Below are 72089 nucleotides of genomic sequence, written 5' to 3'. Positions count from 1 at the left end.
AATCTACCACTCAAAATGCTAGGCCATGAAAGAGGTGCTCGCCTTGGATGGACTGAATATTGAATTTTACAAAAAGTATGTCTAAATGTTAGCTCCCTGACTACTGGTTATTTACAGAGAGTCTAGGGATAGGAATGACTACCACCCGACTTTGAGAGAGGCCTTTATTGCTATATTACTGAAGTTAGGGAAACCAGCTGATGACTGCTCATCATACTGTCCTCTATCTCTACTAAATGTCAACACTAAAATACTAGTGAAGATATTAGTGGAATGGCCTAGTACTACTTAAGCATTCAGGCCCATAGTTATACTTTTTGAGCGCCGTATTTGCGCCGCTTTTTGACGCAGACACGGCGCAAGCTTACAATGTACAATTGTAGTTTGTAAGTTTGCGCCATTTTTGCATCAAAAAGCGGCGCAAATGTGGAGCTAAAAAAGTATAAATATGGGCCTCAGTCTTTTTTCTGGTAAGTCAACATCTGACAAATAACTTACTTTTTTTACCTTGGTGCAACAAGTTGGCCCAAAGCATTCTATTACAGGGGTGTTTTGTTGGAAAATGGGTTATTGATAAGGGCAGGTACGTACCTACACCTAGCAATAGGCCACTAACCTCCACTGAGGTTTAGTTAAGTCTCAATAAATTAAACCCAGCTCAACCCTTGGAAGCTTGGCAACGAGCGACAAGGTTTAACTTAGGAGACACGTGTAAAGCATTTAAAAAATCACAAAACAGTTAATAAGTAAAACATAAAACACAATAAAAATCCAACACCAATTTATAAAAACAGATTATAGTTGTATCTTTAAAATGACACCAAAATGATTAAAATCTGATAATGGGAACAATAGATATGAATTTTTAAAGAATTAATGCTTTCTAGCGCATAGAAGCAACTAGTGCTCAAAGGGTTAAAAAAAGGTCACACTGGAAAGGAACAAAGTCCAGAGTTCAGGCCACCCATGAGGTAAAACTGTCACAATTACTTTCAGAAGTATTTCTTGATTCAGGAAAATCGACCACAGCACGAGCCAAGGGTTCAGACGCTCTGCTTTGCCTCTTGTGGTCTGGGACTACAACTCTCACAATGCACCTCTTCAACTTATGGAGATGCTCCAAACATTTCTGAACATCTGGATCTTCTTCCAGAGGTCCTTTTTGGTTCCTTGAAGTGTCCACAACCTGATCCAAGGTTCCAGAGGCTCTGAGTTGCTCCTTGAGGGTTGGGACTACAATTCACAAAATGCACCTGGTCAGAATCCTCAAATGGCCACTGGACACTGGTCAGCTGGGCTCTGCTTGCAGGACTTGATGCAGGGGAATCTGGGCAACTCCTTTGTACCTATACCAAACAGGGAGTCCCTCCTTGAACCATTTGAAGCCAGGCAAAGTCCTTCTTGTGGTGGAGCCCAAGTGTGCAGCTGGTGAAGTCCTTCAGAGTGCAGTGTCCAGGTGCAGGTTAGGGGTCCAGCAGGGCAGTCCTTCTTCTTCTCACAGTCTTCCTTGTTGGGATCTGGTAGGGAACTGAGGTGGGGGTGCAGCTTTTCCATATGTATCCTTGCTCCTGGGTGAAAAACAGGGGGTCCTGGTTCTCCAATCAGATGCAGGGTCCTTCCTCCTGTGATGATCACTTCCTGTGAAGTGTGGCAAAAATCAATCCCAAGGAGCAACATTCTTCAAAAATCCATCATGGCTGAAACTGATTTTTGGAGGTTACATCTGGCTGAGCCCATCCACTGGTGTGGCGTAAAATCTGAAACACACCCCTCACCTGCCCTCTCCTAATCTAATCAAGAGGGCACCTAATTGTCTGGGGTTGCAGGATGTGAGGGATGTGCTGGGCTACTCCAAATGATCTTCTCTGCCTTTGAAGACCAGTCTGGCAGCCCTCCCCCTTTCCTGCTTCTCCATCTGCTGAGGGGAGTTCTCCTCCCACAGGAACATTCCTTTTCAGTCAGCCCAGGCTACTTCACACCTCATCAAGGCAGCCTGGCCGGGCTGCCAGAGGCTGGCCAATCAGAGCAGAGCACTACAGGGCTGAAGTTGGCAACTTTTTAGGTATAGTTTAAGACTCTTTGACTGAAAAAGTTATATTAAACCCAACAATTGTAAGTTGTGGGATTTATTATTACAATTAATTTGATAACAAACTTGAGGTATATGTCACTTAAGGGGACTTTATACATTAAAATGAAGTCTCCCCATTCTAGCCTATGGAGGCCATTCACTACAATGAGGGAAAAACTAATTTGGCTGTTTTACCTCACCACCTCACCAGGGCTTATAAAACTATTTTTATTAGGTTTCTGCTTATAATTACATGGCACCCAGCACTAGGGGCACATAGGGCACACCTTAGGGGTAACTTATATGTAAACATAGGGTAGTTTAAGACTTTGGAACTACTTTTAATTCCAAAGTGAATTTGCATATAACTTTAGTTTAAAAGCAGCCAGCAAGGCAGGCCTGCCTTTAAAATTACACTGGGCACCTCAGCAGTGCACCTATGGGTGCACCACCTATGCTGGAGTCCCTAACCTACATGCCCTACTATATACTAGGTACTTATAGGTAGGATGACTTAGCTGATTATAATTAGCCTAATTTGCATACTCATTTTATACAGAGCACAGGCCCTGGGACTGGTTAGCAGTAGCCAGGGCACCTTCAGAGTCAGGAAAACACCAGAAAAAAGTGAAAAATGGGGGCAAAAAGTTAGGGGGCCTCTGCACTCAGCCCTTTTTCTCACATGTTTGAAGACGTCCAGAAGGCTTTTGATTCATTGTCATGGCCATATATGTTCAAGGTTCTTAGACGAATGGGACATAGGTAGGCGTCGCAGGTTAGAGTGCACTGCTATATGCAGGACCTACTGCTCGACTGTCTATTATCCGACTTTCACATATGGAGAGGCTGGCGGTATTGATGCCCACTGTTCACCATTGTTATTTTGGATCACCACAGAGCCCCTAGTCAGTATACTTAAAGGCAAATTTTCTCCTAATGGACTCTGGATAGCTGAGAAACGTTATGTAGTCTCCCTTTATTCAGGTGGGGGAGATTCTGTGATTTGGCTGTTTTTGTGGACTAAGAATCTATAGGAGTAAATTCCAGATGATTCCACTCATTCCTAACAAAAGTCAACCAATATTAGACTTTCCACAGGAATGGTGTACCCATCCTCTGATATGCTGAGATATCATGACCCAAAAAACGGCATCAGTTATCATGAGAACAAATATTAAGGGCCTGATTCTAACTTTGGAGGACGGTGTTAAACCGTCCCAAAAGTGGCGGATATACCACCTACCGTATTACGAGTCCATTATATCCTATGGAACTCGTAATACGGTAGGTGGTATATCCGCCACTTTTGGGACGGTTTAACACCGTCCTCCAAAGTTAGAATCAGGCCCTAAGTGTCTTGTACGACATAAGGGAAGTAGATGGGGTAAATTTCCTCTCTCAATGGTGGGTCGAATAGCAGTGTTAAACAAATTTTTCATACTTCACTTGCTATACTTATTCATTAATGTGCCACTGCAGTCAGTGTCGTTTAGCATTGGATGGGTAGGGAAGCAACGTACGGTTTCCTGAGATACCTCAATACTTCCATATACTGATGGGGGATTGGATGCCACTAACTTTGACCATTATTATTTGGTTGCTCAGGACAAGTATATGTTCTGTTGGCTCCATGCAGAGCACAGACTTCATATGAAATAGAACATGGCATGTCAGGGGCACTTCTCTGACTGCTGTTACGGCTCTCGCCGTGGTATGTACTGGGCACAGGTTGGCTTATATAACTGGATTGGAGAAGCTTTATACTCCGTGGCTTCCAATTATATACAACCCATTGATATTGGTTACATATGAACCAACAGCCCAAAAACATTTAACTAACTTGGGGCTGCAGACACTGGGTGACCTATTTGTGTATGACCAGTTTATCACACTAGAGCTATTTAACAAAAGGCGCAGGACCTCACTTCCGGACATCTTCTTACACCTAAGGTTTAGACACATATTGAAAGAGTGTATTTCTGTGGTCCCGGCTGCTCCTCCGATGCTGCTAGCTCTCACACTAATGCATGCTTCCATAACTCCGAGTGGTTTGATAACTAAACTATATATGATTGCTGAGGTCTGGAAGATGCCAGAGGCTTGCATGAGAAGATGCTCTGAGAGGGACAGCAGGTGGACATCACTAACAGTGTATTACAATACGGCTGCACACAGATTCCAATTCAAAAGGTTTCAATCAATAGTAGACAATGATTGGTGCACTTTCAATTTTTGCACAGTATATTATTCACTAGAAAGTTTGTGTTCATTTGAGCTGAGCATGGACCAAGCATTCCCTAGGTTTTGACATGCGGAGTTGCCCACAGGCACAGAACTACTGGGAGCGGGTATGTGTTACACTATCCAAAATGGTAGCAAAGCAGTTGGCACCATCGGCCTTCCTCGTATTATTGGGATATATGAAACACATCCCCAAGCTTGTATGTTGGTAAAGAGGAGGGAAGTTGTCAGGTGGGGTGTAGGGTGATGACAGTTGACAAAGGCTAGATTGCTGATATAATATACTTTAATGAAACACAGGATATGTAGTCCTCAGCTTTGCTGCTTGCTTCATGTCCAAGGCACACATGGGCTTCATTAGAGTCGTACTTATTAGAAGAGGAACTGCTGCTAAGTAATAACCTTAGTCATGTGTAATGCGGTACTGCCATTGAGTCTGATGTGGAATAGGTAGACTGTGCCTTCAACATGTGGTAATAACAATTGGTGCTGTTATGATTTTGTTGCCTGCTAATATATTGATGTTGAACACTATTGGATGAAAAGGCTCTGATAAGACCTCATTGAGAACTGATGATAATGACAATTGACCTTTATTTTGTTATTGTTCATTTTCTTGAACATTTGTAATCATTCTAAAATAATAAACAAATAATAAGAATAAAAATAATAATAAATCAGAACATGAGATTCCTCCCTTATAAATCTGCATCAACCAGAATCATATCAGTTAACAAGCATTGGGGAAGCCAATAGTTCTTGCTGTTTTTACAGAAGCAATGGCATTAACTTGTTTATGTCCTTTAAAAGATGCAGTTGGCACTTTCCGGGTGCAAGCTGCAGTATCTTAGGCCATTACTAGAGGTTCCTTTATTTAGACACATATCTCTTTCTGTAGCAGACTGCATGAAGTACATTAAAGTAAAGATGGAAAAGACAATAGTTCACTTTATTGATAGCAGAAGTGTTCCCAATACGTCAGTGCCCCCAGCTGAGGTGAAAATCCCAGATCGTTTCTAACATTCTAAATGAAATCCACAAAGAGTTCTACATGTCTATACCACTGACAGAAAAGATAAGGGGTAAACGGAACATACCAAAGAGATTATAATAAATGCTACATTATGACTTTTATACATTTTCATCCAAAGTTATAACACATCTCCTATCCATACAACGGAACACATTTAAATATTACCATGAAAAACTATACATACAAGGTAGAGTAACCCTAAACACACCCATATGTGATAACCTAGGAATTCAGATCTTTGATAATCATTAACCCATGCAGGTACACACTCAGTTCTCTTTATTCCTCTGTCTGGAAATAGATCTTTGTTTTTGTCTAGTGCAATGTTCATAGGTTCTCTTGTATATTTTTTACATGGAGAGAGCCTATCAATGCTCCACATCTTTCCATCTTCCATTACTACCACATTTCTTCTTGCTTCTTTTAGTCTCCCTGGCTTGCAAAACGTGTCAAATGTATTTGAATTAGTACTGGGTTTCTTTACTTGCGCCTATTGACCTTTTTTATATTTTTGTTGTTTTTTGCCCCCTTCCTATCATATCTTTCTTTGTATCTCCTTCGATCAATTTCAATTTGTTTTATTTCTTTTTTTGCATGTAAACAGTTTTCTGTTCAAATAACCAAATAGGAGTTAGTTTGGATCCTGGTTTGCGCCCCCTAGGTATACAAAAAGTGTAAACTCCATTGACTGAGTTCAGAGTGGTGTGGAAGACCCACAACATATCTTTTATGTTTTGAAAAATAGGTTTCGAAGATGCCAAGGCTTTTTTTTTATTTATTTTTTTATCATTTATCATTTGGTTGCTGCGTTCAACTAGTTCATTGGCTCTTGGGCAATAAAAGCGTGTTTTGATGTGTTTTATGGCTAAGCTAGAAATGTAATTTTTCATTTCTTTGATACAAACTGTACCCAATTATCTGTGACGATTGTACTTGGGATACCTTCATTTGTGAAAATGCCAGACATAAACCTTATGAGGCATTTTGTGTTGATGTTGTTTACAAATTTCACTGAACCCACTTAGAAAAATAGTCAACCATGATTAAAATGAATTTCTCATTCAAACCTGCTATATTTAAAGGATTTACAATGTCAAGTCCTAATTTGTCCCAAGGGAACTGTGTGTATTTGGATTGGTTCTAGAGGAGATTTTCTGGTGTACTTAATTTTGTCACTACAACTACATGCATGGCAATCTTTGACTAAATCTTCAGGTATTGAATCCATGTAGGGAAACCTAAAAAATGACTTTAATTTACTCTTAGTGAGATTCCTTCCTAGGTGACCTTCATGAGTGTATTCACAAATGCGTATCTTTATCTTTTCAGGAGGAATAATTTTTCCAGATTTGAGGACATTATCTCCATGTACCGAAAATTCTTCTTTTACATTCCAGTATGGTTGTAGTTCACCGTGTTTTAAGCCACCCCTTGACAATTTTTTCTTTAATTATTTTCAATAATGTTTCATTATTAAACATGTATTCATTCCATTCAGATTTTAACATGGCTGGAATATTCACCTGCAGGACAGATATTTCTTGTTCAGAATTTGACAGTGTCCCCAACTGAGGTGAAAATCACAGATTGTTTCTCACATTCTAAATGAACTCTGCAAAGAGTTCTACACACCTATACCACTGACAGAAAAGATAAAGGGGGAAAGTAGCAAAGAGATTATAATACATGCTACATTATGAAGTTCATACATTTTCATCCAAAGTTATACCATTACACTGTTTATTGAGATTCCATGGCATATGTCTCACAAAACTAACACCTTAAGGCATAAAATACCTCCACTGCTGTGGTGGAGGTATGTTACTTATTATAGGTTAGGTATGGTAGGGTAGATAAAGTAGGCTTGGTTGGCTAGGTATTGTAAGTTGATTAGGATGGTAGGTTAGGTATGATAAGATAGCTATGTAAGGTATGTTTGGTAAAGTATTGTAAGTGTAGTAGATAGGTACGAATGTTAATGATAGTAGGTACATAAGATAGTTATGAGGTCTAGGTATGGTAGGTTAGCTATGGTAAATAGGTGAGTATGGTATGTAAGTAGGTACCATGGATAGGTTTGTTAGCTGTGGTGGGTAGGTAGGTTTTATATGTTAAGTTAGGTATGATTAGTTCGGTAGGGTATGTTAGCTTAGGTATGATAGGTAGGTTTTGCTGATAGGTAGGGTATGCTGTCTAGCTATAGTAAGTATGAAAAGTAATGGTCGATAGCATTATTAGGGAGGTAATGTGATAGTTTTGGTAGGTAGGTATGCTAGGTTACATAGGACATAATAAAATATTTTGTCTAATATTCAACAGTTTGCTCTAATAACACATTTTCTAGACTTCTCACTTACAAATATTAGCATTGTTAATGCGAAGCACAAACATACTCTTATTAATACAGCACACTTTTGCTGATAGACAAATGTTTCATTAGAGTTGATGCTGCAAATTTCTTATGCTTGTTGCTTACAATTCACAGTATCAGATATCAAGTACCTAGTCTTATAGTAGAAACAAAATGGTTTACTAATAGAATTGCATATTGGTGTCCTTATATAATAATAATAATAATAATAGTAATAATAATATTACACACATTATTATTATTATTATTATTGTTATTATCATCATCAGTATAACCTCTTACCTTTGCCAGTGCTTTTTTGCATAAGGCAGGTATTCTAGATGAACGCACCCCCGTGGCAGCCTTCTTTGCACATGTTTGTAAAAAATTACACATGTATTCAGGGCATTTTTTAATGCATTTCTAATATTTGCACAAACCCACATTAATACAGTTGCAGTGTATATTCTCAAATCCATTGCAGACTCTGTCACTACATAAGTTATATGTGAACAAACCATTCAAAGATGGCCATGATGGATGCACATGAATGCATAATTGCAGCCTACCATCTTGCAATAGATAGAAACCCATTTTAGGATGGATACCCGCTGAGAGCCCAAAGACTCAAAAAGATTAAAAAAGAAATAAAAAAGAAATAGGAGAAGGGCATGAGAGAGGGAGACTAGAAGGTAGGGGTGAGGCCGCAACAAAGGAACCAGGATGGCAAGGGATGTCCTAGTTTTAAAAAAACAGGTTTGGGAGGGGCAGACGTGCTGGGAGAGGGAGACAAGGAGAGAGGAGGCACCGGTAAAAAGAAGCACTTGCACTTCAATGAATTGGCAAGAGGAAAAGATAAAAGTATTTTTTTGAATGCAAACAACATAAGCAGTGGGAGGCTACCAGTCAACCAGTCAGGACAATGTGAGTCTGAAGTACTCCTTGGTGGGACAAACATAAGAATAGGGATAAAGCCACAGCTTCAAGAGGAGACAACTGAGATAGGCAACACAGCCACAGAGTCACAAGCAAGGCAATGACAAAGTTCACTTCATGTATATTGGAAACAATAGATCTTGTCAAACATACCTGAGACCTAAAAAGGGCCCCTTCGTTGAACAGAGTGCACTAGTAGAATTATGCTGTGCCCTTGAAAAAAGAATGTAAGGATATTGAGGCAGAAGATGAGGTCTGTGCCGTACGTGCTGAAAAAAAGTTACACACAGCAAAATATTGCACAGTTAATATTTGTGCTAAATTGCCAAGTATGGTGGTCGCACCTTTACTAAATTCTGCATGCACATCATTACTTTGTAAACAGAAAAACTGTGGATCCAATACATATTCCTGAAAATCCAAATCCTGATTTAGGAGAGGCAATAAATATAGCCAAAAGTATAGAGCACAAATTATATCAAATGAATGCTGTAGGCAATAAATATAGCAAAAAGTATAGCGCCAGGGGTGGCTCCTCCATAGGGGCTGAGGAGCGTCGACCACCGCCAGCAGTGGCAGCTGCAAACCTTTCAGAACGAAAGGATAATAAACTATGTTTATTATCCTTTCATTCTGAAAGGGGCGGGGCCACAGGGGTGACATGCACTGGGGGAGTGCTCAGCACTCCCCCTCAGAGCGCATGTGTGTTTGGCCAGCCGTTTTGGGCCGTCCAAACACACATGCGCTTTAGGCTGTCTCCAGCCCGGCAACTGAGTGGGGCACTCCCAGCCAATCCTGATGCTGCTTTGAGGAGCATCGGGATTGGCGCAGGGCAGGCAGGGAGCCTGTGCCTGCAGCGACTCTGGAAAGGAGCCCCGCGGGTCGGCGTATGAGGTAAGTTTTCCATTTTTTTTTTTTTTTAATAATTTAATGTACCCCCTGCTCCCCACCTCCTGCTGCCCTCCTTCCCCTCCCCGTCACACCACACCCGCCCACCTCTTTTATGCGTTGCGAGCTGCGAATGTGTAGAGCACAACATTTATCAAATGAATGCTCAAGGGCCATTAATGAATACTGTTAGAAATGGGGTTTCTGGTTGGCTAGGGTATGCACCTCAGCCAGGCAGAACTTACCCACTCTAGTCAGGGCAAGGGAGTTACACGTCCAAGATAACCCCTGCTCACCCCCTTGGTAGCTTGGCACGAGCAGTCAGGCTTAACCTGGAGGCAATGTGTAAAGCGTTTGCACAACACACACAACACACGTGACGCAATATCCCCACCACAAAGGAAACACAACACCAGATTATATGAAAATAAACTGTATTGTACACAAGGCAATTATCAGACCCAAGATCACATATCAGTACTATCCTGCTACCTTAGCAGTTGTCAGAATGTTACACATTAGTTACTCTGCAACCTAGCAGTAGTCACACATAACACACAGGTTACTCAGTATTCTGCAACATAAGCAGTAGTCAGGAAAATACGTTATTACATCACAGCACTTGTCAGAAGAATATCATAAAATGCCCATAGTAGGAACATTAGAAAACATGGCAAGTTAGAAAAACATATTAGCAAGCATGTCCATAAAAGGAACATTTGCATACACATATGTAAAAACATCAAACGCAGGTAGGTAATATATGAATCAAACAAAAGTCTGTAGAAAGAACTTTGGATTGCTACTATATTGGTCCTTTAAGCAGTACCTGGTTGAATGAAGGCACCTCCAGTGCCTAGAAGGCGAACAGTGGGGCCCCCGGCGCTCCTATGCGCAAAACGGGGGCCTCCCTTATACTCTGGGGTCAGAGGAGGGCGACATGCACCTCCACTCTTTTATAGACAGGCCCCTCTGGGGACCGTGATTACTGGGGGCCCCTCAGGGCCTCAACCAGCCCTCACAAGGGGGGCCAAAGCCAGCAAAAACAACTTAGGGCAAGAGGGGGACACCACGCACCCCCTCCGGTTTAATGACAGGCCCCTCCCAGGACCCGCGATCTCAGGGAGGGGGGGGCACCATAATTCCCGTTTTACCTAATAGCAGAAAAGGAGCGTCCTGCTCCTAACACAGAGGCCAGGGGGAAGGGGGCACTCCCCGCGCCTTCCCCTGGACCTGCCGTGAAGCCACAAGAGGATCGGACCCCTCCTGGGGCCCGAGCAGACACTCGCCTGCACCCGATGCGGTGCGCAAGTGTTCTTCCAGCTTCCCAGGCCGCTGCGGTGATCTTATTTAAAGGGGCACAATGCAGCAAGGAGTCTACGAGCTCCCAAGGCTCCATAAGCGCGCTGCAATCAGCGCTATGGCAGTCGCAACCACGGAGAAGCACCCCTCGTGAAGAAATGGATGCAGGGGTCAGGGGCCACAGCACCCTGCCCCTGGGGAGCAGAATCTTAAGACAAGGTCCTCAGGTGGAGGGCCCAGCTACAGGCCAGCACAAGGGAAAGGCAGCAAGTGGCAAGTCCTTCACAGTGACCAGGCAGGTCACAGGTCAGCACAGCAGCAGCAGTCCATGGCGGTTCCTGGTGAGTCCTTTCAGCCTTTGGTGTCCAGTTCCAAGATGATTCCAAGAGTCTCCAAATTGTGGGGAAAATTCCCCTGTACTTATAGTCAGTTCTTACAGTGTTTTACAATGGTAGGGAGAGGAGGTTCCAGCTAGTTACAACTGGTTCTGGGAGTGCCCCCTCTCTCCTTTCAGCACATGCTCCGAACATCAGTGGGGGGTTAACGACCCTATTGTGTGAGGCCAGGGCACAGTCTTTACAAATGCAGGTGTGCCCCGCCTCTCCCTTCTCTCAGCCCAGGAAGACTATTCAGTATGCAGATGCACCTCTGTGACACCTCCACCCTCCCTGTGTACAGGCTGTCTGAAAAGTATGCACAAAGCCCCAACTGTCACTCTGCCCAGACGTGGATTGGAGTCAAGATGCAAAACAGAGTCATAAGCACAGATAAATGCGCACTTTCTAGAAGTGGCATTTCTGTGATAAGAATAAAAAATACACCCACACCAGTAAGCAGCATTTATTATCACCATCACAACCATACCAAACACGCCTACGCTACCCCTCATAAATCAGACAATACCCCTTACACATAAGGCAGGGCATTTCTAATGCAATCCTATGAGAAGGCAGCACTCACAGCAGTGAGACACCAAGTTAGGCTGTCTGTCACTACCAGGACAGGCCATGCAATATGGCACATGTCCTGCCTTTCTACATACATGGCACCCTGCCCATAGGGCTAGCTAGGGCGTACCTTAGGGGTGACTTACATGTAGTAAAAGGGGAGTTCTGGGCCTGTCAAGTAAGTTTAGATGCCAGGTCCCTGAGGCAGAAAACTGCGCACACAGGCCCTGCGCTAGCAGGCCTGAGACAGGTTTGAAAGTCTACTTCAGTGGGTGGCGCAAGCAGCGCTGCAGGCCCACTAGTAGTATTTAATTTACAGGCCCTGGGTATAGAGATACCACTGTACAAGGGACTTATAGGTAAATTAAATATGCCAATTAGGTATAAGCCAATCATACCAACTTTAGAAGGGAGAGCACCTGCACTTTAGCACTGGTCAGCAGTGATAAAGTGCTCAGAGTCCTAGAGCCAACAGCGAGAGGTCAGAAACACCAGGAGGAAGAAGGCGAAAAGACTGGGGATGACGCTGCGTAAGGCAAAAAGTCCAACAAATACCATGTAAATTCATTTTATGATAGGCTTTGGCACCAGGGTAGGATTGGCCTATAGGGTAAGCTGGCAGTGCCCAAAGGGCTGGCCTGAAAGGTCAGTGTGTGGACCTGTTTTTTGACTGTTTGTGGGCCAGTTGTATGTTCTTGTGGTCCAGCTTTTACTGTTGATTTCCCTGATATTAATGAAAACATTGCCTGCAGCAAGCACAGATGCATGCAGTCTCCTTCACCTTGCAAAACACGTATGTGGTGTGTCTTCACAAGTTCAAAGTGGCCCCAATTGTGGGGCACTTTTTTAGCTGATTTACTTTTGTGGGGAGGAGCATTTTATTTTGATACCCAGAACTATGTTCTGTCCTAGTCCGATCCTATTTGGCAATCAGACAGCTAGCAGATCATACATAAATCAGCAACTAAAATGGAATTGCGCCAGCAAAGTACATAAAAAACAATGTGGGTCTCAATTTCAAGCCACAGGTGATGCTGTATATGCAGTTTAACAAATGGAATTTTTTATCCCATCGCCAAAATATAATGTGAATACAAAAAAAACAATGTAAACATCCTCAAAATGCTATGGCCTTGATAGACAGCCTAAAAGCGCACTCCAGCATTTTCCTTTTTTCTCTACAAGGAACACGTTTCAGTGTACAAATAAACATTCACCACACCTCTCCAAAAATATGGGTGTTCTCTGAACATTTACACCATGCTTGTTTGTATGGATCGTTACATATTTGTAGAACTCGGGATACTCTGCAAAATGGGGCAAAGCCATTGGGGATCATGTGAATACCAGGAAGTTTCAATTGTCAAGCTGTTCACCAAATTGCTGCTGGCTGTCCTCCTGAAGTAATTTGAGTGCCTGCAAATCATGGTTTTATGACTTGCAATCAGATTTTTGTGCTTGCAGGTGACCGTTTTTGGATTTCCGATTTTTAATTACGTCAGCATCTCTCCGTAATTTGCTTTGTCATTGTCATGTATGGATCAGAACAAGAGTTAAAGCACAAAATATCCCATGCCGTTCAGAAAACATGCTGGCCCAAAATTAAAGTAGTTTTATGGAAAGTTGCAGAGGCGGCTCCCCCGGCTAAGCCAGGCGCTGCAAGATAAAACAATATTTCATTATTGTTTTATCTTTCAGCTGCTGGCTCAACCATCAGTAGGTGCAGGGTGGGGGAGTGGAATCTGTGCACTAAGTGCGCATGTGTGTTTGGCTGGTCGTCTCAAGCTGGCCAAACACACATGCGCACTTAGGTTTCTCCAACATAACTGTGCTACACAGCCTGGCTAGATAAACTGCACAGACCCCAGGGTAGTGTCTGAACAGCAGTCCAAGTCGCTCAGACCAATCCTGACGCTGCTCTAGTTCTAAGTTTAGCAGGAAAGCAGCACCAGGATTGCTGGGGAGTCTGTGCTGGGGTCCCAGTAAATGACGGGACACAGAAGAAGAGCAGAGGAGCAACGTGGCAGGCCAGGACGACAGGCACATTTTTTTAAATTATTTTTTAGTCTCCCATCCCTCACCACGTCCGCCGCTCCCCTTGAGATCTGCGGCAGCTGCTGCTTTTCCGACGTCTCCTTTGTAATTACAATGATTATACAGAGCATAACATCTCTGCAAGGTTTGTTCTCCAAAATAGGCTCTCATTCCTAAAGAAATAAGTAAATCTGCAATTCTAAATTTGCATGGGTGCAGTTACTTCAGGCATTCACAAAATTCTTTAAAGTGACACCAGAAAACCTTTAGCAGTTGCATTTATGTAAAATGCGTCTTAAATCCATTTTCTCTGATAAATATATCCAAGTAGAAACCTCTTTCCTGACACCTCAGCACATTGAGGATGAGGAGGAGCAGCACAGACCACTGACACCAGGTTTGTTTGAAAAAGGCTGCTTTATTGAAACAGGTGCCTATAACAAAACAACCTCAGCATTTGCCTTACAAAACTATAGTTTTACTATGCAATTTTACTCACCTATGTTAAGCTACCCCCTCCCCTCAAATCTCCCTGCCCCCACAATAATTTGATACAATACTAGTGTAACTGCTTCATAGCTGCTGAACTGTGACCTTTGATCTCCCTCACCCTTTTACTACAGCTATTATCCCCTACTCAACTAAACTTCTTACAGAACTTTTACCTTTGTGGCTCATCGAGGTGTGAAGTTATCTCCCGTTCCTTTTCAGCCTGAATTGCTGCTGTCAACAAGAATACACTTTGTTAAACAATGGTAACTTCTATGCCCACTGACACCCAGAAAAAGGAGGGGGTATACCGCTTCTTTTCCTGCCCCCCACCTTTGCTCCTTCGGGCTAGCATATGTTTAACACTTTAGCCAACACCAACTTATATTGTAGCACGTATGACTTCATGCCCATGAAAGACAAATGTTCCCTGTCCCCCTGCAAAATTTGACATAATAGTAACACAAGTCTGTGTGGTCTACCCTACCCACACCTACCTCCCTACAAAAGGAACGCATCTCGTTATTGATCTTTCTCCTGGCTTTGTCTAAGCCGTATATAGCGATGTGCCCCTTGTTAGACTCTCCTGGGTATGAATTCTGTCCAGAGGACATGGCAACCTATCCAACGTCTGCTGATCTCCTTCAAGTCCCCCTTCATATCTTTCAACAAGGCTAGCCCTTTCCATACCACTAAATCGTGTTTGCCTAAGTGTAGCACTAAGATATCTGGGCACCCTTCCCCTGCTAACAGTTTGTTCAAACATGGTGGTAACTCTAACCATTTCATGCCCCCTTTTCTGAAACAAGAAATCATATACATGCCCACATTAAAACTTAATTCAACCAGTGTATGCTGGACTTGGCCTGCCACTCAGTCCACTTTATGAATGAGTGTCCCACTATCCAGATATTCAACCCAATGCTAATAGACCGGGAAAAGAACCTGAAAAACAGAAACAAAAGTTGACAATTAATATGTGTCTCAACCACTCCATCCCCCTTCTCTAACGCTGAAAACAGTTGGTTGACCACCGACCCAAACCCCTTATCATTTCCCGACTCCAGGCCTGCCTACCCACTTCTGTGGCCATCCCAATCTGAAAAGAATGTGTCTCAAAACTCTTAGCATCGAAACCTATGCGAGCCAGAGATTTATGATGTATGTTCAACAGGTGAAATGCAGAGAATTGCTTTCTGCCCACTTGCTGAAAAACCTTTTCCTCCTTTCGAATTTCCTGAGGTTTTAGTGCCACTCCCCATCGTACCAGGCAAAACTTAGACCCTGGGCACACATGAAGCAGAACACTTTCGCCTTGACTTCTTTGATCAGTTTTTGACTTCTAAAGCCAAACCCTCAACCCTCCGTGCACCTAATGACTTCCTCTCATAGTATCCCCAAGCTACACTTACCCCCAAAAGTTCAGACACTCAGAAAAGACCATAGAACATCCACGCCATAAGTGTGGAAAATAGTACTGCCTCACCGTCCTTGCTGCTGATACTCTGCAGTACCATAAGCACTTCGTACAGAATGTCTAAAGTCAAAGGTCTCCTTTTCATACCCAACTGTCCCTGTTCCCTAGACTATCCTCTTACTATGCTCTCCTGTGTGTGGATGGGGGTAACCCCCACTATAGTCTCCCCATGAATGCAATGCCCACTAGATTCCCAGAAATAGCCACCCTGGACTGGCCCTTCTCCTTCACTGCCAAAATAAATTGAATCACGTCCTCCAACCTAGCCCATGCATCTGACCTCTGCTGCGCCCCATCTGTGAAGAATTCAGCCCAAGCCTGTGAAAATGCTGCTCTTGTGGATGCAGCTAGCGAGTCCTCCACCAACTGAAGCATTCTTTTTCTTCTACTGTCCATAGGTCCTGAGGCATTCTGGTCCTGACTCTGTCCACCTCAGTGGCCAGTCCATGGAACCTCTCCCACTGTGAATGAGACAAAGTGTCCGTAATGTCATTGTCCACACTTGGCACATGCCTGGCTCTGAATGCAATGTCAAGTTGTAGACATTTCCAAACAATAACTCTCAACAACGTCAGCAGTTGCGCATCCCTTGCTGACTGTCATTACTGACCTGTACCACTGACATATTGTTTATTCTGAAGAGGACCTTCTTGTGTGCTAACTCGTCTCCCACAGTGAAACTGCCACTAACAGGGTAAAGAATTCAAAAAATGTGATGTTCTGGCTGCCATGTTTCCATGATTGTGGCCATTTCTCAGGGACCCTGTCAGTATAGGCCAAATCCAAAGCCTTCTGACACATCTGAAAGATCTATGCATCCCAGTCCACTTCTGACAGCGATACTAGGGGAATCCCGTTAAAAGAATAAAGAAATACCCACCACATCCATAGGTCCTTCTTAACTCCTGCAGACAATCTCACTTGATGGTGCGGCAATGGTAACCTGACAAAGCCAACTCCAGTCTCCTACAGAAAGTCCTACCCACTCTCACCACCCTGCATGCAAAATTCAAAGGTCCCAACAAAACCTGTACCTCTTTGACTGTGACTTTCGCTTCTACCAGCATAGTATCCAGCAGCCGTTACCTAGTCCTTTTCTTATCCTCAGGCATCCTGGCTTCCATCAATTTGGAAAGAATTTCGATTCTCAGAAATTAGATCACTATAGTGAGATCTACTGTCTTTTCTGGCTCCAAAACCACCCGAGTTCCCACATGTGGTCCTGGAAACTTGCCAGCAAAAGCTGACAGTCTGAGGAACCAGGTGTCATTTATTCACGGCTAGTGCTGCTGATAAACAACCATTGCAAGAAGGTGCTGAAGCATTTAAACAGGGCATACTACATGGACTAGCTCATGGGTAAAGCTTTATCTACATACCATTTTCCGTCAAATTGTATGCCCAGCAGCTGAAAGTTGGCTGGGTCTACCTGTAGCAAACAGAAGGCAGACTTAATGTCACTCTTCGCCCCCTCTCCCACTGTTTCCACCAGGGATAAAGCCACATCAACCAAGGACTATGTGACCAACACCTGCTCTTCCGGTATGAAGTTGTTCAACGACTGGCCTTCCGGCCATAGGAGGTGCTGAATCAGCCTAAACTGGCCCGGTTCCTTCTTAGGTACCACTCCACTAGAGGACAGGATCAAGTCATCCATGGGCCACTTGTTAAAAGGTCCCGCCATCTTACCCTCTTGAATTTCTTTGAGCACCTTTTCCCTTACCAACTGCTTGTGTTTACTGGCTGATTTCAAATTATCTGCCCATTGTCTAACCCTTGGACCCTCCTACTCCAGTCTGAAACCCCGAGTAAATCCTTGCAACAAAATCCTAGCGTTGTCTTGTCTGTCATACTTGTAAAACCAAAAACCTAGTCTATCCAGCTTAATCAGCATACAAGCCTTTCCCTGCAGGTCCCTGGCCATCCCTCCCTGACCTGTAAGCCTCTAACTGTCCCTGCTGTGTTCCACCATAACTCTGCTGCTGTCCTTGCCCTGTTAAGGCCTGGCCTCCTGCCCCAAAGCAGTTGATCAATGTGTCCCTGCCTGCGAACTTGGAGCATTCATGACAGAACTTAGGATATATCCATCGTGCAGTTCCCCTTTTTGTAGTCCCAGCAAGCTCCCACCTGGTTTGTTGAGCATCTGCCTGTTCCCCCCACCTCTCCACAAGTGAGGCACCCCTGAAAGGAGCACTAGATGACTGTTAACACGCTAGCCGCAAAAACTTAACAAATTTGGCAGGCCCCACTGTACGCTGTCAAAGATCCATATCAATTTTCACCCATTGCGCCTCTAGGTCAAATGCCATACGGGCCCTGAACTCCTCATCATAATGGACCCATGCGTAGCCCCCATGCTAGAAATGGGGTCTTTGGTTGGCAGTGTGGTTACCCCTGTCCAAGCAAGGACCCACACTCTAGTCAGGGTAAAGGAGAATCACCCTCTGTTAACCCCTGCTCACCCCCTTGGTAGCTTGGCACGAGCAGGCAGGCTTAACGTCAGAAGCAAGGTGTAAAGTATTTGTACCAACACACAGTAACTCAGTGAAAACACTACAAAATGACACGGTACAGGTTTAGAAAAATAGATAATAGTTATCTAAACAAAACAAGACCACAACGACAAAATCCAAAATACACAAGTATCCTCCAGCTTCTCCAGCTCTTCTCCTTGGCAGAGGTTCCTCTTGGTTCCAGAAGTATCTGATTTTCAGGGGTTTTGGGTGCTTTTCTTATACCCTATTCTGCCTTTTAAGTAGGCCTACTTCAAAGAGAAGTATCTGTTGTTTTTAAGATCCTGCCTTGGACCCAGACACACACCAGGGGGTTGGAGACTGCATTGTGTGAGGGCAAGCACAGCCCTTTCATGTGTAAGTCACCACTCCTCTCCTCAGCCCAGATGGCCCATCAGGATATGCAGGCTACACCCCAGTTCCCTTTGTGTCACTGCATAGAGGAGAGGTGCAAACAACCCAACTGTCAAACTGACCTAGAAAGGGAAACTCCAAACAAGCAGTCTGACAGAATGGTTTAAGCAAGAAAATGCCTACTTTCTAAAAGTGGTATTTTCAAACACACAATCTAAAAAACAACTTCACTAAAAGATGTATTTTTAAATTGTGATTTCAGAGACCCCCAAACTCCATATGTCTATCTGCTCCCAAAGGGGAACTATGCTTTTAATAATATTTAAAGGCAGCCCCCATGTCAACCTAAGAGAAAGATACGCCTTGCAACAGTGAAAACTGAATTTGGCAGTATTTCACTGTCAGGACATGTAAAACACAAAAGTACATTTTCCACCTTTAACAAACATTGCACCCTGCCCATGTGGGTACCTAGGGCCTACCTTAAGGGTCCTTTACATATATATCAAGATTTGTAATGCACTAGGGCCTCGCATTTGTCGGAGTTACAGCTGTTCACTCCCAACCAGATTTTTCTTGCATTAAAAGAAAAAAACAGCGCGATCGTGCTGCTACAGTCCACACGTAATAATACTTATCGGCAAAAGTGCAATTATGAACGTAACCGGCAAAAGTGCAATTAACTGTGTATCAAGGTCGATGGTATACGAAGTGCTCAACTTCTGCCCATCGAGCCTCGCATGTTTTCTGTACTTGGTCGCTGCACTCGAGACGGGCTAACCACCGGAAAAGGTGTGCCTTCCACTAATCAAAAGAAGCGGATTCTAATAGGCAAGCCAACTTGCCAATGAAAGACACTGACATGATGTCGACGGGGCTCCGAGCCCTTTTCTAATACCTAAAGCACCTCACTAGCGATAAAAAGGGAAGGTTTAGGCCTGGCAACTGGGTACATTTGCCAAGTCGATTTGTCAGTTTAAAACTGCACTCCACAGACACTGCAGTGGCAGGTCTGAGCCATGTTTACAGGGCTACTAATGTTGGTGGCACAACCAGTGTTGCAGGCCCACTACTAGCATTTGATTTACAGGCCCTGGGCACCTCTGGTGTACTTTACTGAGGACTTACTACTAGGTCAAATATGCCAATCATAAATAAGCCTATGTACACAGATCATTTATACAGAGAACACTTAGGGCCTGATTCTAACTTTGGAGGACGGTGTTAAACCGTCCCAAAAGTGGCGGATATACCACCTACCGTATTACGAGTTCCATAGGATATAATGGACTCGTAATACGGTAGGTGGTATATCCGCCACTTTTGGGACGGTTTAACACCGTCCTCCAAAGTTAGAATCAGGCCCTTAGACTTTAGCACTGGTCAGCAGTGGTAAAATATCCAGAGCAAACAAAAACAGCAAAACCAGAGTCCATCACACAGAAGCAACCTGGGATGTAGAGACAAAAAGTAAGGGGAGACCATGCCAATGATGTCAAGTCTAACACTCCATAATTTATTTGTGCCTTTCTAATGACATCCATGGATTTGAAAAGTGTAACAGACCTCCCTGGGTACCTTTCACAGTAGACACTTGAATAGATAAGGAATGCTGCTGTCCAGTTCCCAGCATTAACTTGTACCTTCGGACGCTTTGGTAGCACAAATTATTTTCCTTTAGACCCCTCCTATGATCTGAGCTCCCTGTGCAGCAACTTCATCATTTCAACATATTCCCCTTTCCATATCCTCTCTTTTTTGGATGCCATGAAGTGAGCTCCTAGGGGTTTGACGCCCCTCATATAGGGCAATTTCTAAATTTTCAGTTCTTTGTTCTCTGGCTTGCCTGACTTCCCCCCGTCCTCTTCTGTATTGTCCAGTTTGTTGTCCTTCTCTGCCTCTACAGTTTGTTCATTCCCTTTCCCAGACAGCCCTTGTTGCTCCACATCTGACTCCATTGATCCTAAGCTTTCTTAGACCCCTAGCTTTTTGTCCCCTAGACCTGAACTTCCTGTGTCCACCAGTTCCATGCCCATACCTGTGACTTTACCATAGCGACCTTTGCTCAAGTGGGCCTCCCCACTGACTGGAGGCTCCTTAGCCTCTACACCCACAGACACCATTTCAGTGGCATTCACCCTGCTCCGCAGTGTCTTACCTGGTACCCGCTCAAGAGCCTACCATTTTGCCACCTCTTTTCTCCACATGGTTCCAACACTTCTGCCTTAAGTGAGCCGTGAACCTGCCACCTTTAAGATACTGCACCAGATTGATTCGTACCTCCCCTGCCATGCTGCTGCCTCTCCTCTCAGCATACACGCTGCACTTCATCTTCCTCAAACAATTAGCCTTCTTACAATCTCTCCTCCTCATAATCAAGTGTGTCAGCTGTGTCTGCTTCATGCTGTACCAACACGCTCGAAACCCACTGACGCCCATGGGTCGTACCTTGCCCTCGCAGCCTAAACACTGAAGCAGCGTGGCTTATTCAATGTCGCTGACTGTCAGGGGTTGCACCCGACCCTCCTTACTGTTGCATCGCCGAGGCCATGCCAGGTCTTCTAGGGGCAAGTGCAAGATCGGCCCCTTCTACTTACATGACTGGTCTGGCGTGACGAAGAACATGCCAGCACCACGCCCGTGACCCCCTCTGCTGTTTTTGTCAAGTGGCGACGGGTAGACGGTAACGCCCTCTCCGAGACCAAATCAAGCCGCCTTCCAAAAGCCTCAAAGCCTCCACCACTATTTCTTTATTTGACAATGCAGACATCCTGCGGAGCCCAATAACAACGTAAGTCTACCATACTTCACACTGTGAAAATATTGCTAATGCCAAATGCTCACTACAGAAATGCTCACTACCTAGGTACCAGTCACCATGTCGTCAATATAAAATGATGGCTGGTACCGCAAAATGGCTGGTTATAAATCACTAACCGACTGCTCCACTGCCCCAAATTTCCCAGAGGGAAGACCTCTCTACTGTCGGCTTTACCCCAAATCCCTCTTCTTCGGTGAACCTGCCTTCCACTACACCCTAGGGATAGGGTGACCAGACGTCCCAGATTTCCCGGGACAGTCCCGGTTTTTAGAGGACTGTCCCGGTGTCCTGAATCTTCTCTTAATTTTAAACAAATGTCCCAGTTTTTGGGACAAAGGTCAGATCGTTACATAAATGTCCCGTTTTTGGGACAAAGGTCAGATTATCTAGGGAAGCATAAATTAAAGGTATGCTCCCCTTTAACAGACGCCTACAAATTATGCAATAATTACATTAATGTATCTGTTACTGTCAGGCAACACAGTCCCCTGTCTGCTCCCAGCAGAGACACCGGAGTGGGGAGCAGAAAGAGGTCGTGGCGGTGGGTTGGGGGTGTGCAGGGTGGTAGGGCAAGCCATAGCTAATTTTATATGTGTAGTCTTGTAAATGTGTGTGTGTGTGTGTATATATATATATATAAACACACACATGTTTAGGCACACATTCACAAAGCTACGCAAAAAAACGGAACAGGCCAGAAATAAAAGTGGGTGTAAAGTCTTTGGTCCTTCTTTTATGTCTGACCTGTCCCGGTTTTTGCTCCTTAAAATCTGGTCACCCTACCAAGGGAGGCATTAACTCGTGTCTATGACAGTAGTAAATCTGACTTTTTTCCAGAGTGGTGAGGGCTCAGAAAGTATTTTTGTTATTTTTAAATGTCCACAAATATGTACGTTAGAAGGTGGCCGCAAACATCCAGCACAGTCCAGGGAACCCCAGCACTCCACTAAAGGAAGTAAATATAATCACGTAGAAATCTCTGTGTGTAATTCCTGATTTGGAAACTTGGTTTTGCACTCGTACATCCTGGTATTTGCGTGCACGTCTAATTTACATGTGTAATTAATTGAAAATGAGACTCGAAGTCATCTAGGAACGTTTAAACATTTTCCTCACTTTAATACAAATAGTTCACATGATCTTTAAAATTTTAACTTATTATGCGAGGAGGCACATGTGTACCATTTCCATTCTGGTGTGACTAGTTATATTTTAAACGACTTCCTCTTGCTGATCGTTTCCACTTAGTAGATCATCTGGTGGCTAATGCATTTTCTCAAACTTAAAAGGGCCACCCACTGAATTATCTCACAATAGATCTCTAAACCTAAGCAAACATCATCAAACAAAGAAACTTTTTAGAATGCCAGTTTCCAGTGAAGCGTTGGGTTAAACAGTTTTCTCTTCACTAGATGACTCATTTTAGTCTTTTATTCACTATTTGTTTTGCTATGCTAAAAACAAAGAATTTTACATACTTCTAATAAATGCATTGAACGAAAAATATTTATATAAATTTGCTCCTTTTGCAGATAAAAATAACAATGCATGAATAATATTTCCAAATTATGTTCAGTGAAAATGCATCTATAGGCTAGCGCAAGGCATATCTTTTGCAAATCATTCCGAGGAATGCAGTTTCTTAAAACCTTAGCTCTACTCGGCTTTATTACCATCGAGAGTGTAACTGTTGAATCATCAGAGTAAATACATGGACACCCTTAACTAAGCTATGTTGAAAATATTTCATAATACACTTTTTTAAACTGGTTTATAATGAAATAGATGCTACGAAAGTAAAGAATCAAATTCAAATGGTTAGTAAACACCAGTGATATGCTTGAAAAGCAGAAAACTAAGGCCCTCATTACGACCCTGGCGGTTGGAAGAGAAGTGGCAGCATTACCGCCAACAGGCTGGCGGGAAAAAAAATGGAATTATGACCATGGCGGTTACCGCCATGGTCATCCGCCACTTCTCCATTCCGACAGCCAGGGCGGAGACGTCCGCTGGGCTGGAGACTTGGGTCTCCAACCCGGCGGCCGTCACAAGACCGCCAGTGGTATCACAACCCTGCTGACCGCCATGGATTTCATGGGGTGGGGAACTGCCATGAAATCCATGGCGGTAAGCACTATCAGTTCCAGGGAATTCCTTCCCTGGCACTGATAAGGGTCTCCCCCACCCGAGTCCTCCCCCCGCACCCATCTACCACCTGCCACCCCCCAAAGGTGGCAGGACCCCCCTCCCCACCCCTACCCCCAACGTCGCTACACATACACACACCCTACATGCATGCAGACACCACCAACACACATACCCGCACACATATCAACAAACATGCCAACAGACACACATGCAGTCATACACGCACACCTACATACAGACATACACGCACACATCCATACAGACATAGATACAGACAGACACGCACACATTTCCAAACACACTACACCCCTGCATGCATACACGCACTCACACACCCCCTCTACATACACACATGCACAACCCCATTCACGCACACAACACCCCCTCACCCTCCTCCCCAACGGACGATCAACTGACCTGGTCCGTTGATCCTCCGAGAGGGGACGGGATCCATGGGGGCTGCTCCACCGCCAGCACCCCATCAACAGAACACTGCCACGTGGATTCCTTAACTTGTTCAAATGCCAATCATGATTACAAATATTAAACTCTAAAGTATGCAGCTGGACAAATTCAGCAAGATACTTTTAATTTAATTTAGAAATGTTGTCATTATAAAACCAGTCAGCGTTCCAGGTAAGGTATGGTGTGTAGATATGGTAAGTATGTATGTAATGGTAGGTAGCATTAGTAGGGAGGTATTATGATGTATTTGGTAGGTAGCTATAATAGGTTACGTATGGTAGGCAGGTTTGGGGAATTATGGTAGGAAATAACATTTTGTCTAAGCATTTTCAAAACTTCTAAATTACAAACAATAGGATTTTAAATGAGAAGCACAAAGGTACAGTTATTAATAAAGCACATTTTTGCTGATAGACAAATATTTTATTACATTTTATGCTGCAAATTCCATATGCTTGTTACTTTTAATTCACAGTATGAAATATCAACTATCCAGTCTTATAGGATATCTATCGTTATTAATATTATCATCATCATTTTAATTATTTTTATTATTATTATTATTAGTAGTAGTAGTAGTAGAAGTAGTAGTAATAGGAGTAGTAATACTAATAATGACAATAATAATACTACTAATAATAATAATAATAATAGGAAGAATAAGAATGAGAATAAGAATAAGAATAATAGACCACACTAATATTATTATTATTGTTGTTATCATCGGTGTAACCTATTGTCTTTGCCAGTGCTGGATGCACGCACCTCCATAGCAGCCTTCTTTGCAAATGGTTGTAAAAAAAAATACACATGCATTCAAGCCATCTTTGAGTGCATTTCTAACATTTGAACAAACTCATATAAAGATGGAAGCACGTGCACTTCAATGGAGTGGGTTGAGGAAAAGATAAACGTAGTTTCTTGAATGCAAACAAGACCAGCAGTGGGAGGCTACCAGTCAACCAGACAGGATAATATGAGACAGAAATACTCCTGGGTGGGACCAACACAAGAATAGGGAAAAAGCCACTGTTTCAAGACTAGACAACAGTGATCAACAACACAGCCATAGAGTTACAAGCAAGGCACTGACCAAGAGTCCACTTTATGTATATTGGAAACAGACCACAGACCTAAAAAGGGCCCCTTTGCTGAACAGAGTGCACTAATAGGATTAAGTTGTACCCTCAAAAAAGAGTGTAAGGAAATTAAGACAGCAGATGAAGTCGGTGTTGTACGTGCTGAACTACAAGGCACATGCAGCAAAATACTGCTTAGTTAATACTTGTGCTAAATTGCCAAGTTTGTTTGTTGCACCTTTACTAAATTCTGCATGCACATCTTTACTTTGTGAGCAGAAAGCTAAACTGTAGATCCAATACATATTGCAGCAAAATAAAGCAAATGAATGCTCAAATTCCAGCTTCCCCTAAAATCTAGAAGGTTATAATGGACTGAGTCTCAATACGGGGCAATACTGTAGGACTGTTAGACCTGTCAGTCATAGGGTGGTCTTCCCCAACACATTTTGCCTTCACCCTTCTATTTTACTCATTCTGTTTTTGCTGGCCTCATGATTATGTGGATGTTATCACTGGTAACCAGTTCTAAAGTGTTAGTGGTCACGCCCCAAAACATGGTAAAATTGGTTAACACCTAATTGACACATTCAATTGACTTATATCTCTTTATTAAAGTGGTATACCATGTACCCAGGGGCTGTAAATTAAATGCTACTAGTGGACCTGAATCACTTATGGTGCCACTCACTTAAGTGTCCCCTTAAAACATGTCCTAGGTCTGTCACTGGAGCCTGAATGCAGTTTTAAACAGCTAATTTAGCTTGGCAAAGTAACCCTCTTGGCAAATCTTAAACTCACCCTTTATTGCATAAACGTCAACCCTAAGGTATGTCTTAGGTAGCCCATAGTGCAGAGTGCATTGTAATTAAAAGGTTAGACATGTACTTGAACAACAATATGATGTTTTATATGTCCTGGTACTGTGAAACTCCCTAATTAGTTTTTCACTGTTGTGAGGCCTTCCTCTCTCATAGGATAAAATGGGTTGCCTTATGACAGTTAATAAGTTCTGACTCTCGATTGGAAGCAGGCAAGACATTACTCTTTGGTATCTGAGAAAATGTAATTTTAAATCCTCTTTAATAGTAATGTTGGATTTTAGGTCACAATTTTCAAAATGCCATGTTTACAAAGTTGCCTTTTTCCTACCCTAACTATTTGGTGTCTGCAGCCTGTTCCTGGGACACATGACCGGGTGCAGTTGGCAATTGGACTTTTTTTATTCCACCTAGACAGCCACAGAATAGAGGGATTAGATGTGCCTGGATGGGCCATCACTGGAAGGATGGGAGGGCAGAGCCCCACTTAGTAGTCAATAGGGTGTGCCCTGTCTTGTCACAGTGTCCTTTCCTCGGGATCTGCCCTTTGCTGAACAAAAGGCCCACCTTCCGGCGTCACCAACTCAGAAAGCTATTATAGCACAGAGTTATGATGAAGCCAGTCGGGGGAAGGGAGTTAGGGTAGAGGACAGCAGGGAGAGAGATCTGAAAAGAAAAGGTTAGAACAAATGTGCATTTACTCATTCATAGAAATATAACTCATCAATAGACTCTTGACTCAAATGCGTCTCCGATATCTGATGGAGACCCCGTTTGAAATGAGGGCAAAGCCCCTTTTTTGAATCATGGAACACGAATAAACTTCGATCTCAGAACCAAGAGATGGCAAGAGCTTTAGACTATGATCATCATGGAACAAGAATAAACTACGACCTCGGAACCAAGAGATGGCAAGAGCTTTGAACTATGATTATACTCAGAATATGAATCCTGTAACATCTAAGCATTCATAACATAAACCTTTGATCATGACCTAGAAAATCTCAAAGAATTAAATATGCTTTTCACATATTATGCTTTCCGAAAAACAATGAAAACTATGATTTGCTTATCTCCAGAAATACTTTCACATTCAAAACTATAAACGCCGAAAAGTTTTTACTCATTGAACTTGAAGCGCTTTACTTATAACACCAGAAAGCGCTTTTACTTGTCTTGCTCGAAGCGCTACACTCGTTATGCTAAGGGGGCGCTTTACTCATATGGCCTGAATCACTTTGATTGTTGTACCAAGAGCCTTTTACTCCTGTGGATTGAAGCGCTTTGGTTACCGTGCCAAGAGCGCTTTTCATCTGTGAACTGAAGCGCTTGAATTGCCATGCCAAGAGCGCTTTACACCTATGGACTGAAGCGCTTGAATTGCGGTGCCAAGAGCGCTTTACATCTGTGGACTGAAGCGCCTAAACTGCTGTGCCAAGAGCGCTTTACATCTGTGGACTGGAGCGCCTGAATTGTCGTGCCAAGAGCGCTTTACATCTGTGTACTGAAGCACTTGAATTGCCGTGCCAAGAGCACTTTACATCTGTGGACTGAAGTGCCTGTATTGTCGTGCCAAGAGCGTTTTACACCTGTGGACTGAAGCGCCTAAACTGCTGTGCCAAGAGCGCTTTACATCTGTGGACTGAAGCACCTGAATTGTTGTGCCAAGAGCGCTTTACACATGTGGACTGAAGCACCTGAATTGTCGTGCCAAGAGCGATTTACACCTGTGGACTGAAGCGCTTGAATTGCCGTGCCTAGAGCGCTTTACACCTATGGACTGAAGCGCTTGAATTGCCGTGCCAAGAGCGCTTTACATCTGTGGACTGAAGCGCCTAAACTGCTGTGCCAATAGCGCTTTACATCTGTGGACTGGAGCGCCAGAATTGTCGTGCCAAGAGCGCTTTACATCTGTGTACTGAAGCACTTGAATTGCCGTGCCAAGAGCGCTTTACATCTGTGGACTGAAGCGCCTGAATTGTCGTGCCAAGAGCGTTTTACACCTGTGGACTGAAGCGCCTGAACTGCTGTGCCAAGAGCGCTTTACATCTGTGGACTGAAGCACCTGAATTGTTGTGCCAAGAGCGCTTTACACATGTGGACTGAAGCACCTGAATTGTCGTGCCAAGAGCGATTTACACCTGTGGACTGAAGCGCTTGAATTGCCGTGCCTAGAGCGCTTTACATCTGTGGACTGAAATGCCTTTGATCATCGCGCCTAGGCCGCTGTAACCTGGAAGCTGAAAACGCTTTGCTTGTTGTGCTAAGGGGTGCTGTACTTCTGGAAGTAATGACTTCCTCCAAAATTGAAGTCATCAAGGCCTTACCGCTACGAGTACAACCTACTCGTTTTTGAATTCACCATGGAAACAAGGATATTTCGATCGGATGCCACTCTGCCATGCAGGAACTCTGCTTTTCTTCAGAGAATCCCCCACGAGGTCTGACTGCATCGAAGTCTTCAAAATAGTGAGCAATGTGCTTGGGTGTGGCTGGGCTTTATAGGCCTGCCACACCCCAAGATGGCTGCTGCCTCTAAAAACATGGGAATTGTAGTCCCTTCATGGAATAGCACTGATAAGTGCATCTTGTCCACCAATGTCCTGAACCTGAAGCTCTATGAGCTTTGCCACAGGGCAGACGACACTGATGGCAACCTTTGGAGCAAGAGAGGATGACAAGTGGAGCCCAGAAAGCGCCGCAGAGCCGCACAGCGGAGTTTCGGGCAGGACCTGGACTGCGCATAGTCTTTTTCCTGACATGTTTTTACACAAAGGACTTCACAATTGCCCACTGTGCATGCAGCAAGGCTAGAGCCAGGGCAAGGAGGAAGGAAATTCCAAGCACTTCAAAGGAAAACCCCTAGAAACTTCTCCTACCCCAAAGAAAGTGCCAGGTATGAAAATAGGACCATCAGCCCACTCTTCAGTTCACTTCCTGGACCAGTGGAAGGACTCCCATAGACCTGCCTGCTCTGTATTTCATAAGACTGCTTTGCTGCACCTGAAAGGACTGCTTTGCTGCCTAAAGCCTCCCTTAAACCCTCTGAGGCCCACCCTGCTGCCTGAGCCCTGATCTACGTTGTGAACCCTGGAATACCAGAGTGACTCCAAGGGATAGTTGGCTGACATCCTAAAAAAAGCCTCAAGGACAGAAAAAGCTCAATCCATCTTGAACCCACACCTGGCCCCAGCCTTAGTGACTCCTGGCCCTCCAAATGGTGCCTCTCCAGTCCTGGACCCTTAGAAGTGGTGCTAAAGGTTCCCAGACAGTCAGTATTCAAAACTTGGGAAATATTTGGCAAAAAGGTGCTTTAAGAATCTGCTTGTCAATCTGCCCAAGGTGCATCCTGACTTCGTAGCAGCTCGCGGGACTCTGTTATCCACAGCAGCAAATCCTTTTCAGCAGCTCCTCTGAGAAGCCCAGTTCGGCTGCAACCTGCAGGTTGGTCCCACTAGAGATTGTTGACTTTCAAAAAAGAAACTAAGTCCAAACATAGACAGCTTCATCCAGACTACGTCCAACAGTGTCCCGGTGAAGACGCGTCCTCCTCAGACACTGCCTGCAACCTTGCCCAACTGAACTTTACCTCCTCAGACATTTTTCTACGAAATGTTTTCTAAGTTCGAAGGCAAATGGCAACTGGGCCCAATCCACTCTTCGTATCCAACCCACTCTCCATCAGGGTCAGCTATAACTTTCAACTTAGCCCCGGTGTCGCACGACTAGATGTCCACAGATAGTGCTTTGATCTTTTAGGCCCTAGTTTTCACCTTAAACTTAAAAAATTCATAATTTATTTTCTACTGATTGGATTTTTGTCATTTGGATGTCTAATAGTTTATTCAAATTTACTCAATTTTCTAAATTGTTGTGGGATTTATTTTGTGTTGTGTTTTCATTTCACCACTGTTTGTGTGCTGCATACATACTTTACACTATGGCCCTCATTCTGACCTTGGCGGGCGGCAGAGGCCGCCCGCCAAAGTCCCGCCGTCAGGTTACCGTTCCGCGGTCGAAAGACCGCGGCGGTAATTCTGACTTTCCCGCTGGGCTGGCGGGCGGTCTCCTTCAGACCGCCAGCCAGCCCAGCGGGAAAGAGGCTTCCACGATGAAGCCGGCTCGGAATCGAGCCGGCGGAGTGGAAGCTGTGCGACGGGTTCAGTTGCACCCGTCGCGTATTTCACTGTCTGCGCAGCAGACAGTGAAATACATGTAGGGGCCCTCTTACGGGGGCCCCTGCAATGCCCATGCCAGTGGCATGGGCACTGCAGGGGCCCCCAGGGGCCCCGCGACCCCCCCTACCGCCATCCGGATCTCGGCGGTCCGACCGCCGGGATCTGGATGGCGGTAGGGGGGGTCGGAATCCCCGCGGCGGTGCAGCAAGCTGCGCCGCCGCGGAGGATTCAATGGGGCCGCGGTACACTGGCGGGACCCCGCCAGTGGTGCCGGTCCGACCGCGGCTTTACCGCCGCGGTCGGAATCCCCATTGGAGCACCGCCGGCCTGTCGGCGGTGCTCCCGCGGTCCTCCGCCCTGGCGGTCAAAGACCGCCAGGGTCAGAATGACCACCATAGTCTCTAAGTTAAGCTTCCCTACCTCGTGCCAAGCTAACAGAGGGTTATTCAGAGATTAATTTAGTGACTGTAGTGGTTCACCCTGATGGGGATTGTGGCTGTTGCTTGGGTTCTCACCCAACTCAACCAACAACCCAATTTCTCACAAGGACGATAAAGTAGTGTATTTACATGAGAGTAGCGGCTCTTGCTCTGCCGATAAAGTATGAATAAGGATGCACCCACGTTTACAATTATGACATACTTGTGAGTATTTGGGGCCTTAGGAGTAGAGAAAATGTGTGATTGAGACAAGATTAATTTTAAATGAACTGTTGGTGTCATTATAAGAGTAGATGTGAAAACTGTTTCAACTGTGATATATATGAAATGCAATTTTGATCTCATTGATGGAGAAACCATATATGTGTGAAACCAAGGGTTAAATTGTTAATTATTGTCTGCTTGTTGCGATTGCTCTGTTTTTCACTGTTTTTTGTTTTTCACCTTTGCAGTTACAGATTGTCTACTATAACATGTAATATAATAACATGGTTCAGATGCATGGGTTACAGCCCATGAAGAAAATACAAATGCCGCATGTTCAACCAACACAAATGCAGCAAGCACAACAGCAAGTTCCCATGGTACCTAGGCAGCAAATGCAATTACCATTAGCTCCAATGGGACATCAACAGGTGATGCTTCCTCAGCAGCTCACAGGCCAAATGATGAGTCAACATAACACAGTGCAGCAGTTTCCATTGCGTGGTGAGAATGGAATAAACGATGAATGGTCGGATGACAGTTCAGACAGCGAAGAGTGCAGGCTTGCAGCATCCCTAGAAGTAGATCAGAGGGGACCCTATGTAGAGGGAAAGTTGCTGGGTCACAAGGTTTCATTCCTGGTTGATACAGGAGCTACACGCTCTACAGTCAGAAGTGCAGAGGTCCCGAAATTGCCACTTTCAGGGCGTACCATAAGGGTGGTAGGAGTAGCAAACCAGTATTTGACAAACCTGATTACAGACCCGGTCCAGGTTGAGATTGGAAACTTCCAGGGACTGCATAAGTTTGTAGTCTGCGATTCTAGTCCTGTGTCCCTACTGGGAAGAGACTTACTGTGCAAGATGAAATGTTCAATTACCTGTTTTAATGAGGGGATTGAGGTGCAAACAAACAGTGATGATGAGGGGGATGATGGGCAGTTTTCAGAATCAGAGACAGAGACCGCAAATGAGGAATCCCCTCTAATAACCCTATTCCTGATGCTTACAGTGACTGACTTACCAGCTGAGTTGCAGGGAACAGTGACAGAGAAAGTGTGGGACCTGACAGGAAAGGAGGTGGGACTGATAAAAGGAGTAGAACCGGTTAAAGTACAAGTAAAGCCAAATTAATTGTTTCCCCAGGTGCCGCAGTAACACATGGCACAAGATGTCTTTATTCAGGTGTCGCAGATAATTGCAGACTTTGTGAAACAAGGAGTTCTGAAAGAAGTGATGAGCAGCCCATGTAATTCACTAATAATGGGCCTGAAAAAGCCTTGTGGGAAAGTTCAAATTGTGCAGGATTTGAGGAAAATAAACAATATTGTGGTAAAATGTTGCCCCATAGTGCCAAATCCAGCAGTAATCATGTTTCAGGCTCCGTGTGATGCAGAGTGGTTCACAGTTGTCGATCTGTCACAAGTGTTCTTTTCGGTGCCTCTTCCTGAGGACAGCCAATTTCTCTTCAGTTTCAAGTTTCTGGACAAGGTGAACAGTTGGTGCAGAATTCCTCAAGGATTTTCTGATTCACCTTCCATCTTCAATCAGATTTTGAAGAAGGACTTGGAGTCATTAGAACTGCCTTTCAGTTCGACTCCGGTGCAGTCCATTGATGATTTGTTGATTGCATCCAGAACAAGACGACTGTAGGTATGACACAATTGCCCTACTGAATCATTTGGGAAAGAACGGACATAAAGTGTCCCCAAAGAAACTGCAGTCCTGTCAGAAAGAGGTAAAATACTTAGGGCACTTAATTGAGAAAGGGTCTAGGAGAATATCAAAAGAAAGGGTGATGGCCATACTGCAGATGACCCCCTGACAACCAAGAGGGATGTCAGGATGTTTTTGGGAATGGTGGGCTACTGTCATGAGTGGATTCCCAACTTTTCGATTATCTCTAAGCCATTGATAAAACTGACAGGCAAGGAAGTTAAGGATGACCCGAATACCATAATCCTGTCCGAGGAAGAGCTTGAGGCATTCATGGAATTGAGAGAGTGCATGTGTAGGGCACCAGCTTTAGGTATGCCTGACTACACAAAGCCTTTTCTACTGTTTTGTCATGAACGTGATGCTTGTTCTTTGTTTGTCTTAACACAGGTCCATGGAGGGTCAAACCGCCCTGTTGCATATTTTTCAGCTACTTTGGACCCAGTCGCAGCAGCCTTACCGGGTTGTTTGCGCGCAGTTACAGCAGTTGGTCAGAGCCTCACACAGTGTGAAGGCATAGTGATGGGACATCCCCTAACAGTAATGGTTCCCCACTCAGTTGAAATTCTGTTAACCAGAACTAAGACTCAGCATATGACAAATGCTAGGCCAATGAGATATGTGACCATTATACTGGGGTCTCCAAATGTTTCTTTGAAGAGGTGTACAATACTGAACCCGGCAACTCTACGTCCTATTGAAAATGCTGAGAATAGCAGTACAGAGGAAATGGAACATGACTGTCTTGAGGTAACAGAACTATGCACCAAACCCAGACCCGACATCAAAGATACACAGTTAGAAGAAAATTACTACATTATGTTTGTTGATGGATCATGTTTGAGAGACTCAGTTGGAATACTGAGGGCTGTTTATGCCGTGTGTACAATCACTGGTATTTTAGAAGCTTCCTGGCTCGAAAGAGTGTACTCTGCACAAGTGGCTGAATTAATTGCCCTTACTAAGGCATGCCACGCAGCTGTAAACCTGAAAGTCACTATCTATACTGACAGCAGATATGGATTTAGAATCGTACATGATTTTGGTCAATTATGGTCACAGAGGGGTTTCATGACCTCTTCTGGCTCACCAGTGAAAAATGGCGAACAAATTAAGGATTTTTTGCATGCAATTCAGTTACCTCTTGAAATTGCTGTGGTGAAATGCAATGCTCATAATAAGTCACAGGACTTTGTGTCAATGGGAAACGGCTATGCAGATCAAGTCGCAAGATTTTGCGCATTGAACTGTATATCGTTCAAGGATCAGTGGGAATTGCTACCCCAAACTGAAAATGAAACATGTTTGAACTTTGCATTAAGAGTGGTTGATACGTTAGATGAGCTAAAATCACTGCAAGGCCGTGCTAGCAGAGAGGAAAAACGCTCCTGGCAGAGAATGCAATGTGTACAAAGAGCTGACGACTTGTGGGTTTCAGAGGAGGGGAAGTTGGTTTTGCCAAACAGTCTTTTGTCACAGTTTGCAAGGCTTTACCATGGGCAGGCACATCTTGGGAGAGACGCAATGATCAGATTATTCAAAATTGATTGGTTTAATCCAAAATTCAGACAAGCCACAGAGGTTACCTGTCACAGGTGCATCATCTGTCAACAGATGAATGCAGGAAAAGGGACTGTGGTGACTTTGAGCCACATAGGGAGAGCTGGAGGTCCATTTAGCAAGATGCAAATGGATTTCATTGAGATGCCTGTGTGTGGAGGCTTGAGGTACGTGTTGGTGATTGTTTGTGTTTTCAGTCACTGGATTGAAGCATACCCTACACGTAGGAATGACAGTCTCACAGTAGCAAAGCTGTTGCTTAGAGAATTCATACCACGGTTCTGATTTCCGGTCTCTTTAGAATCAGATAGGGGCAGACACTTCGGCAATGAGGTGATAAAGCTCTTGTGTGCTGCATTAGACATTGAACAGAAGCTGCATTGTAGCTACCGCCGCAAAGTATCAGGACTAGTGGAACAGATGAATGGTACCTTGAAGTCGAGAATGGCAAAAATGTGCGCAGCTACCAATATGAAGTGGCCAGATGCATTGCCCTTAGTACTGATGTCAATGAGGAACACCCCTGATAAGAAGACAGGACTATCCCCCCATGAGATTCTCATGGGCGGAGCTATGAGGTTGCCTGCAGTACCTGCAAATGCTCTTGTGAATATCACGGATGATATGGTGTTGGACTACTGCAAGGGTCTGGCTGACGTGGTCTGCTCTTTTTCTCACCAGGTGGAGGCTAACACATTGCCACCGATCAGTGATCCAGGTCACACCCTGCAAGCCAGTGACTGGATGGTTGTCAAGAAGCACGTGAGGAAGTCGTGTTTGGAGCCGCGCTGGAAGGGGCCATATCAAGTAAAACTGACAACAACAACTGCTGTGAAATGTGCAGGCGTTCCAAACTGGATACATGCCAGTCACACAAAGAAGGTGACATGTCCGACTGATGAGGAACCTGAAGTTTCTGACTCAGCAATTCCAGAGAAGGAAGTCTCAGGGCCGGAGAACATTCAAAGGGGAACTGAGACTGAAGGAGAGCCCACTGAGGACGGCTTAGTCCCTCAAGCAGTAAACGAGTTTGAGAGAGGTGACAATGAGCCTATCTCAGTAGAGGCAGCAGGAGAACTAAGCCAAGGAGAGGTTCTCCCAGAAATAGACGGATACGGGTTAGAACTTGAGCCTGTTACAGACCCTGAAGAAGAGGGGGAAAGAGCAGAAGGAGGTCAAAGCACACCGACTCCTGAGACACTTGCAGGTCCGTCAAGAGAGAGCACCATAGCACAAGAGGAGGGTGCTGTTCAGCGTCCTGAAAGACCAAGCAAGAAGAAAACACATAAAGGACATGAACTCTTGTTTTTTTCCAAAAGCTAGAAGCTGAATGTAACTATAGTAGATCCATTCTCATGAAAATTCATATTGCTTGTAGAAATGTAACAGTGTAGACTAATGTTAAATACAAGGTCGACCAAGCCGGTACAGACAATGGAGCTACTGACTGAAGATGCCAAAGAATTACAGAAGGATGAAATCATACTGGACATTCTACCTCTGAAGACGTCAATCATATGGACCAATAAACTGCCTGAGAACTAATGCGGGTGAAAGATTTAATGACATAATGTATTTTTTAATTGGTTAAAGATAGTGGGGTGCAACATTTGTCCAACCAGATTTTAGGGGAATGTACAACGTAAAGGGGATAAAAACCCCTGTCACCAGGAAGTGAATTAGAATTAGGAAGTAGGAGACTAGGAGAGGGGGAGATGCTGATGCTATATTTTATGATCCAGAAACTGTTGTCACTTTTACTAGTGACTGGCTGATTTATTTAGAACCATCCTTGCCCTTAGATTGCCCATTCACACTTTACCTCCTTATGAGGGAAGTGCCCCTTACTTACCTGAGAGCTGAGTTCCTGACTGTTGGCGAATCAACTGATGCCCTGAAGACGAAGACCGAACCTGAGTGCTGACACAAACTTGGAGGGTAACTATGACAATGAAATTGTGATTTGTCTGTTTGCTTTTCCTTTCTAGGTACCAACTGCTTACTTTTGACAGAGACCATAGCTAGATGTTTCCCAAATTGGTGTTACTAAATTGTTTTGCATGAGGCCCAACATGCCACTGCTAATTAGAGGTTAGTTGAGAGGGATTCACTAAAACTGACACAGATAGACAAACGACTGAATCAATGCTTTGTTGACGATACTCTGCTAAAAATAGTTTATGTTCACGCTTTGCTATGTCCTGATGTTTGTGATTCTTGCTTTGATTAAATCTTATCAGAGTTGCCATATCGTGACTATGCTATTGTGTTTCTTGGTTTTGAGATTAATAAATCTGCTAGTAGTATTGTAACCAATAGGGAATACATTTTACTAAATTCATACTAAAGTGGTGTGTGGGTATTCATGGCTGCAAGGTCATGGTAGTGTTTTGAGTTTGATTAATGTCTTTGACTAAAGTGAAATGTATTATTGTAATAAATATTGATGACATTATTGACGTATTAATTGACATGTTGATTAGCTATCTCGTCCTAAGGTGTCTCTCAACAGGGTCAAAAGATTCATTGGCCTAAAACGAGTCCCAATGTGTAATAATTTATCATAAAGGGACGCGTTAGCACTAAAATTTCGCTTGGGCCGGCAGGTGGAAACAGTGTTTCCGCCAGCCAGCCCAGCGGAATGCAGGGCCTGTACATTAACGCCGGCGGCAATGTAGCAGTGCGGCTGGTGCAACAGCACCCATCACGCATATCACTGCCCGTAAATCAGGAAGTGACATGCGTGACGGGGCTGCGCACGGGGGCCCGTGGCACCCATTCCGCCAGCCTTTCCCTGGCGGAGTAAAACACCAGGGAAAGGCTGGGGGAAAACAGGTACATTATCCAGTGGGCAGCGCAGCTTGCAGCGCTGCCCTGTCAGATATGTAGCTCCGCCATCGCCAGGCTGCCTGGCGGTGGCGGTGGCGGAATTACACCTGAGGCGGTCATGCCATGAACATAATATGGCTGTCCAGACCGCCATGTTCATAATTACAGCCTTAATCTCTGATATTTTGCGTTTATTACAAGCTTGGTTGAGGTTTGGCAAGCGTCTAAGTTTGTCCCTTATAAATAAGTATGTAACTCTGTAACTTCCCTTCCTAAAAACACCCATAGACCACCTGCTTTGTAAACTACATTCCAATGTCCCAGCTAATGTTTACCTCAAAGAATATTGAATTAATTGCATGGTCATAGTGTTCTCCCTATCTTATATCTATATACACCTTAAGGAATATCAGTAAAGAACAGCTTTTTACCAGAGTCCAGGGCAAGGACTATGGGGGTCATTCTGACCCTGGCGGTCCATGACCGCCATGGCGGAGGGCGGCGGAAGCACCGCCAACAGGCTGGCGGTGCTTCCTGGGCTATTCTGACTGTGGCGGTAAAGCCGCGGTCAGAAAAGGGGAGCCGGCGGTTTCCCGCCGGTTTTCCCCTGGCCCAGGGAATCCGTCATGGCAGCGCTGCTTGCAGCACCACCATGGGGATTCCGACCCCTTTCCCGCCAGCCTGTTTCTGGCGGTGTCCACCGCCAGAACCAGGATGGCGGGAACGGGTGCCGTGGGGACCCTGGGGGCCCCTGCTCTGCCCATGCCACTGGCATGAGCAGTGCAGGGGCCCCTAACAGGGCCCCATAAAGATTTTCAGTGTCTGCTTTGCAGACACTGAAAATAGTTACGGGTGCCACTGCACCCATCGCACCCCTTCAACTCCGCCGGCTCCATTCGGAGCCGGCATCATTGTTGAAGGGGCTTTCCCACTGGGCCGGCCGACGGTCTTCTGGCGGTCGCCCGCAGGCCCAGCGGGAAAGCCGGAATGGCCGCCACGGTCTTTTGACCGCGGAGCGGTCTTTCGCGGGAACCGCTTGGCGGGCGGTGACCGCCGACCGCCGCGGTCAGAATGACCGCCTATGTCTTGATCCTAATCCTATCTGTAATCCTTGAATTGGTGTATCACCACTACTAATAAAGTCCCAAAATATCTGAGTAATAAATCAAATCCATGAGATGATGCTTTTGCTTACTGTTTCAATCTACACTGAAAATGCTATGCATTGGTATAATTGGGGAATTCAGAACATGCTCCACGTCAACATGTACATGTAGACAAATCCCCTCTTCGTTAGTTGAAAATCCACAACTCACCTTTTCATAATTCTCTGTGCTCCTTTCAAAGGTGAACTGTGTATTGGCACAATTAGTGCTTTGACCTGCTTTTCACATTCTTATGCATTCCAATGAAGCCTTCCTGCATAGTTGACAAGCTAGTTTCTTAAGCAAATCCTGCATTTATACTACTGTCCTGAGAGTCAGATGAGAAAGGATCCTGTTGACTGAAGGAGAGCCTCTTTGTCAGCATTTCAACATAGCCTATAAAGATCCAGAATATTGGAAGCTGCAGCTTTTGCTTTGGCTACTTAGCTTCATTCTAAGTGATGATGTTGCTCCTCTCCATGGTTTTCCTTTTTATTAAACAACAAGGGGAGTACACAGCATACAGAAATTTCATAATTTTGGAAATCAAGTTCCATACTGAATGTGCAGAATGTGACCAAATCTGGGAACAACATTCTGTAACTACTCAATTTTTTTACATTAACTATTCATTCAATGGTGATTGTGTGAAGGAACTGCACTACTAATAATTCCTTGATCAGAATGTCATACCTTTTAGAAATGTCAAGAGCACTTTACCAGGGCCATCCTGTGATTCATGCATACCACCTTGAGTAAATTTATATTAAGTGCTGAAAATATTTATTTGCATTGAAATAATTATGAATCAGCTCTCACAATTTTGCTTTAAAGACATGCTAAATAGAGGCTTGGTTTAGGAACCTCTCACTTAGATGCAATGTATACCTTTAGGTCACAAATCAATTTACAGAAATGTGCTTTGGTCAGTAATAGGTTACCCATATTTCATGCTTGAAGAATAACCCTTTCTGCTTCGCTATTGCAAAGAAACCATAATTAGCAAATGATCATACAATATATGTCCCTGTTGCCTTGGAACACCTAAGATATTAGCATGAAAATATCGGTAAATTAAATAGTTGCATACTGTTGAGTAAGTCTGGTGAACCACATGATTTTATGCTCCCAAAATATCATGCACTTGCAGATCATTTGTCAAACGTTATGTGCATGCAGTTATAATCATATTCAATTCTCTCGAGCTTCACCCCTTTCAGCTCAATACTTTTTCTGGGGAATCGAATTAGGTTTGAAAGTAGTCAATCAGGGCCGGACTGGGAACCCAAAGCAGCCCTGGCAAGGTTCGTCAGACTAGCCCCCATATGGTGCTTAGCAAGCAAGCCAGGCCACTACAATGGGGCTTGAGGGGGGTACCACCACCACGCAATTCAACATTCCCAGAAACATTTCAAAACAATGTTTTGAAACTTATAACACTATACTCCAACCTATGCATTCTTGGGGACCTACACATTTGGTTTGACAAACCCAAAACGGCCCAACCAAAAGGTATCACCACTGACCTAGTCACATTGAACATACCTCAGACTGTATACAATCCCACACACATTGCTGGACACATCCTAGATGTCATTCTTGCAAACACAGAACTAGTTACCATAAAAAGCATCACACCAGTCACATGGTCATACCACCATTTAGTAACTTTCCAAGATAAAACACAACAAATCAACTCACCCAAGACCACCTAACATCATCCAAGGCACAAACTAAATTTTGAGGCGTAAAAGCACAACTAACAGCCAACACAGACCTAAACACAATAAATTCTGATCAGAAACTTTATAAGTGGCCACCGGAAGATTTTGAAATCCAAATACCACTCAGAAAAACAAAACAGGACACAGGAAATCAAGCGCCATGGAGAAACACAGAACTAGAAAACTATAAAACAACAAATCAGAAAGCTGCAACGATCCTATCTCAAAACAAACAACATTCAAAACAAACTTCACCTACGCAAACTTAACAAAATATAAAAATCAGCAATCAAAAAAGCTAAAAAGAGGTACTACTCAGACAGAATTCAAATTGCTATATCTGCAAATAAAGGTTTTTATAAAACTCACAACGAATTTGAAAACCTAAATGCATGGAAGGAAATCATCCCATTACTCAAGATTTCACAGGCAAACTGGCAAATCCTTACACAACTAAGGCAGACACATTGGACTCCTATTTAAAACAAAGGCAAACTACCAGCACCAACCCGTTTCCAAAAATCCCCTCCAAGAGTAAGCCAATCCAGCCTCTGCACTCCTTCAAACAAATAACACATAGTGAATTTATGGATTTGGTAAAAAAAAGCAGGTCTTCCTGCTGCCCTTTTGACCCTTGCCCACCACTCCTCTTCAAAAACATTCTTTAATCTACCTCTGTTGTCACACCAGTAGGACAAATCATCAATAATTCTTTAACTACAAGAATCTTTCCGGAAGACCCTAAAAAGGCATGCATAAGCCCATTATTAAAGAAATCAAACCTGGACCTGCATGATCCGAACAACTATAGACCAATTACAAATGGACCTTTCCTGGGCAAACTGATAGAAAGATTAGCTTTCACCCAGATGTCACAATTCATTGAAGAAAACTCCATACTTTCAGGCTACCAAACTGGATTCTGCCCAGGAAGGGGCACTGAATCTGCCCTCGTCGCCATCTGGGATGATCTTAAAAACACAATAGATCGCAATGGAGTTGATGCACTACATCTCCTGGACCTCTCAGTTGCCTTTGACACAGTTGACCATGACTCCCTAATACAAAGGCTTTAGGAAGCTGGCATAGAGGGGACTGTTCTCGACTGGATCACATCCTACCTTCAAGACAGAACAAATACCACCCATACTCCCCCTTTCTCTTCCAAACCCTTCTTCACAAAAGCCGGGGTCCCTCAAGGCTCATTCATCTCACCCATGCTTTTCATCATCTACACGATGACATTACTTGCAATGATCAATTAATTCCAGCTCTCATGCTACAACTATGAAGATGACATACAAATACTTTTTAAACTGGAAGGACCCAAAGACATTGGCAACACACAAATCTTCAACTGCCTCAGATCTGTTAATTAGTGGATAACATGGAGCAATCTCAAACTGAATGCTTTCAAAACAGAAATACTCACATGTGGTGACTGGAAAAGTTATGACCCAGTCTGCGCCTGCCCTAACCATCTGGGGCCACCTCCTAAAGTTTCTAAGGAAGTTAGAAACCTTGGAATTAGCATGGACTCCAAGTTAACAATGAATGCCTAAGTGGAAACATTAGCAAGATCAAGCTTCATCACCATGAAAAATCTATGATGCATCTTCCCCCACCTCGTATTTCCTCACCAGGTGCAGGCTAATATTTCTCTTGTACTATCTAAACTGGATTATGCAAATGGCCTTTACCATGGATCATCTCTATCTACTATGAAAAACCTACACCACATTCAGAACTACTCTACATGTAAAGCCACAAGTCCACATCTCCCCTGCCTTCAGTGCCTTACATGGGTTACCAGTTGCCAGAAGTCCAACATTCAAGCTGCTTTGTATCATTCACAACGCAATACATGGAACAGGACCACTTTTCATCAGGAATAAAATCACAAAATACATTAAAAAAAGAAACCTATGCTCAAGATTGGCACCATGCCTCATAACACCACCATACAAGAAAAAAACAATAGGTGGTACATCTTTCTCTGTTCAAGTGCCCAATCATATAGAATTCATTACCCCCAAATATAAGATCCAGGGATAACTATTTTATCTTCAGAAGACTGTTCAAGAGTTGGCTTTTTCCTACATAACCACCATACTCAAACAGCAATGGACTGCATATCCATGTAAATGTAAACATTTATAATTTCTTTATATTTATATATCTAGATATGTGTATTTCTTTGTACAAATAGGTATAATAACTATTTTATCTTAAAATATATACATTCTCTCCATGCCTGGTTAAACAAATGTATATTTTACTTACTGTTAAATGTATATATGTATGTATGTGTATGTGTAGATGTATGTATAAATGTATATATATTATTATGTATATGTGTATGTATGTATGAATATATATGTATATATTATTCTATGCTTAACATGTTCATAGGTCATTGCATAGGTTCTGTATAAATTGTTTGATTGCTTGCTTAAGAGTCTGTTTTTATTTTATCTATTGCAATAGTTAAACATTATCTTAACTGTTTATCTACAAGCATTTCACTATTGAAATATTAAGAAAAGATAAAATAATGTTATAAAAGTACAAAGATAAATTAATTTCAAATACTGCAGCTATTAAAAGTCTCTGTTTATACGATTGTTCTGCTTTCCTACTTATCTCGTAATCAGAGCTTACAGAACATGTCAAGAATGCACTTCTGAGTTCAAAGAAGACTTTTATTGTTGTTAATTCTTCCCCACCCACAAGTTCGGAAGAGACGAATTAATAGATTTCAAGCACAATTCAATGAAAACTAAATATATTTCAGTTTGCAATATACACAGCAGGTTATATTTATAAGATATTGAATGCAAAGCAAAACAAATACTTCACCGTGTGAGAAACTATTTACAGCTTCATCTTTATAGGGTCTGCAAGTTGATGACTCCAGTCAACTGCGAGAAAGAGATAATCTACCCACACAGGATACTGGCAACTGGCGCCAAGTTCCAGTCCGAAGTCAGGCAGATTCGAATCTAATTCTCTGAAGCCTGTGAGCCACCCTTAGAAAAGCGTTCCCCCTCCTCTCAGACCCGTGAAAACTACGCAAGCCTTTGGAGACTGGCCAGATCTCCTAGACTGCTCCTCTTCCCAAGCTTGAGCCGAAAGGCAAACACCAGATGTACCCTCTCTTATCAGGTCTAGTCTAGTATGAGAAGAAAACAGCTTGGTTCATCTTGTGCAAAAACACAGCTTGGAAAAATATAGCTTGGATTCTCAACTGCAATGTCTAACTCCACGTTAAAGGCAATAGGCAGCTAACCTAAATATCAAATGCAATGTCTAATGTCATGTCAAAGCCAATAGGCAGCTGAACTGAATACAAAATGTAAGGTCTAATATCATGTCAAAGCCAATAGGCAGCTGAGCTGAATACAAAATGCAATGTCTAATATCATGTCAAAGCCAATAGGCAGCTGAGCTGAATACAAAATGCAATGTATAATATCATGTCAAAGCCAATAGGCAGCTAAACTGAATACAAAAAGTAATGGCTAATGCCATGTCAAAGCCAATAGGCGGCTAGCTGAACAAAACATATAGGGGGTCATTCTGACCCTGGCGGTAATTACCGCCATGGCGGAGGTCGGCGGTAGCACCGCCAACAGGCTGGCGGTGCACCGCTGGGCATTCTGACCGCGGTGGTTCAGCCGCGGCCAGAAACAGAAAGTCGGCGGTGTCCCGCCGACTTCCCGCTGCCCTTGAGAATCCTCCATGGCGGCGGAGCGCGCTACGCCGCCATGGGGATTCTGACACCCCCTACCGCCATCCGGTTCCTGGCGGGTCTCCCGCCAGGAACAGGATGGCGGTAGGGGGTGCCGCGGGGCCCCTGGGGGCCCCTGCAGTGCCCATGCCAATGGCATGGGCACTGCAGGGGCCCCCGTAAGAGGGCCCCACGAAGAATTTCAGTGTCTGCTTTGCAGACACTGAAATTCGCGACGGGTGCAACTGCACCCGTCGCACCTTCCCACTCCGCCGGCTCCATTCTGAGCCGGCGTCCTCGTGGGAAGGGTGTTTCCCGCTGGGCTGGCGGGCGGACTTTCAGCAGTCGCCCGCCAGCCCAGTGGGAAAGCCAGAATGACCGCTGCGGTCTTTTGACCGCAGAGCGGGCTTTCGGCGGGAACCGCTTGGCCGGCGGCGACCGCCGTCCGCCGCGGTCAGAATCACCCCCATAATGTGCTACTGGTGAACATTGAGCAACTAATATGCGCAGTGGTGAAACACAAAGTCATTGGTCAAACATTATCAATAGCATGACATTCCACCCCTTGACCAATGAATTTGTGTTTCACATATCTCTTGTTTAAAAAAAAAAAAAAAAAAAACATCAGCACAAAAACAAAAACAAAAAAAAACAACATTATCAGCAAGTCAGATCTGAATGATAAAAGCAATCCCTGTAAAGCAATGAAAGTGGATTAACATATAGATCTCATAACCTTTCACATCAGATACGTCTACACAGAAAAGACTGAAACTTTTATACTCTGCAATTTGATGTAGCATGAGTACTACTCATGTAAAGGTGCACGGTCCACCTGAAAGGTTTGCTGGAAGATAAGCGAAAGTCAGAGTTCCATACGAAAAAACACAGACAGTTAGCCGTTAAGGTTACTTAGTTCCAATGGAGGAATGCAATCAAACAAGTTGAACTTGAACTGAAGGCGCCATTTGCGCAAAATGGATCCATGGTGCTGGCACTTTTACTCAGCCAGGTTCAGGTTGGGGGTTCGGTCCCTTCCTCGACCCCTCACGCACACACCCGAAGGGGGACCACACAGCACACTCAGGGACACTGGCGAAACGTGGTAGGATCTGCAAAAGAAACAAGTATGACTTTTCTTGCAAATAACATTTGTCATTTAAAATGTACCCTTCCTCTTTCTTTCCCTGTTTTATAATCAGCAGGATGTTTTTGGGGCCCTTTGTTATACTTTCTGCAGGTTCTGGAGGGTCACTTGGGGCTTTAACCCACACATCAGCACAGAGGTTTTTATCTGCTGCACCACAGCTTCCCTTTTCTTGCACTGTCAGAAGGGCTGGGGCAGACTCCTTCTTTACCAAACCTCCATTCACTGAATTTTTGACAAGTTGGGCCATTCTGTCTCCAATTTGTATGAATGAATCAGATTCTTTTCTAGGTATCAGCATAATTTTAATTTTTCCTTGGTAATCTGCAGCAATCATTCCCCTTACAACATGATCAATTTGCCATTTCTGTCCTGGTAACTTTCCTCTCCCCAACTGCTCTGTGACTGCTTGCATGACAGATTGCTCTTGTGTATGCTGCACAGTTTTTATCAAATCTAGGGGAATGTGCATCTCTCTCATCTCTGCCCACCTGTAAGTGGCTTTTTCTCCCAGCTGTTCACATTTCTGGGGCACCCACTTAGCCATCCCCACTAAGGCAGAATTCTGGGTGTACACTTCTCTCTCTGAATTTTTCTCTTTAACATCTGCAAGGAAATTGAACCAGTTAGGTGCAAGCCAGGTGGAAAACCAAACGGCTAAACCATTGGCAATGAACCAAGAATCAGTGAAAAAATGACCCATCTCACGTAGCTCTTGCTTTAAAATCTGACACACATTGTAAAACGCTGTTCCTTCTCCTGTGCCAGAAAATAACATTTCAGTCAATGAATCATTAGTAAAACAAACATGCTTTTTATCTTCAGTGGACACGAATTCAAATGGTGCACACAATTTCACTGGTGACTCTTTTACCTGTGGCACTCTAGCCCTGTCTTGCAAGTACCAAATCCAGTGTATGATCCTAGCTAGGGGCACCCTTTTCTTTCCTTGTTCTTGATTTACATGTACATCAGTATTTTCCTCTTGCACTGCGCAGAAACCTAAAGTCTGCATTATTTCATTTGCCAAATCACAAGCGCGCAGCTGCATATTATTTTTCACAGTGACCATATACCAAAGTGTTAGGATTTCACTCCAATGAGGGCTATTCTGTTTCCAAAAATCAAACAAGCTAATGAAACTCGGTGTCTCTTGCTTAGTGCAAACAGTAAGAAACTCTAAAATCTTTCTTTTTACTTGTGCATTTTGCAACGGTAACTCGTAAATCACATTCTGAGCTCGGTCGTTCCTGTTATCAGTTAAGGAATGCACTTTGACTGCCAAAAAACCTGGCTCACAGGGAGGCTCAGAGCAGCTCGAAGCTGTCTTAACCCCCTCATTACTGGAATGGGAAAATAAAGATTCTTCTAAAACAGCATTTTTATAACTTTCAGCATTATGTTGAATTAATGTATTCTGGCTAATTTGCTCACGTAAATTCTCATTTTCATGTTCCAACTGCCTACATTTCTACTGCATTTCTCTGTAAGCAGATAAAGGTATCCAAACCCATCTGTCAAAAACAAACCGAACATCACTTCCAAAAGGCACATTTTCTAAATATGCTTTATCACCACAAAACATGTTTCTCAAAGCACCATCAGGCAGTTTAGCTACACATGCATTTTCAAACATGGTCTGCCGTGCTTCTGTAATTCTCCAAACAACAAAAAACAATTACACTTTTAAATTGTGCACGTAGAAATCTATAATTCGCCTCCAACACCCCACTTCTGGTACCAAAATGTTCTGCTTTCCTACTTATCTCGTAATCAGAGCTTACAGAACATGTCAAGAATGCACTTCTGAGTTCAAAGAAGACTTTTATTGTTGTTAATTCTTCCCCACCCACAAGTTCGGAAGAGACGAATTAATAGATTTCAAGCACAATTCAATGAAAACAAAATATATTTCAGTTTGCAATATACACAGCAGGTTATATTTATAAGATATTGAATGCAAAGCAAAACAAATACTTCACCATGTGAGAAACTATTTACAGCCTCATCTTTCTAGGGTCTGCAAGTTGATGACTCCAGTCAACTGCGAGAAAGAGATAATCTACCCACACGGGATACTGGCAACTGGCGCCAAGTTCCAGTCCGAAGTCAGGCAGATTTGAATCTAATTCTCTGAAGCCTGTGAGCCACCCTTAGAAAAGCGTTCCCCCTCCTCTCAGACCCGGGAAAACTACGCAAGCCTTTGGAGACTGGCCAGATCTCCTAGGCTGCTCCTCTTCCCAAGCTTGAGCCGAAAGGCAAACACCAGATGTACCCTCTCTTATCAGGTCTAGTCTAGTATGAGAAGAAAACAGCTTGGTTCATCTTGTGCAAAAACACAGCTTGGAAAAATACAGCTTGGATTCTCAACTGCAATGTCTAACTCCACGTTAAAGGCAATAGGCAGCTAACCTAAATATCAAATGCAATGTCTAATGTCATGTCAAAGCCAATAGGCAGCTGAACTGAATACAAAATGTAAGGTCTAATATCATGTCAAAGCCAATAGGCAGCTGAGCTGAATACAAAATGCAATGTCTAATATCATGTCAAAGCCAATAGGCAGCTGAGCTGAATACAAAATGCAATGTATAATATCATGTCAAAGCCAATAGGCAGCTAAACTGAATACAAAAAGTAATGGCTAATGCCATGTCAAAGACAATAGGCGGCTAGGCTGAACAAAACATATAGGGGGTCATTCTGACCCTGGCGGTAATTACCGCCATGGCGGAGGTCGGCGGTAGCACCGCCAACAGGCTGGCGGTGCACCGCTGGGCATTCTGACCGCGGCGGTTCAGCCGCGGCCAGAAACGGAAAGTCGGCGGTGTACCGCCGACTTCCCGCTGCCCTTGAGAATCCTCCATGGCGGCGGAGCGTGCTCCGCCGCCATGTGGATTCTGACACCCCCTACCGCCATCCGGTTCCTGGCGGGTCTCCCGCCAGGAACAGGATGGCGGTAGGGGGTGCCGCGGGGCCCCTGGGGGCCCCTGCAGTGCCCATGCCAATGGCATGGGCACTGCAGGGGCCCCCGTAAGAGGGCCCCACGAAGAATTTCAGTGTCTGCTTTGCAGACACTGAAATTCGCGACGGGTGCAACTGCACCCGTCGCACCTTCCCACTCCGCCGGCTCCATTCTGAGCCGGCGTCCTCGTGGGAAGGGTGTTTCCCGCTGGGCTGGCGGGCGGACTTTCGGCGGTCGCCCGCCAGCCCAGTGGGAAAGCCAGAATGACCGCCGCGGTCTTTCGGCGGGAACCGCTTGGCGGGCGGCGACCGCCGTCCGCCGCGGTCAGAATCACCCCCATAATGTGCTACTGGTGAACATTGAGCAACTAATATGCGCGGTGGTGAAACACAAAGTCATTGGTCAAACATTATCAATAGCATGACAACGATACAACTTAAATGTCTATATATCTAATATTCCTTACACATATATTCCCTTACTACGTAATCATGTATCTATATATTTATTACTATACTCCTACTGTACAAAAGGAAAAAATATACTCTCTTAAAAAGTTTACTCTGTCACACCATCATCCTATATCACCATCAATCTATCCTCTATCTCCACTTTCTCACTTATTCTAGCCCCATTCTCCTACTATAATCTCCAAAATAACCTTTCCTAGACTCTACCCTCCTGGCTCACCCCAAACCTCAGTTTACTATATGATCTCCTAAACAACCCTACTAAATTCTCCCTCATTTATCTCTCTTTTAACTCATCTTGCTACTATGATCTTCCAACTAACAATTCTGGATTCTTCCCTACTCTGAACCTCCATTATTCTATTCAATACAACTAACAGACTTGCATCCTCCACTCAAATTAAATCATGCCTCCCTATACTAATACTGTACTCATATTCCCCTATACTAGTGTGCTAATCTCCAAAAAGTGATTCAACGCCTCGTCAAGGGTAGTAAAAGCTATATAAATACAACTACAATTACAGTTTTCAAATTTTGTTAAGTGAAGAAACTAAAATGCATCTGATGTAATAAATGAATTGGCTTTGAGATAAAAGTCTATTTCATAGCGGTATATACATCAAAAAAGTCTATCCTGTGAGATGCAGTTACTGATAAATATCATGCCAGGATAATGTCAGGTCAAGTAACATTCAAATACAAAACTTTCTCCCCTCAAGTTAAAACGGCAAGATAGTTCATTGAGTCATTTTCATGGCCATATTTTTTCACATTGTAATGGGCAATGAAATAAAGAATGATATACTAAGTCAATACTATATTTTAATGTCACAGGAAGCATTAATGGAGAATTCCATTGTAGAGGTTCTTAAGTATTTTGTGTGAACGATTGCCAGATTGAGGTGGGAAAACTGTTGTGTGGTGTATTTACACTGGTCTCATCAAAATGTGTCAAAGATATTAAATGGTGGAAGTAAACATACAATATGTTCAGATAATATTAATTCAAGGGAATGAGTTGGCAAATGAAGCCTTGTTTTCAGTTAATATTTACAAACATGAAAATCAGATACCTACTGCCCCAATCTTTATGGAACAAGTAGGGCTAGAAATTGAATGGATATGGTTAAATCATCCTAAGGCAATAATTTTGACAGCAGAGGTTTTTAACATGACATTGTTACCAATGATGATTGATGAAAATGTAGGGGTTATACTGGAATTAAAGTTCCAAAGGCAGACTTGCTCACACATAGAGAAAAAGAAAAGTTGATTGTTAAGAGAAAAGGGATTTATTTGCCTGAATGGGTGTACCCCATCAGACTCCCCACTAAACAAAACCTTGCATTAAAGAAGCCAGGTATGTTCCCTAGATTGTTTATTTGTATATATTAGACAGTTGCACCTGTTTATAGATCATAGGGTCTTAGACATGAGAAGAGTAACCATTGGGCAATGAAGGTATCTCTCTTTATGACATCATGTGAGAGAAAATGTAACCTTGAACGAGTTCTTCTCATTGCAGTTGTTTACCCTAAGAAAATGACCACGCGCTTAGATCCCAACCATATCCAGTTGTTTTATAACTACCAGTCAGAGATCTGTTATAAGATTAATTTAGCAACATTCCAAATATGTTGGTATGGTATAAATCCATAGTATTTGTCATTTCCTGTCTTCAGATTATCAATTAAAAAAAATGCAAATGCCCCTAAGAAACTTGGCACTTACTAGAGAAAAGTGGTTTAACCCTAGAGCAAAAAAGAAATTACGTAAAATGCAAAACCTAAAAAGAAAAGGGATTGATTACCAGGGTAAATATTTTAAAGTAAAATACACACTGAGAAGATATAAAACACTGATAGAGGACAGATATGTACATTGTCAGAAAAGTATTGTGACAATAGTAACAGGAGACCAAAAGCTGTTCTGGAGATTGGTTAATAGTGTATTTGACACAAATCCAAATTTGCTAAATAATGTAGTATCAAAAAATAAATGGAAACACCATCTCTAGAATTTATTTTGCATATGAATATAAGAATCTATCAAATAAAACATGTATTTGATCATGATATTCAGGATACATTTAATGTGGCTAGTACTACAAATGTTATTAGATCAGTGAATCTATCCCGAGCAGCAGGGTCTGACAATTTCCTGACCTTGGTTGTTAAAAACACCATGAATATGTGGCCAAATGTTGGTGCTCTCCTAGTTCAATGGGTATGAGGGCCAGAATTATGCCTGAGTCGTGGAAGGGAGCAATAGTAAAACTCTTATATTAAGGAGTGATGGGAGTCTTCAACTAAATTATAGATTAATAAACCTGACAGGCATTTGATCTAAGTTTTTGAAAAAAATCTTTTAACACACTTGCAGGAATGGATTATTAGTAAAACCTTTATCCTTCTAGAGCAGAGTGGGGGTTGAGAGATGGTCACTCAATGTTGGACCACTGCTTTTCTTTGTGGGTAAGAGTTCAAAAGTCATTAGAACTAAAGAAAATACTCTGTACATGCGTCATTGGTTTGGACATGGCAGACAGAGGGCACTTGTGGAAACAATTGACCATGTGGGACACACCAATTGGTCTTCTCTCTTTGATCCAGCAACGGCACACATCAAATAGAGCAAAGGCTGAACTTGATGTGAACGGCCAACTCTCAAAACAATCCCATTGAAAAGCATCTTGGGTCAGGGATGTGGTTTGGCACCTACACTATTTAGGCGGTCATTATGAATATGGCGTTCTGAACTGCCATATTATGTTCATGGCATGATCGCCACAAGTGTAACTCCGCCACCATCAGGCTACCACCGCCAGGCAGCCTGGCGATGGCGGAGTTACATATCCGTTGCCTGCTGGATAATGTACCTGTTTTCCCCCAGCCTTTCCCAGCGGAATGGGTGCCTCAGGGCCCCCCTGGGGGCCCTGCTCAGCCCATGCACTTGGCATGGGCAGTGCAGGGGTCCCCGTGCACAGCCAGTTGTGCATGTCACTGTACAGGCCCTGCATTCATCTGGCCCGGCTGGCGGAAACACTGTTTCCGCCCGCTGGTCCAGCAGAATGTTAGTAATGTGGCCAGTGTAGTCTTCAATGCGCTGGTGGTTTTTTGTAGACGGCCAGCGCCGAACTTGGCGGGTTTTTACCGCTGAGTTCATAATGAGGGCCTTAGTCTTCATGTAGTGGATCTTCCATCCACTCTGAATACAAACCACTCCTTTACACTAAAGGTGGGTGTTGTACATATCCTCTACTTGCTAAATGCAATCTATCTGGGTCTTAAGTACATGATGATGGGTCTGGAGAGGAAAATGGATATCACTGCCAATTATCGTGAAACAAGTTTTTAGATATAAAAGTTGAAAAAAACTGGATAATGATGTTTGGCAAGAAACCATCTAACTATAAATACCTCCTGCATAAGGAAAGAATAGAGGAAATACAAGTTATAAATATCTTGGCTTGTTATGTCCAAACACCTTAAGCTGAATTGATTATTTTTAGCTCCAAAAAATTGGAGCAAATTCGGTTGGAAATATGTAGGGTTTTAATTGTCACTTCTTTTGAATGCATTCTTATCCAAAATTCCACCAGTGGTAGAATATGGAGCTTTGATCACATATCACAATCACTAAACAAATTACCCAAATGGTCTGATCTGGTAAAAATTCAACTTGAAAATGTGATTTCGATCTAACTTCCTATTGTTCATGTTCAAAACGCTGCGGACCATGTTCAGAATTGTAGTTTTGCAGTAGGAGTGGACGAAACTTGAGGAGTTTCACTCGGTGGAATTCCATTGAGTGACATGAAAACTTTGCAAGATTCTGCCGCCTTTCGCAAACGGGCAGGAATAGCCACATTACACTGCTTGTGCTGATTTTCAGTGCTGGGAGCTTAGTCTGCACTGAAAAATCAGTGCAAGTGGCACCACACAGCCTGCCAGAAGGCGCTGCGCCTTGAGTTGATTTTGCTGCCACTTAAGTAGATTTTCTACTCAAGCAGCAGGTTTCTGACTGTGAACCACCGCGACTGCCACTGCCTGCATTGCAGAAATACCACCCAATTGCCCCCTCAGTGATTGAAAATCACGCTAGAGCCAAATCTAGCTTGCTCTTGCCAACTCATTGTTGCAAGCCACAAGCAGAAACAATACTAAGCCACACAGTAGATGGCCGAATTTGGCTAGATCTCTGCATTACATGTGTAACGCAGAGTTATCAAAATTACGCCAACTCCACTAGTGGAGCAAAATTAATTGCCCACCACTATTTTGCACTCAAAAATAACTGGAACCATCTGCTCAGTTAATAAATCTACCTAAAACATATGTTGATTGTACATGTTGAAGGAGCTGCTTCTCACATTCAAATTTGTAGTTTTACCCTCCAAAATTACACAAACAGTCCACTCAGGTCAAAAATGGTTCTAAAATTAAGAATAGGTTGTAAACCCATATTTCGTTTGCTGGAATTCTATTGCCTGATTCAGAAGAATAAAATTAGATTTTACTGTTCACTGAATACCAGATGCAGTTAATTACATTTTAATAGATTGCTTTTTATTTATGTAGATACATACAAATATTTGAAAACCTCAGTTTTTATAACATTGTACTTTGAAACTAAGCTGGTGATGAAATTGATGCTTTATATACATGTGTCAATGGTGTTAGGAAGATTTATGAATACAGGACACCGTTGTGCTTTCTTGGGGGACTTCAGGTCCCAGGAACCCTTGCGCCAGGTGGTGCATCACTCTCCGTGCGGGCAGGACCATCTCCAGCACTATAAAGCACTTCCCTCACTCCCGCTGAGCAGGATGTTGTGGTACTGTTTTGGGGGACTTCAGGTCCCAGGAATCCCTATTCCACGAGTCACCGTCACTCTCCTTACGGGCAGGACCATCTCCACCGCTACAAAGAGCTGCCCTCACTCCCTCTGCATGGGATGCTATGGTGCTGTCTTGGGGGACTCCAGGTCCCAGGAACCCCTGTACCAGGAGGTGCCATCAGTCTCCTTGGGGGCAGGACCATCTCCAGCACTACAAAGCGCTGAGCGGGACGCCATGGTGCTGTCTTGGGGGATTCCTGGTCCCAGGAACCCTTGCTCCAGGAGGCACCATCACTCTCCTTTGGGGCAGAACCATCTCAAGTGCTACAAAATGATGCCCTCACTCCAGCTGCACAAGATACCATGGTGCTGTTATGAGGGACTCCATGTCCCAGGATCCCTTGTGCCAGGAGGCACCGTCACTCTCCTTGGATGTAGGACCTTCTCCAGCGTTACAAAGCACAGCCCTCACTGCCGCTGTGGACGCCGCTGTGCTGTCTTGGGGATTCCTGGTTCCAGGAACCCTTGTGCCAGGAGGTGCCATCATTCTCCTTGGGGGCAGAACCATCTCCAGTGCTACAAGGCGCTGCCCTCACTCCTGCTGTGCAGCGTGCTGTGGTGCTGTCTTGGGGACTCCAGGTCCCAGGAACCCTTGCACCAGGAGGCGCCATCACTCTCCTTGGGGGCAGGACCATCTCCAGCACTACAAAGTGCTGCCCCCACTCTGGCTGCATGGGACACCATGGTACTGTCTTAGGGGACTCCAGGTCCCTGGAACTCTTGCGCCAGGAGGCACCATCACTCTCCTTGGGGGCAGGACCATCTCCAGTACTACAAAGCGCTGCTCTCACTCCTGCTGTGCCTGTCCTAGCCTGTCAAAGCCAGGATGAGGCAGGGCAGGGCCACCCCCCCCTTGATCCTGGCATATAGTTACCCCAATTCAACCTAATGTGCAATCGAGGAGCCCAAGATACCTCACCTACTTAAGGTCCCGTAGTGAATACATTTTGGGGGTTATTACAACTTTGGAGGAGGTGTTAATCCGTTCCAAAAGTGACGGTAAAGTGACAGGTATACCACCAGCCGTATTACGAGTCCATTATATCCTATGGAACTCGTAATACGGCTGCTGGTATATCCGTCACATTTGGGATGGATTAACACCTCCTCCAAAGTTGTAATAACCCCCTTTGTCTTTACTGTTTGAAACCGATTGTAGGGTCCATTCCTGAATCCTTTAACATATTTTTGGCTGTTATGGGGAAGAGGAAGGCTGCAGCTAGCCCCGTGGGAGCCCTGCCTCAAACATACCCTCCCAAACAACCAAAGCATGTGGCCATGAACTGTGTCAACTGTGTCACTAGTGACATAGATTTATTAATTGAAGAGGTTGAAAGTGTGTTAAAAACTTATGCCCCCCAAAAATCCGAGCTCCAAAAGGTGGGAGAATGGTGGAAATCTTTAAAAGAGAATATTTGACTCACTCTAAGCAATCCAACCAAAACCCCCCAAGTAGTGTACAGCATACTAAGGAGCTCTCAATTGTTTCCCACCAGTCAAACATCCCTGATCCTACAGTCAGTGCAGAGGGAGACCCTGATGTAGTTATTCCCAATGTGGAATGTGCAAATAGGTTTGGAATTCTTCAAACAGTGAATCCTCTAAGTGATCATCTTCAAACCAGTCTCTTACAATCTCCCAGTGCCTCTCTTGATCCTGGCTGCAATTCTCCAACTATTAGATGATGATCTTATTCTTATTAATTTACTGAGTAAAGAAGTCAAGAACTTGAAACTTGTGATCCTCGACGTAAAGAGCATGCTTGCAAAAGAAACAGAAGTCAAATACCTTCCTCCGCCTGCACTGCTGCTAGGGCCGAAGGGGTCCTAATCTGCTACTATGCGCCCTGGAGTTCTCACTGGCATATCAACAGCCCCTGATAATGTTTTGACTGGTGCTGAAGAGGCCACTGAACATCCATCCAGTCTGATATATCCCACGGGCATTTCTGGCCTTTACTGCATCAGCAGCCCAGAAGTATCTCCCAAGAAGTATCCTTGGCACATAGGGACATGATCCCTACTTCCTCCCAGCTTTCTTGGCCTGCACCAAAGTCTGAGACTCAGGGGGTCATTCTGACCCCGGCCGGCGGCGGAAGCCGCCGGCCTGGCTGGGACCGCCAGAATACCGCTGCGCGGTCAAAAGACCGCCGCGGGTATTCTGGGTTTCCCGCTGGGCTGGCGGTCGACCGCCAGAAGGCCGCCCGCCAGCCCAGCGGGAAACACCCTTCCATGAGGATGCCGGTTCCGATGGAGCCGGCGGAGTGGAAGGGGTGCGACGGATGCAGTTGCACCCGTCGCGATTTTCAGTGTCTGCATGGCAGACACTGAAAATCTTGGTGGGGCCCTGTTACGGGGGCCCCTGCAGTGGCCATGCCATTGGCATGGGCACTGCAGGGGCCCCAGGGGCCCCACGACACCCCATACCGCCATCCTGTGCCTGGCGGCCAAAACCGCCAGGAACAGGATGGCGGTATGGGGGTCGGAATCCCCATGGCGGCGCAGCAAGCTGCGCCGCCATGGAGGATTCCCCAGGGCAGCGGAAAACCGGCGGTACACCGCCGGTTTTCCGTTTCTGACCGCGGCTGTACCCCCGCGGTCAGAATGCCCAAGGGAGCACCGCCAGCCTGTTGGCGGTGCTCCCGCGGTCGTTGGCCCTGTCGGATTTTACCGCCAGGGTCAGAATTTGCCCATCAAAGGTTTTTTCTGGATACTCGCACAAAGGGATTTTCCTGTATTCCACACTCCATGACAGCTTTTACTGTTTTTATGACCAGTGTTCCTAAATTGAGACTTGGTGCCCATGAGGACAGCTCATCTCTAAAAAATGAGAGCCTTCATTGGACCCGAAATGTTAGGGATTGCCATTAGATTATCTATTCTGATATTGTGTCTGTGGGCCACTTTCCTCTGTGGGACTACATTGAGGTTAAGCTAGTTGCACAGGAGTTAGTGGATGGACTGATTGCCTTGAATTTGCATACTTCCCCCCCACTGGATCTGAAATTCGTTTCAGATTAAGGCCTTCAGATAATGAGCCTTGAAGGGCAAAGGGCCCTGCCCCCCTAGTCAGTGACAGTGGTTTAACTGAGATTGATTGACTATGTAACTGCCCGTCATTCGGGGGAAGGAAAGGGTCCCGGCAACCTCTGATTTTAATATCCAGGCTCCTTTAAACCCTGCAAAGTCCATCCCTGTCCCTTGCAGAGGGGAGATTTCTTTGTCCCACTCCGCTCCACCTGAGACCCGCAAACTCCTGCAGAAGGGGTGACTCATGATCAAACCAATAGGTATCAGGTCATACAACCCCAACCTAGTATACTTTTAGTTAGCTGGAACATAGCAGGAATTAAATAAAAGCTGTCTCATTCTGAGTGGGGAGCTTACGTTGATACATTTTATATATGCTTATATTACGTGGGCAGTAAACATGGTTCTTAGGCAGGGGATTGCAACGTATTCTATTGAAGCTACACTCTCGGTAGCAGGCAGGTCCTTGGTTGGGCTTATTGTTTGAGTTAAAACTTCCCCTGACTGTTTAGTGAAGGGCATTAAAACAAACTGCCAGGACTTTTTAGCAATTAAGCTGCCACCTAGATTCTGGGCTTCTTAACTTTTGATTAATGTATGTAATAGATCTACCTCTTTTAATACAATCTCGCCAACCCTACACTCCTTAGCTACTTTTCTAGAAATCCATGGAAGCATTTCATTCCTAATAATCGCTAGTGATTTTAACACATCTTTTGAGCCTTACCCTTCCTTACTTGAGTTGTTTAGGGAAGACAATGAATGTTGAGGAATTCCAGCCTATACAGGCTCTAGAAAGTACGCAAGAATGAGCCCTGCTGCTCTGCAGTTAGTTGACCTTTCTGTGGCCCACGCTTAAGAGCATGCAATGGTCATTCTGCATCAGATCTGGGCTCCAAACTAACTTTTAGAAGAGGAGACTATAGGAGCAATATTGATTATGTAGTACTGGATGTTAGGGCTTGGATCAAAATGGCTGATATGGAGGTTAACTGTTGGTTGGAGAGTGATCATTTCACTCTAGTACTCACTCTAGGGGGGTCTTGTCTGAAAAATGTCTCTCAGCCTATATACCTTCTCTCTCTTTCAGTACAGTTCTAACCAATAATTGGCGCAATGTGAGGTGGGCAGATATCTGCGATGTCCAGCAGATTCAGAAATAAATTTATATAACAACAAGAGAAGCCCTGACGCTACTTTCCAATTATGAGTGTACTACTCACCAGAGTTTAGCGATGCACAGTGATTTTGTTTCCTCTTTAAAATAGTTTTTGAAAAAGAGGCCAAATCCACAAAACAGACTCAAAAACACATGAGTGATTTGATCATCATTGTAGAGAGGCTAAAACTAATCTGACTAAATCTTTCAAAGTAGTATTAGGGATGATATTACTGCAGGGAGGAAAATGTATTGCAGGGCTATGAAAATCAGTAAGGTTAATTGGGAAGCCATGAAATGGGAAGATCTGTTGGAAGCTACAAGGGCCAAGGACAGTAGACTTTATTGGCACCTGGTGGCAAATAGGGCATGTAGAGCCCATGCCTGCCTTGAGTGCCATTTTCCACAGGGGAATGGGAAAAATATTTTACTGCCACCTACACTGACCCTGACTGGACTAACAGCAAGCGGGGACCCAGAGTTGTAACTCAGGAAGTGGGCAGTGAACTAGTGTCCTTTACCTTGAAAGAAACTCTTGAGGCACTTAGAGCCACTTGTCTTGACAGTAGACCCACTTTTATGTTTCATTCAGAACCAATAATATGTGGCTCTACATTAATTGGTTATGAAACGTGATTGCTGCAGTAGCCCCCACACAACCTTCCTGGAGCGGGGTGGAAATTATACCCATTTTTTAAAATTGAAGTAGGCAGGACCCAAGGAACTATTGTCCCAATAGCTTAATAGATAATATTAAAATAATCTATAGAAAGGAAATATTGTCCAAGCTATAAGAATGGGTCAACACCAGCAAGGACTTATCTCACCTCCAGACTGGGTTCAAGCCTAACATAAGCACGTTCAACCAGGCTGTCAGATTTTTTCTTATCTTAGAATGATTCCCCTTAAATTGCTGGGTTCAAAGTACCAGGGTTACTCACAACACTCTTCTGTCAAAAACCCTCCACGGACTAAATACTCTTCTAGGAAAGCTTGCCTTATTTTGTAAATGCCACAGCTTAGAAATAAACAGCAACAAAACCAAATTTATGATATTTAGCCACCAGAAGAGAAAAAAAGGGAATCTGGTCCTGGAGGGCATTAGACTGGAAAGGGTGGTTAAATTAGATTTTTTAGGCGTAAGACTGAGGGCCTTATTATGAGTGTGGGGGTCTATAGACCGCCACAATCGCGGTAGCGGTCTGGACCGCCACCAATGCGGCAGTCCGACTGTCACATTACACACCTTGGTAGTCGGACCACAAAAGAACTGCCAGCTCCGACAGGATCTCAGATCCCTGCAGTCTAGAGGATGGTGGCAGTCCTAATCTGCACTTGGCATAGGCAGTGCAGGGGCCGCACTGGCTAGCACCGGCACAATGCTCATTGTCTGCTTTGCAGACAGTGAACATTGCAAGGATGCTGGTGCACCCTGCCGGCGACAGCACTGTCACTGGCTCGAGTACAAGCTGGAGACAATGCTGTAGTCTGTTTCCCGCTAGGCCGAAGGAAGGAAACTTAGGTTTCCACCCGCCGACCTAGCACAAAACCCATATTAGCTCTGATAGAGGGTTCCGTACTAATAATTTACCTGTATTCGGACGCTCTTTAGGCCGATGAATCTTTTGACTAAGTGGAACTCTCCGTACTCTATATCGATCAATTGCATCAAATCAATAATCAATAACGAACATAAGCAATACCCTGATCAACATAACACTTGACAATTAATCCAGAATACATTTCGGCGAACCCTGACCTTTCAGTCAGGAATAACCACACCAGTTTATTCAAAGTTAGTGAATTTATTTCCCTATATTAACACAGCTAGCACAATATAAATGTGTCTCAAGACAAAATGATAAACATAAATGAACATTAATAGTTGTCCATAGCGGCGAAACAAGTGCAATCTATGCAGCATTTGAATAACAAGGCATTCGATAATAGCAATGCAAATCCCTAATACTATGATCTGTAACGAGCTAATTGCATACATTTAGTCAGCATAACAAGGTCTCAAATTGCATCGTGCAACAGAAGGAATCCTCATCTAACCTCAAATTAGCATCGGCATGTGGGACTTCATGCAAAACAATTTAGCAACATTAATTTGGAAAAACTCCTAACTAGGGATCTTGTAAAAAAATCAGCAGTTGGTTACCTAAAAGAAACACAATGCAATTGTACAATTTCCTTTCATATTTACCAATTACGATCAGCATACAAGGAAGTCTTCGTCTCACAGGTACCGTTTCTCGATCAGCATGGGTACCGTTTCGATCAGCATGGGACGGGGCAAAGGGGCAGGGGTGGACGGGGCAATTGCCTCACGGCGGCAAGATAAAACTACTACTTCATGTAAAGGGATCAAAGTTAAAGTCTCTAGGGCAAGAATCATTAAAGTCTCTTTCTCTCGATTAGAGAAAGCATCAAAGTCTCTCAAAATGGCGTCGCAGCAAGATGGGCCATAATAGCTGCAATGTCCTGCAAAATGGCGGGTATCGGGCTGGTAATAGCTGCAAAAAGGCGGGTAATAGCCACTTTCTTCTCGTGCACCTGAGTTTTATAGACAACAGTTCAAATCCAGTAGGGTCTTCCATTGGAGGGTTCATAGGTTAGCTTCAAATTGTCCAATCAAAAACAACAGTTCTCAAGCTTTTACTTAAGCATACATTATCCTTGGAGATGGGTACGCAAGTTGCAACATTTTATACCAATTAGCTCACTTTCAGAGCCTCCATTGTCCGCACCTGCAGATCGACCTTGGAGTAAAGAGAAAAATGCCAAGCTGGCACGAAACTTTAAGATAAGCATGTGAACGATCTCAGTGGAAAAGTACAGCTTCAAGCAAAAATACACGTTTAATAGCACATTGGAAAAATACGAGCATCTAAACCGTGAGACCAGGCAACTAGGCCGAAGCCTCTACTATAGTAATGCTAAGCTAAAGCATTTCAAACAAGCAAATCGTAGCATACGTTTATGATTATGTCGGATTAGTGCAATTCTAATACACCACGTTACATAAAGCACGCTTATAAATGTTGGCAAACTACTCAAAGGGCACATTTTGTCCCCGTACAATCTTTATTAGTTCGGTTAAAGTCACACATGATTATTTCAACACTACGTTTAAGCGCTAATAAATGTAAAACCTTCATTTCTGCTTCATCAATCCCTCCTCTGATGACTACTTGTCATCACACCAAACCATGCCCACGAATTTTATTCCATTAAAATTCTGTCAGTTCTCTTTTCCTTTTAATTCCCCTAGTTTTCGCTTTGTATTCTTCTGCCATTCTTTTCATTATTTTCTCTTCCTTTCTTCTTTTAATTCTTTCCATAATCATTATTATTCCCCTTTTTATTCCCCATATTCCAAATATACAAATCAGTACAATTAATATTCCCTGTATTATTTTCAGTAATATTCCATTCCAAATTCCCCCAATCCAATTTCCCACTGAAGCAAGTCCTTTTCCAACCTTCTCCCACACTCCTGGTTCTTTCAATTCCTTCAAATCTGCACTCTCTTTTGTTAGATTAGCAAGCATAGTTTTAATCTTCACACTATTGTCGGGAATATACGTACAACAGTGTCGTGCACCAAGCATTTTGCAAACACCGCCATCCTTTGCTAAAAGAATGTCTAAAGCAAGCCTATTTTGAAGAGTCATAGCTCTTTCCGCTGCAAGCTCAGCATCTATCAGGGTTATAGCACCTGAAAACTTTGTCAACATGTTATCCACTATAGTAGACAACTTTCTTATTTTGATGGAATTCAGCACAACTCCCAATGAAGGAATCATGGCTCCAAATATATCTCCTACCACAGCAGCTGCGGTCTCTCTTTTCTGGATACGATGGGATCCAGATGTCTTTTGAATCATCGATAAGTCATCCAGTTGATAAACCTTTGGGAACACTATACCCAAATAACATCTCCCCCACCATCCCTTTGGAAGACGATAATAGGCATTATACCCACAAATGTAATATAGACCTGGAATGACAGGGTCAAGTCCGTTCATCATGAATGTCCATTTGGCCTTAAAGATAAACGTATGTTTACACTCACTCGCTCCTACAAAAATGTTGTCATAATAAGATTCACCTCGATATATACAAAATTTCCCTACATGCCAAGCATCTAAAGCAATTCTCCCTTGTGTTTTTATTGCGGCAAAATCATAATTATCTACTGAAGTCCTCTTATGTAGCTCTTTTTCTAATTTCGCATTCATTTGTGCTCTTCTATCATCCGTGCGATCTAAAAAGCTTATTTCTACTGCAGAGAGCGAGCAGGTAAGATTTTCCCTATGAGCGTGAGCCGTTTCAAAAGGTAGCATTGGCTCGAAAAATTCCCTCATTATTTTAGCATCCCAATCTTTAGCAATCTGGCTTAGCTGCGCTATTATAGGAACATATGCAAAGGTAACATCATAATTTGAGTAAAAATACTGTATGTTAGTTTGACCATAAAATCTAGACATTACTATACTACATGTAATCCCGTATGTAAGAGGCATGTGGTGATAAGTCACCCCTTCCTTTACTGATGTCGGTATCTGTGTACACACATAACAATCTTTCGCATCCATAGTCTCAACATATTCTGTTAGCAAGCGATAGAAAACATTATACGAAAGCTCCTTCTTATCATGCAAGAGTCTCTCATCTATTTCTAGTCTTTTCAGTGCGGTTAGTTCAGTGACAGTAACAGGAGCAAAAGTAGAAGCGTCAATTTTCTCATTCTCACCCTTTCCATGCATTGCAAGCACTATTGCCATTATTATTAGTATACATGCAATTATCAAGCCTATACACACATATTTACAATATTTCTTTCTACTGTTTTGCGTCATGATCTGTATAGAATCAGAGAGCTAGAAGCACCTATAAGAAACTATTCAATATAGCAATTCAGTTACAAAGCTGAACGAGCGCAATGTTCACACAGTTTTCTTCAAGAGGCCAGTCACTTATCGGTTAGCAGCATTTGTCTCAATTCGGCAATAACTCAGTCTTTATCAGTTCAGCAAGTGTCTCATCCGGTTTAGCAATGTCTCAGCTGGTTGTTTGTTTCACGTTATATTGTAGCAAGCGATATCATTTATCACCCTTTCAATCGACAGAGTCCATAAAACTTTTCTTTTCTATTGGTATCTCTTCTTCTTCGTTCTCGAGGCTTAGAGATACGAATTCATCAGTCCAATCGTCATTGACTGCATATGCCCATTCTGGACCGGAATATCTCCTGTTCGGTATCCTTTTCCTTTTCAATTTTGCTTCTCTTTTCGATTCCGCCTCACTGGTACTTTCTTCTTTTGTCAAGTCCTTTTCCTTCACTTGAGGTTGGTACCACGACAGACACTTATTTTCTTTTCTCTTTCACTTTTGGCCTTTCTCCGTCGTTCAAACTTTCTCTAGTTCTCTGTTTTACTGGTGATATACTTAGTCTCCTCTTTGCACCATGTCCATTTGTTTGACCTGCGACCTTTTCTGTGGAAGCTTGAACTTTTTCGTTCTGTTCTGCCTTGTCCCCTCCTTCTGGGGAATCAATCACGTTCTCTTTTTCTTTTTCTGTATCGTCTGCTTCTGGAAAAGCCCTCCTCTGATCAGGCTCTCCTGCTTTTTCACCTTTTTCGAGCCCTTCGTCACCGTTACTTTCGTCAGGCTCTGTATCACTTTCAGCTGCTTCAGGTTCCTTGTCACCCTCAGCTGCTTCAGGCTCTTTGCTACCCTCAGCTGCTTCAGGCTCTTTGTCACCTTCAGCTTCTTCGTCGCTGTCTGAACTTTCTCCTTGGTCTTCCCCAAGTGAGTTAGTCTCTTCGTCCTCCAATAATATCTCTCTCTCTCCTGCTTCTGCCTGTTCGCTTTCAGTTCGGTTTTGTTCTGTCTCAGCACTCAGCACTGTTTTATCAGGCACTGGCAGTTTCAGCACTTCAACTTCCTCATCTGTGGGACACAACACCTTCTTTGTGTGACTGGCGTGAATCCAGTTGGGAACCCCCGCACACTTCACAGCGGTAGTTGTCGTCAGGATCACTTGGAAAGGGCCTTTCCAACGGGGTTCCAGACACGACTTCCTCACGTGCTTCTTTACCACGACCCAGTCACCTGCTTTCAGTGCGTGTCCTGGACCTTGGATCGGTGGTAAGGTGGTTGCTTCCACCTGGTGAGAGAAAGAGCGAACCACGTCAGCCAGACCCTTGCAGTAGTCTAACACCATATCATCTGTAATATTCAAAAGCGCGTTTGCGGGAACTGCAGGAAGTCTCATAGCCCTGCCCATGAGAATTTCGTGCGGAGACAATCCAGTCTTTCTATCAGGGGTGTTTCTCATTGACATTAGCGCCAAGGGCAATGCGTCAGGCCATTTCAAATTTGTCGATGCACATATTTTCGCCATTCTTGATTTCAGTGTACCATTCATCTGCTCCACCAATCCTGATGCTTCAGGGCGATAGCTACAATGCAGTTTTTGCTCAATTTTCAGCGCTTCGCAAAGTAACTTAATCACCTCGTTATTGAAGTGACTTCCCCTATCTGATTCTAAAGAGATCGGGAATCCGAAACGTGGTATCAACTCTCTCAACAATAGCTTTGCAACTGTAAGGCTGTCATTTCTACGTGTGGGGTATGCCTCAATCCAGTGACTAAAAATGCACACAATCACCAACACATACTTTAGACCTCCATGCACAGGCATCTCAATGAAATCTATCTGCATACGACTAAACGGGCCACTTGCTCTACCAATGTGGCTCGCGTTCACAACTGTTCCCTTTCCTGGGTTCATCTGCTGGCAAGTGACACATCGATGGCAAACTGCTTCTGCAGCTTGACGAAATCTGGGGTTAAACCAATCAGTTTTGAACAATCTTATCATGGCATCTCTCCCTAGGTGAGCTTGCCCATGATAGAACCGCGCAAGCTGTGATAAGAGACTGTTTGGCAAAACAAATTTTCCCTCATTTGAAACCCATAACTCGTCTGGTCTCTTTATACACTGTGATTTAATCCAGGAATCTCTCTCATCCTCCCTGACGTTATTCTGCAATGCTTTTAGTTCATCTATTGTATCTACGACCTTTAAGGCAAATGCTTCAGCTGGTTCGAGTTCTGGCTCACTTATCGAATTCCATTCATCCCTGAGTAATATACAGTTCAAGGCACAAAATCTTGCGACTTGATCCGCATATGCATTTCCCAGAGAAACATAGTCCTGTCCTTTTGTATGAGCACTGCACTTTACCACTGCAACTTCAGCTGGCATTTGAATGGCGTGTAACAATTCCCTTATTCTCTCCCCGTTTTTCACTGGGGATCCTGAAGAAGTCAGGAAACCTCTCTGTGACCATAGTTGTCCAAAGTCGTGCACAATTCCAAACCCGTACTGACTATCAGTGTAAATGGTGACTTTCATCAATGCAGACAGTTGACATGCTCTTGTAAGGGCTACAAGTTCTGCTACTTGTGCAGAATAGACTCCTTGGAGCCAGGCCGCTTCCAAGACACCTGTTACAGTACATACAGCATATCCTGCTTTCAAAATCCCCATCCCATCTCTTAGACATGAACCATCAACGAAAACAATTTGGTCATTTTCATCAAGTTTAGTATCCTTAATGTCAGGTCGAGGTTTTGTGCAAAATTCAGTCACCTGAAGGCAGTCATGCTCGACGTCTTCAGCGTTCTCAATTTCAGCATTTTCACCAGGAAGCAAGGTTGCTGGGTTCAACGTAGTGCACCTTTTCAGCTGCACATTCGGTGAGCCCAGAATTATCGTTTCATACCTTGTGAGTCTTGCTCCGGTCATGTGTTGCGTTCGGGAGCGGGTCAAAAGTATCTCAACTGAGTGACGGACCATAACTGTTACTGGGTGTCCCATCACTATTCCTTCACTCTGAGTGAGGCTGATACCAACTGTTGCTACGGCGCGCAAACACCCTGGGAGTGCTGCTGCGACCGGATCCAAAGTAGCTGAAAAATACGCTACTGGTCTGTTTACGCCACCATGGGCTTGAGTCAAGACAGACAAAGAACATGCATCACGTTCATGACAAAACAATGTGAAAGGCTTTGTGTAATCAGGCATACCTAAAGCTGGAGCCCTGCACATGCACTCTTTCAATTCAACAAAAGCATCCATCTCATCTCCTTTCAGTTCAATTTGATCCAAGGCATCCTTCTGGGTCAGTTTCAGTAAAGGCTTTGCTAGAGTTGAGAAGTTGGGAAACCACTGGCGACAGTAGCCCACCATTCCCAAAAACTTCCTCACCTCCCTCCTTGTCTTTGGTGGACTCATTTGAAGTACACTTGTTATTCTTTCCTTCATTATTCTCCGTGACCCTTTCTCTATCTGGTGACCCAAGTATTTCACTTTCTTCTGACAGAACTGCAATTTGGAAGGAGACACCTTGTGTCCATTCCTTCCCAAATGGTTCAGTAGGGCAATGGTATCGGCTGTGCAGCCACTTTCTGTCTTTGATGCAATCAGTAAGTCATCAATGTACTGTACTAGGGTTGACTCGAATGGCAATTCTAATGCTTCCAAATCTTTCTTTAAAATCTGATTGAAGATTGACGGTGACTCAGAAAACCCTTGAGGAATTCGACACCAACTGTACACTCTGTCTAGGAATTTGAAACAAAAGAGGAATTGGCTGTCCTCATGAAGAGGCACAGAAAAGAATGCTTGTGACAAGTCGATGACTGAGAACCATTCGGCATCGCAAGGGACTTGAAACATTATCACAGCTGGATTTGGTACGACAGGGCAACACTTGACTATGATGTCATTTATTTTCCTCAAGTCCTGCACAAGTCGGACCTTTCCACTTGGCTTTATTAGTCCCATTATTGGTGAATTACATGGACTGCTTAACACTTCTTTCAGTACCCCCTGTTTTACAAATTCATCAATAAGTTGGGCAACTTTCATGAGGGTGTCTCGTGCCATGTGGTATTGTGGGGTCTGGGGAAAGATTGCATTGGGCTTTACAGTCACTTTCACTGGTTCCACTCCTTTCATCAATCCCACCTCTTTCCCTGTCATATCCCACACTTCCTTTCCGACTGTTTCCCGTAATTCGGCTGGAATATCTTCTTCAGTTATCATCGGGAAAAGACAAATCAGAGGATATTCTTCATCGACAGTTTCCATCTCACCCCCCTCTACACTGTCCTCTTCTTCCCCATCACTGCTCGTCTGGATTGTTATTCCTTCGTTCGAACACATGATCGAACAACCTAATTTGCACAATAGGTCTCTTCCTAACAGTGCTATCGGGCTTGAGTCACATACCACAAACTGATGCACCCCTTGATAGTTACCGATGCTGACTGGTACCGGATCTGTTATTGGGTTCGTCAGGTGCCTGTTTGCTACTCCCACCACTTGAACTGTCCTCCCTGAGAGTGGCAAATTTGGTACTTCACTGCTCTTAACAGTTGAACGTGTGGCTCCTGTGTCAACCAAGAATGAAACACGATGACCCATTACTCTTCCCTCTACGTACGGACCCTTTTGATCAACTTCCAAGGATGCTGCAAGCACACAATCTCCTTCTTCTTCTGAACTTTCACTCTCCCATACATTGTTTATTCCACTCTCACTGTGTAGTGGGAACTGTTGTACTGTGCCATTTGTACTCATTACCTGACCCGAGACCTGTGGAGGAACCATCACTTGCTGCTGACTCATTGGTGCCAAAGGTATTTGCATTTGCTGATTAGGTACCATGGGAAACTGCTGTTGCATTGGCTGCATTTGCGTCATCTGCATACGAGGCATCTGCATCTGCTGCGGCTGCATAGGTTGTAATCCCTGCAACTGATTTACGGTCTGAAAATTTGGGTTTGGACCTCTCATTTTCGGTCCCCTCATTGTCTGAAATGCATTGACATAATTGTTTTGCTGACCAACACCTGCACCTGCACCTGTACCTTCCTGCACCACCATTGGGCACTCGCGTTTCCAATGACCGACAATTCCGCACACGTGACACGGCATCACCTTCTTCATTGCCTGCACACCAGTCACAACAGTGTTCAAATCCGGACCATTATTCGCAAAACCTCCTCTGCCTCTGCCTCTGGCCTGTGGCTGAAACGCCATGTTTCCCTGCAACTGCGGCTGCGGTTGCGGTGCCTGCTGTTGGAACCCTTGCATCCCTTGCAAACCTTGCAGACCTGTCTGAGCTGCTTTAAGTTGCATCATCATCACCTTCTCTTTCAACCTTTTCTGTTTCACTTCAATTTCGTCGCTACAGTATTTCGCATAATTTAACACCTCATCAATAGGTTTCGACTGCCAACAAATCAAATGCGCCTTTATCATCTGACTTATTTCTGGTCTCAGCCATTCCACAAATCTAAATACAAAATGAAGCATGTCCTTCGCCTCTATTGTCTCCGTGCCACTGTAGTTCTTGAACGCCTTCAACAACCTCTCATAGTAACTATGAATCGACTCTTTAGCCTCTTGGGCCGTTCGATCGATCTTCTGCCAATCCACATTTTTCGCGGCAACTTTCGTCTTCAAATGCTCAATCACTTTGTAGTACAAGCTCATCACCATAGGTGATGGTGCACCCGTATCCCTGTCTCTTTCTGGTTCACTTGTCTGCCAACCTACAGCTCTTTTGCAATCCTCCCACAAATCTGCCGGAACCACAATCTCAAAGAGGGTGTTCAGGTCTTCCCAGAGACATTTTGCAAGCTTCACAAACCTATCAGTCTGTTGATACCATTCAATCGGCTTCTCTCTCAGTTTGGGAAAATCATCCGTAAATGACTGAATGTCGCTTCTGTGCCATGGTACATGTATTAATTTTCCCCCTGCTGTCTCCCTCATTGGTAACATGGTTACTGCCTCGCTACTCTGTGGTCTTTTCTCGTTGAGTTCTGTAGCACTGTCCCTCCTCTTTTCCTTCCTCTTTACCCATCTGCTTTCCCACTTGTCTAAGCACCTCCACACTTGTGCACTCTGCAGCAATTCTCTAAGGTGCGCCTTCATGCCTGCTGACCTCATGTGTTCAAAATCTGTGGTCCCAAAATCCAATCTGTAGCTTCTGCTCAAGTGTTTTGTCTTGTCTATATCAACCCCGTTTTTGTCAGCTACTTCCTGCAAACTTTTATGTACCTTGTTCACTTCTTTCGTAATCCTGGGACATAGATACCTCAGCTCTTCTTCCGAATAGGACTCTAACCTATTCACACCCATAGTCCCTTCCACCAATTCTTGTGCTTCCATGTTCAATCTCATCCTATTCATATAATCTTCTCCCTTCCCACTGGCTGAACTTTGTGTGGAATTTAGACTGTTGAACCATTGTGTCAGCTGTTGCGCATTCAACCCCATCAGTGTAGCATTCACATCGACTGCCATTGATGGTTGCGGCAACTTTTCAGTATTCGATAACAGCGGTATCACCAGTGGGGGACTCGACCTCACCAGTGTTGACTGAGCACATATGGGACTAAACTCCATCAAGGTCCCAGATCCAGTTGGCTGAGCCGCTATCGGAGTTATCCCTGGAGTGTTTTCTATGCACCTCCTCTCTGTCCCATTCTGCAGCATTGATCCCTGACCGCTCATACCTAAGTTAGGCTGACTGTACAGAGGTACTGGTGGACCTACAGTAATGGGTAGTGATATCGCATCTGGGTTCTGTCCATTTCCCATGTTCTGAGGCATGTTCATTCCCACACTATGGGTCATCATTGCCGGCATGCCCATCTGACTCCCCGTCATCTGAGCATGTGCATTTCCCCCCTGCATCTGCTTTTGAAGCATCAGAAACTGAGTTGATTCAACTTGTGCCAATGTCGGGTTGTGACCATTCTGTACTCCCCTTACGGTTGGATCTAGAATCATTCCTGCACTGTTGTCACTGCTGTAGTACCCTGGGATCTGCGGCTGATAATTTTCTGCTGGTTTCAACATGGGCACATCTGGATATATTCTCCTAACCTGCGGTATCTGCGGGGTGAACAGTAGACTCGGGTCCTTAGATCCCGGTGAAGCTCCTGAACTCTGACTTTCATTGTTCTGTACCGATGCCGGAGGGGCAGAACTGGTACTTGGACCTTGTCCACTCTCTGCATAAGGTGGTGGACGGTCGTTCAGCAATTGCATGATTAACTCCTCATCCTCTAATTCCTCTTCTCTTCTCAACTTTTCCTCGTCCTCTCTATCCTTGGAACACCTCCTGTTTGTCTTACAGGTAGCTTTCTTACCTGTCTCCTCTTCTTCCTTAGTGATTGCGGGAAACAATTTTATCCCCTGCAATACATCTGACCTCCACACCTTCTGTGCATTATCCCACCTAGCGTCCGCTAGTGTCTTTTCTACCTTCCTTATCCTGCTCTCGAACTTATTTTGCTGTTGCTGTCTAGCCATCAGTTCCCAAATCGCTAGAGCCTCAAACTGTGCTGGCCTTGGAGGTACCTTCATGTCGTACATCGTGAATCTCAAATTCTCTAGTATCCTTATATTGAATGTCCCATGAATCGGGAACGCTACGCTCCCATGTTTCTCTGTCAGCTTGTGCCATTGCTTTAGCCAAAGGCACGGAGCTACCCCTTTTTCCTCCATTACAATGTAAGCTGGTGTGCCTTCGGGCGGCGTCTCCTCTCCTACGCTCGCTTTAATGTAAGACTCCCCCTTCATCGCACTCCTTAATGCTTTAAAAAATTTCATTTTCTCGTCTTTTATTTCACAAAATTTGTAATCAATAGGTGACTTTAATTCCCGGAATACTCTTCGCTTGCCTTTCCCCTTCCAATCGAGCCCCACGGACTGCGTCCAATCCGTGCGCGACCCTTCTCCGCAACCAACCTATCCCAGCGCGGCTCCTAGTGACGTCACACTCACACACACTGCGGCTGACAAAGCCTCGCGGCTAGTCCTCCTTCACTCAGCTCCTCTCGTAACAACTTCTTGCATGTATCGCGAGCTACCAAAAAATAAAACAGATCTGTCGGTTTACTACAGGAAGGGTAACACAGTCGCTTCAGGACCTTAGGGATTTTTCACTAGCCTCGGCAGTTATTCCATCTTTCTCGGTCCCCACTTTCGCAAGCAAATCTGACCCGCAGACCTACTCTCAACTTGTCAATGATCTATTCTAGTGCACTTAAAATCTTGTCAAAGCCCGAAGTCGAAGTTTCTTTCACTCCCTTAACACACGTACCGACTCGTTGACCACGCCCGATCAACCTACTAAACCGCCCAGACCACAACATAGATCAACATACTACGGAGTCTCTTGACCTCGCAGGGCCCGTCTCAACAACAACAACCACGTGGACCTTTTTATGCACAAAGCGCCACACGCACATGAAGTTCGACGACTTCCCTACTCTCACACTCGGAGTCGCACCTCCGCTATTTCTATGAAGTTCGATGACTTCTCTACTTCTACACTCGGAGTCGCACCTCCGCTATCCTCTAAAAAGAAAAAAATTCCTCGCAACCTTTTCACACAATCTGCGGCAATAAGCTGTGCAAGCGCAAAACCCTAATTTCTCTCATACCATCACTAGTACCGCCAACGCCGATTCCATACCTCCATTCTCTCCATTCGCAAGCTCCGAGATCCCTGGAAAGTCGCGGTGGACCTAGCCCATCATCATTCTGTCAATCTATTTTACCCAAGAAAAATCTAATTCAACTTCTCAAATGGGGTCTCAAAAGTCGAAACCGTTAATTCAACACCATGTACTTTAAGAGTACGGGGTCCCAAAAGACGTAACCATCCTCTGCTACCATCTACTGATAGAGCGTTCCGTACTAATAATTTACCTGTATTCGGACGCTCTTTAGGCCGATGAATCTTTTGACTAAGTGGAACTCTCCGTACTCTATATCGATCAATTGCATCAAATCAATAATCAATAACGAACATAAGCAATACCCTGATCAACATAACATTTGACAATTAATCCAGAATACATTTCGGCGAACCCGGACCTTTCAGTCAGGAATAACCACACCAGTTTATTCAAAGTTAGTGAATTTATTTCCCTATATTAACAAAGCTAGCACAATATAAATGTGTCTCAACACCAAATGATAAACATAAATGAACATTAATAGCTGTCCATAGCGGCGAAACAAGTGCAATCTATGCAGCATTTGAATAACAAGGCATTCGATAATAGCAATGCAAATCACTAATACTATGATCTGTAACGAGCTAATTGCATACATTTAGTCAGCATAACAAGGTCTCAAATTGCATCGTGCAACAGAAGGAATCCTCATCTAACCTCAAATTAGCATCGGCATGTGGGACTTCATGCAAAACAATTTAGCAACATTAATTTGGAAAAACTCCTAACTAGGGATCTTGTCAAAAAATCAGCAGTTGGTTACCTAAAAGAAACACAATGCAATTGTACAATTTCCTTTCATATTTACCAATTACGATCAGCATACAAGGAAGTCTTCGTCTCACAGGTACCGTTTCTCGATCAGCATGGGTACCGTTTCGATCAGCATGGGACGGGGCAAAGGGGCAGGGGTGGACGGGGCAATTGCCTCACGGCGGCAAGATAAAACTACTACTTCATGTAAAGGGATCAAAGTTAAAGTCTCTAGGGCAAGAATCATTAAAGTCTCTTTCTCTCGATTAGAGAAAGCATCAAAGTCTCTCAAAATGGCGTTGCAGCAAGATGGGCCATAATAGCTGCAATGTCCTGCAAAATGGCGGGTATCGGGCTGGTAATAGCTGCAAAAAGGCGGGTAATAGCCACTTTCTTCTCGTGCACCTGAGTTTTATAGACAACAGTTCAAATCCAGTAGGGTCTTCCATTGGAGGGTTCATAGGTTAGCTTCAAATTGTCCAATCAAAAACAACAGTTCTCAAGCTTTTACTTAAGCATACATTATCCTTGGAGATGGGTACGC

Source organism: Pleurodeles waltl, chromosome 3_1 (assembly GCF_031143425.1).
Source record: "Pleurodeles waltl isolate 20211129_DDA chromosome 3_1, aPleWal1.hap1.20221129, whole genome shotgun sequence".
Classification (NCBI taxonomy): Eukaryota; Metazoa; Chordata; class Amphibia; order Caudata; family Salamandridae; genus Pleurodeles; species Pleurodeles waltl.
The sequence above is the reverse complement of the archived record's forward strand: the minus strand, read 5'-3'. Positions refer to the sequence as shown.